At 42.7% G+C, this 72,089-nt stretch overlaps 1 protein-coding gene across 1 annotated transcript; it reads right to left on the bottom strand.

The window, feature by feature from the left end:
* Positions 1-53,997: 53,997 nt before the first annotated feature.
* On the bottom strand, positions 53,998-55,173 carry TENT5D (terminal nucleotidyltransferase 5D). The gene has a single exon (XM_065411155.1). It carries the CDS (start codon positions 55,171-55,173, stop codon positions 53,998-54,000), a length of 1,176 nt encoding a protein of 391 aa, XP_065267227.1.
* Between the last annotated feature and the right edge of the window lie 16,916 nt (positions 55,174-72,089).

Below are 72,089 nucleotides of genomic sequence, written 5' to 3'. Positions count from 1 at the left end.
TCTTCTTGAGCATCCTTTAGGTTTTCTGTAGCAAGGGCTAAAGAGTGTCGGAGGGTGCTTTGTAGGTTGCTTACAAAGTCTAGAATGTTAGTTCCTGGAGAAGGCGTAAACCCCTCCCATTGTTGCTTCACCAACTGTAATGGCCCCTTAACCTCGCGGCCATACACAAGTTCAAATGGTGAAAACCCTAAACTGGGATGTGGTACAGCCCTGTAGGCAAAAAGCAACTGCTGCAACACTAGGTCCCAATCATTGGAGTGTTCATTTACGAATTTACGTATCATGGCCCCCAAAGTTCCATTAAACCTCTCCACCAGACCATTGGTTTGATGGTGATGAGGGGTGGCAACCAAGTGATTCACCCCATAAGCTTCCCACAGGTTTTTCATGTTCCCTGCCAGGAAATTAGTTCCCGAATCTGTAAGTATGTCGGAGGGCCACCCTACCCTGGCAAAAATGTCTGCTAATGCCTGGCACACACTGTTAGCCCTGGTGTTGCTTAAGGGTACAGCTTCCGGCCATCGGGTAGCAAAATCCATTAAAGTCAGTACGTACTGCTTTCCTCTGGGTGTCTTCTTTGGGAAAGGACCCAGAATATCCACAGCTACTCGCTGAAATGGGACCTCAATTATGGGTAGTGGCTGGAGAGGGGCTTTAACCTGGTCTTGGGGCTTTCCCACTCGTCGGCACACCTCACAAGACCGGACATAATTAGCAACGTCCTTGCCCATTCCCTCCCAGTGGAAGGACTTCCCCAACCGGTCTTTGGTTCTGTTCACCCCAGAATGGCCACTGGGATGATCATGGGCTAAGCTCAAGAGCTTTACCCGATACTTAGTGGGAACTACCAACTGTCTTTGAGGATGCCAGTCTTCCTGGTGCCCACCAGAAAGAGTCTCCTTGTATAAAAGTCCTTGTTCTACAACCAACCGGGATCGGTTAGAAGAGCTGAGAGGCGGTGGGGTGCTCCGTGCCGCCGCCCAAGCTTTCTGAAGGCTGTCATCTGCATCCTGCTCGGCCTGGAACTGTTCCCTTGATGCTGGAGACATCAGTTCCTCCTTGGACTGTGGACTGGGGCTTGGTGCCTCTGGAAGCGATGCAGGTGCTGGGGCTGTTTCCATTGACTGTGAACCGCTGTCCGCTGGTGCACTATGTGGTATTTCAGGCTCTGGCTGAGCCTCTTGGGTAGGGTTATCTGCTGCTTCCACCAGTTCAGGCTCGCTGGTGCCCTCTGGCATTGGAGCTGTAGACGGGTTTGCAAGCGCTGGACTCAGTGCTGGCAGTGGTTCTGGTGCTGGTTGCGTTGCCAGTTCCGGTTCTGGGACTGGCTTTGGCTGGGTCTCTGGGATTGGATCCACTACGGCTGTTGCAGTCGTTGGCAGGGGATCCGGTTCCACCACCTTTGTTTGGGTCTCTGGTAACACAGACGGGGCCCTGGTGGACGGCTCAGGAACAGGGATGGGGGTGAAAGCTTGCTTAGCCTGGCTGCGGGTGACTATTCCCACCCTCTTGGCTAGCTTCACATGGTTGGCCAAGTCTTCCCCCAGCAGCATGGGGATGGGATAATTGTCATAGACTGCAAAAGTCCACATTCCTGACCAGCCCTTGTACTGGACATGCAACTTGGCTGTAGGCAAGGTTACAGACTGTGACACAAAGGGTTGAATTGTCACTGTAACCTCCGGGTTGATGAGTTTGGGGTCCACTAGGGATTGGTGGATAGTTGACACTTGTGCCCCAGTGTCCCTCCAAGCGATAACCTTCTTTCCGCCCACTCTCAAGGTTTCCCTTCGCTCCGAGGGTATGAGAGAGGCATCTGGGTCTGGGGATCTTTGGTGTGATTGTGGTGTAATGAACTGTAATCGGTTGGGGTTCTTGGGGCAGTGAGCCTTTATATGTCCCAGTTCATTACATTTAAAACATCGCCCTGCTAAGGTATCACCGGGGCGATGTTGGTTGATGGAGACTGGTGTGGTGCGGTGAGAAGGCGTCTGGGGTTTCCCTTGGGATGTGGGTGGGGCCTTGGGTTGTCCCCAGTGGTAAGGTTTTGTTTCGGCTTGCCCCTTCTGATATTCGCTCCAACTGCTACTAGCTTTTTTCTTTTCTGTCACCTCCACCCACTTGGCTCCAATCTCCCCCGCCTCGGTTACAGTTTTGGGCTTCCCATCTAGGATGTACCTTTCTATTTCCTCAGGAACACCCTCTAAAAACTGCTCCATTTGCAATAGGAAGGGCAACTCTTCCGTAGATTTAACATTTGCTCCTGATATCCAGGCATCCCAATTTTTCCCAATGTGGTAGGCATGTCGGGTAAATGACACATCGGGTTTCCACCTTAGGGCTCTGAACCGCCGACGGGTATGCTCAGGTGTTAGCCCCATTCTGATTCTGGCCTTGTTTTTAAAAAGTTCATAACTGTTCATGTGTTCCTTAGGCATTTCAGCCGCCACCTCTGCTAAGGGTCCACTGAGCTGCGGCCTCAGCTCTACCATGTACTGGGTTGGAGTGATGCTGTATCCAAGGCAGGCCCTTTCAAAATTTTCTAAGAAGGCCTCAGTATCATTGCCTGCCTTGTAGGTGGGGAATTTCCTGGGATGGGAAGTGGTACCTGGAGAGGAGTTGCTAGGATGGTCTGATGCATCCTGCCTAGCACTTGCTGCTTCCAGTTCATGCTTCCTTTCTTTTTCTCTCGCCTCCTCTTTGGCTTTTTCCAGCTCCATCTCTCTCTTGTGGGCCTCCTCTTTGGCTTTCTCTTCTCTTTTATGGGCCTCCTCTTTGGCTTTTTCCAGCTCCATCTCTCTCTTGTGGGCCTCCTCTTTGGCTTTTTCTTCTCTTTCATGGGCCTCCTCTTCAAGTTTTTTAATTTGAAGCAGTCTCTGACGTTTTCTTTCATTTTCTTCTGCTTCTAGTTTGGCCAGTTCTATTTTGTTAGCTACTTCTTTGGTAGTCATTTTCCTGTTTTCTTGTGCTGGGTCACACCCCTCTGCAGTTGACTGAAACTGGGATGTACTTAGCTCTGGCTGCTGCTGAGTTAACAGAGACTTTTTAACAAGCTACTCCCGAGGATGTAAAAAGAAAAAAAAAACAATTCAGCTTGTAAATTGCCTTTACCAGTGAAAGTTTGTTTGCTTATTTGAACACTTCTCTTAACAAAGGACCTTGTTAAAAAAACTTAACACCTCTGCCTTCAGGCAAGGAGAGATAAGATATGCATCTACCTTCAGCTCTGCTTTCCAAGCAGCTAGAAGGAAAAAAAAATCTCTTACTGGCTTTTGGGTTTAAAACGATCCCACCGCTGCCACCATGTCAAGGCTGTATCCCCACTTTGAACTTTAGGGTACAAATGTAGGGGCCTGCATGAGGACTTCTCAGCTTAACTACCAGCTTAGTTCTGGTCCGCTGCCACCATTCCCTACCCTGGGAAGCTTTTAGAAACTCTCTCACCAATTCCCTGGTGAATACAGATCCAAACTCCTTGGATCTTAAACAAGGAGAAATTGACCCTTCCCCCCCTCCTTCCTTTCACCAACTCCTGGTGAATACAGATCCAAACCCCCTTGGATCTTAAAACAAGGAGAAATTAATCAGGTCCTTAAAAAGAAGGCTTTTAATTAAAGAAAAAGGTAAAAATCATCTCTGTAAAATCAGTATGGAAAGTAACTTTACAGGGTAATCAAACTTAAAGAGCTCAAAGGACCCCCCTCTGTCTTAGGTTCAAAGTATAGCAAACAAAGATAAACACTCTAGTAAAATGTACATTTACAAGTTGAGAAAACAAAGTAAATCTAAGACGCCTTGCCTGGCTTTTACTTACAATTTTGAAAATAAGAGAGACTTGTTTAGAAAGATGGGGAGAACCTGGATTGATGTCTGGTCCCTCTCAGTCCCAAGAGCGAACAACCCCTTAAAACAAAGAGCACACACAAAAGCCTTTCCCCCCCCCAAGATTTGAAAGTATCTTGTCCCCTTATTGGCCCTTTGGGTCAGGTGTCAGCCAGGTTACCCGAGCTTCTTAATCCTTTACAGGTAAAAGGATTTTGGAGTCTCTGGCCAGGAGGGATTTTAGTACTGTACACAGGAGAGCTGTTACCCTTCCCTTTATAGTTATGACAACCCCTCTGCCCACAGATGGAATTCCTGAGTGGCCTTTGTTCTGGGCATTGACATATGCCTATGTTTTTGTTTGAAACCCTATTGTTTCAGTTACCTGGGTCCATAAAGGAGTTTAACCCCCCCTCTAATCCCCTCTCCCCTGGTCTCAGCTTTGCCCATTATCCCAAAGCATTCTAAAATGGTGACACCCTGAGCAACCCATCCTAGATTCCTAGACAAAAGGAAAAGAAATAATTTCACACATTACAAATAATACACCCTTAACTATTTACATGCTCACATAGGTCTTTTTGTCAGGATATTTTCACAACACCAACAGAAACCAATTTTACTTCTATTCAAATCTTTTTAGAGTTTTCCACTCCCTGCCTTATTTCCTCTCCTGTAACAAGGAGGAGCCTCTTACAATGTGCTCTTGAAGTGTGTTTAGTGTTTCTGTGGAATTTGCTAGCTGAGACAGACCCTGCCCATTTTAGCTGAGTGAGGGGCTCATTACTGTCACAACTTTCCCAGCCTCAACTCCCACAGCTACATTCTCAGTTTCTGGGGACCGCCATGCTGAAATGCTGTCCCCCAACACTTTCTCAGATGGTTTAGTCCGTGACTCTGTAAGTGCATTTACAAAATTGCACATACACTTGGTTCATGTGTTACAGCTGAAATCATTTGCATGAGCCTCGGAACCACAGGATTTTGCAGGTGTTATTTCTGACACTTGTGTGAGTGCAGATAGTAGGCTAGTGAAAGCTCCTGCACTTTGCACCTGCAAAGTGACAGCACATGTATGCATTTGCACAAGTGGAGGCACTTCTGAAAATGGACTTCATAATCTGAAGGCTCACAGTTCAGGCCCCTGCTCTAGCATGGAAGATTCAGCAGTCACTTCACACTTGCTCTCCCCATGTTGCCACAGGATAAATTCACTCCTGCCTATTAAATAGGTGTGATAATCACTAGTTAACTGCAGGGAAATGAAACACTTTTCTCCCTCTTGTTTAAAAATGGCCTTTTTGTCATATTGCTGAAAAGCTACTGCAATTTCTGCATAAATGAACTGTATTTTCAGCTAAGCTAGAGAACATGCCTGTGTAAGATTGACACAAATGCATAAACCTGCTATACTTCACCATGGTTTTAGATCATCTTGTGCATGTATGAAACAAGTCGCATCACCAGGTCATTTCCATAGCAACATTTCCAGTGTTAGACTCATGAAGGTTTATGCGAGTTGTTAAGCGGTACTGACACTAATGATATAATTAACTGTGTTAAAAGTCAAGTCTGGTAGGATCTACTTTGTTTCCAGGGTGACTGAAAAAATATAAATAATAATGTCCAGCACTGTTTTCATAGGCTTGTTGTCCATAATCAAAGCAAGTTATAGGGATTTGGTTTTTTTTTATATAGTTCATCTGAGGTGCACATAAATGTCAGAAGTATTTTCATTATGATTCACAGTTCAGCAAAGCGAAGATTGCCAACTCTTATTGTAATGAAGAGGAGATGTGGGTAATTTAATGAGAAATATAGGAAGGGAAACTATTATGAACCTGATCTGAGTAGTTTGTGTTTGTTGGAGAATGTTTGAAGAAGACATTTAGTTACAAGTCAGTTACATTACAAGGCTCCAGATATTGTATACTGAAGCCCTCATCATCTCCTCAAAGATCTTTATGGCCCAGTCCTTAAGGGGGCTGTAAATTGACTGTGACACCAGCTCTGGATCTGGCCTGTGATCTTTGGCATTCCACAGATATTTTGTCTCTGAAGATTATTGTGTAATATTTTGTTTATTTTTAGTTGCCATCCTTTCATCTCCATAAGCATGGAACCAGAGGGATAGATTGACAGTTGCTAACACCAGACTTCACATGTGCCACTGAGTACAATATTTCATTGTGACTAAAAGTAACCAGCAAGATACTGCCAGGAAAGATTCACACAAATCTTTGATTAAAAGCTCCATGCCAGAATGATGAGCTGCCTTGTAAAGCCATCCCACCGCTACTCTGATCAAAAACAACTGCGAATCAGTGGTGTGAATTAGTAAAGTAATTGAAAGATGCAATTTTAGTAGCCTATAGCAGCAAATCCAGGCAGGTGCCACTGTTGAGCACTTGCAACTTCTATTAAAGAATGGGAGTTGGTCTTTGGCTTATACAGTTTTTTGGGAGCAAACATATTGCCAAATGGTATGAAATTAGAACTATTTAAAAAAAATTTTTTTTTATGAACTGAGGAACCAAACACTTCTTACTCCGAGGGTAATGTCATTTGCCTTGCATTTATCACAATTACAAAGAGAGTGGTTTGTTATTTTGCAGAGCACTTAGGGTGGAATTCACCCCTGTTCATTGGGCTTGTCTTATGCCTATGTATTAGGTCCCACCAAAGCCTTAAATGAAGTGGTGCATGTGACTTGTACAGGTCCTCTGCACAGTTATAAATTTCATATATCACAGCAAAATAGAGAGAAATATGGTTTGTTTTGTCATTACCCTTTCCCCATCTCTTGCTATCGGTTGAGATAGGGGTATTATGGTGAGATCTATGCCACTGGCAGACCAGGTGCCAGCTCATTCTGAAGCACCAGATCCATTCACTTGTGTATTAGTATAGGTCAAATATTAAATGCATAAAAGTGTATTTGGTGTTTAAATTTCATGAAAACTAATGGGATGTTACTTGCATTGTATCCTGTTATAATATAATAACAAACATTTACATTGTGTAACCCCTGTAACTAAATAATCCATCAAACAAGAAAAAAGCCTTGTGAAATGCAAATGAAGAGCTTTAACAGAAAAGTGCTAATTTCAAAGCAAGTGGTCATTGTGTGTGATGATGGGAGGTCAAAGACTCAAAATGCATTCCTCGCTCTCCATCATCAAAGAAAAAGCCCAGGTGGGTAGTGACACTGTCAGCTTGTTTTCTGTGAGAAGAAGCTATAGGAATAGATACAAGGAAAGATCATGCATTTCTGTCCTGTTAGAATCCAAACAATCCAGAATAACTGAACAAGAAGATGGAGATCCCCAGAGTTATTCTGGGTAGCCCTGAGAAACTTACATAAGAACGGCCATGCTGGTTTAGACCAAAGGTCCATCTAACACAGTTTCCTGTTTTCCAACAGCCGCCAATGCCAGGTGCCCCAGAGGGAATGAACAGAACAGGTAACCATCAAGTGATCCATCCCCTGATGCCCATTCCCAGCTTCTGAAACAGAGGCTAGGGACACCATCCCTGCCCATCCTGGCTAATAGCCATTGATAGACCTATCCTCCATGAATTATCTAGTTCTTTTTTTAACCCTGTTATAATCTTCACAACATCCTCTGTCAGAGTTCCTTTTGTTTGTTTTAAACATGCTGCCTATTAATTTCATTTGGTGACCCCTAGCTCTTGTGTTATGAGAAGGAGTAAATAACACTTCCTTATTTATTTTCTCCACACCAGTCATGATTTTATAGACCTCAATCATATCCCCCCTTGGCCGTCTCTTTTCCAAGCTAAAAAGTCCCCTATTAATCTCTCCTCATAGGGAAGCTATTCCATACCCCTAATCATTTTTGTTGCCATTTTCTGTACCTTTTCCAATTCCTATATATATTTTATATGGGGCGACCACATCTGCATGCAGTATTCAAGATGTGGGCGTACCATGGATTTATATAGAGGCAATATGATATTATCTATCTTTTTCCTAATGATTCCCAACATTCTGTTTGCTTTTTTGAATGCCGCTGCAAATTGAGTGGATGTTTTCAGAGAACTATCCACAATGACTCCAAGACCTCTTTCTTGAGTGGTAACAGCTAATTTAGATCCCATCATTTTATATGTATTGTTGGGATTGTTTTCCAATGTGCATTACTTTGCATTACTTTTGGGAAACTGGCAGATTACTACATCTCTGCTACCATGTGGAGTTATAGAGTGTGACTCACCTGTACACACATTTTACCTGCTTTATTCTCTCAATAACACTCACTTGCTTTTCTTAGCTAATAAACCTTTAGTTAGTTTACTGTTGATTTGGCTACATGCATTGTCTTTGGTGTAAAATCTAGAGTACCAATTGATCTGGAGTAAGTGACTGATGTTTTGGGACTGGGAGCAGCTTGATGTGGTGTGATTTTTGGTTTAAGTGATTTCTTTTTTATCACAAAGTTCAGTTTGTCTGGGTGGCCAGATAGTGGAGAGTCTAAGGGGACTGTCTGTGACTCTATGGTAAGACTGGTATAGTGATCCAGGAGTTCATATTTGTTGCTGGCTTGGTGAAATCTAATTACAGAACACACCACCAGGTTGGGGTGTCTGCTCCGTTTTCTGACAGTCTGCCCTGAGATAGACACTCACAGTGGTGAGCCACTCCAGACAGTGTGACAGAGTCATCGGCCATTTATAGTAAGATTTGTCAGTTTCTAGAGGTTGTCTCCTTTGTTAGCAGAGAATTGACAAACAGAATTTATTCCTCTTCAGTAATGCTAAAGGCACAATCTGGATCAGGTGTAAAGACTACAAAGGTTTTACGTTGGAATTTCTTTTTCAGCTTGAGGGAAAGGAACAAGGGCAGTTGAATCAAACATCTTTCAGACGATATTACTCTGGATTTGTTTATTTAGTGCTGGCAATGTGATCAGTGCTGTACAAGACACAGAGATGAACTTCCCTGTTGAACTTGTAGACATTGAGAGGACACAGAGGAGATGGGAAATCCAGAAGAGGGAATAACTAGGGGTTTTGTTTGTATTGCTTTCATTATGATTGCTGTGGTGACCTCTGAGTAAGGACATTGCAGAATCAGTCATTTTAAGGAGTTGAATGTGGGTAATGGCTTTGCAAACTAGGGTTGGGAGCAAATTCCAAGCATGAAGGGCAGCATGGAAAAGGAATGGAGACAAGAATAGGGGAATTTTCAAATCCGATAAAATGGGCAAGCTATAAAACAGAAGCATGACTGTGCTGCAGATGGGTAACTTTCCTGCTGACCTGAATTGGGAATTTATAAAAGTCTTCTATCAGCAGGTTGCTGCCCCCCATATCCCTCCTCATGTCTATCAGCTGACCTGATCTAGACCTGAAGAAGAGCTCTGTGTAGCTCAAAAGCTTGTGTCTCTCATCAACAGAAGTTGGCCCAATAAAAGATATTACCTCACCCACCTTGTCTCTCTCATATCCTGGGCCAACACCGCTACATCAACATTGCAAACATGAAATAAAGGAGTCTTTATCCCTGCTGGGCTTCTCAGCCCCTCTGAGGTTATTTGTCCACCTGTCCTCAGGGTTCAGCTCTCAGGCCCCACTCTTCTCTTTGGGTGGGGCATGTCCCCTGCTGTGGCCTGGTTTAACAACCACTGGCAGGTGCCTAATAAACCTAAATACTCCAGTGTCAGGCCTGCCTTCCCTCCAGAGAGGCTCTGACCCACTATAACCCTACTCAGTTCCTGTGTCCAACCAGGCATCTCTCCCCTAGCAAGAGCAGGTGGGCTCCACTTCCTAGGCAGTTACAATTGAGTGAGCTCTCCCCTTTTCTGCAGGCCCAGCACCCACAGCAGGTGTAGCAGTCAGGGCTAATTGTGCTCACTGCAGCCGGTGTGGGGTTTGTATAGGCCATCACAATGCAGACAACCCTGATCTTTAAAATCTTGTCCCGGAGGCTATCCTTATGGAAAAGTTCAATAGAATTTACTAGAAAAGGATACATTTTTCCATAGGTTTTTGGAAGCATCTATAGTTATATCTCTTCTATAGAATTCAGTAGGATGGTTCAAAAACATTTAGGGCCTGATTTAAAACCCTTTAAAATAAATGGAAAGACTCATTGGCTTTAAAAGGGAGCTTGTATTCTATTAACATTGATAGGGCTCTATGAAGATTATTCTTAAATCCTCATGTTCCCATAGAAACCTGTGGTTTTCCCCCTTGTAAAATTCTAACGGGCCTTTCTGTAAAGAAGGTGATGAAACCAATAGGGTTCCTTAAAGATGAAATAGGCTTCTATAGCAATTACTCTAAAAAAAACTATAGAAACTTTGTACAAGTTTTTTTGTAGCATCCTATAGAATTCTATAATAGGGATATCACTCTTTTTTAAAAAAATTGAATAGACTCATTCAAAAACAAACCCCACCCTTCAGATAGGAAAACCCATAAGAATTTAACAGGAAATAATAACCCAAGGGTATGTCCACACTGGAGGTGGGAGCCCCCTTCCCAGCATGAGTAGACAGACACACACTAGCTTGCTTGAGCTAGTGTGCTTAAAAAATAGCAGAGTAGGTGCAGGGCCGGCTCTAGGATTTTTGCCGCCCAAAGCAAAAACAATTTTGGCCGCCCCCCCCCCCCCGTTTTTTAATTACCCCACCCCCGGCCCCGCCTCAACTCCGCCCCTTCCCCAAATCCCCAGCCCTGCCTCCTCCCCCCAGGCTCTCGAGCCTAGGAGGGAGGGGGAGAAGCGGTGCCCGCGCCGCGGCCACTCGGAGTCTCCCCCTCCCTCCCAGGCTCTCAAGGGAGGGAGGGGGAGCAGCGGCGCGCGAAACGGCTGTTTGAGAGCCTGGGAGGGAGGGGGAGACTCCGAGTGGCCGCGGCGCGGGCGCCGCTTCTCCCCCTCCCTCCCAGGCTTGAGAGCCTGGGAGGGAGGGCGAGTAGCGGCGCGCGAGCGGCAGCAGCAGCGGAGGTGAGCTAGGACGGCTGGGGCACATTTTTAGGGGCGGCATTCTGGTGCCGGCCATGCCACCCCTAAAAATGTGCCGCCCCAAGCACCAACTTGTTTTGCTGGTGCCTAGAGCCGGCCCTGAGTAGGTGGAAGTAGGACAGGCATTAGCTCAAGCCTGTCCTCCTGTATAAGTGCCCAGGGGCGTTGGGTGGGTTTGTACTCAGGTAGCTAACCTGCCCGGCGTGTTACCCTGGCTACGCTCATATCATTAGCACACTCGCTTGAGCAGAGCTAGGCCTCATCTACCCTTAAAATTTAGACTGACGTAGCTACATCACTCAAGGATGTGAAAAATTCACAGCCTGAAGGCAGTAGCTGTTCTAACCTAACCCCTGGTGAAGACACGACTAGGTTGACAGGAGAATGCTTCTGTTGACCTAGCAACCACTGCTTGGGGAGGTGGATTACTTATAGCAACAGGAAAAACCCTTCTGTCGCCGTAGGAAGCATCTACATTGTGGCGTTGTGGTAGCATAGCTACAATGCTGTAGCTGGGCAGCTATAGCAATTGTAGTGTAGACTTGTGTCTGGCTTCCCGCACTAGGAAGCCTGCTCCAAGCTGCAGTGTAGGTGTACCCTACATGGAAGGTTAGGTTTAGCTCAGCCACTTGGCTACATACATTAGAGCTGTACAGTTCATTTTCAGTTTACTCAATCCCTCTGCTAACTTCAGCAGTTGAGTAAACAAATTGCCATAAGGGATGAAAGCAGGTGATTTCCAGAAATGTCTTTCAGTAATCAGTATGAAGCCGTGCCCATGGTATTTACAGAACACTGATCTGGTGAAAGGGCAGTCACTGTGGGCTTGAACAAATAGCTGGGAAGGGGAGGGGAGTGGTGAGGAGGACTCTCTCTATATTTTTTAAATAAAGGCAATTTCAAAAGCCTCCATATTCTAGCTCGCTGGAAAAAGCACACATGCATTCTACATTAAACATGCATTCTACATTAAATAAGACTGAACTAGGGCCTGATCCAAAGCTCATTAAAGTTGATGGAAAGACTCCTAATGACTTCCAAGGGATTTGGATCAGGCGACCAGTCTGATTAAGATGCAGCCATAAATAATATGGAGGTTTAAATGTATATATTCCAGAGGTTGTGTGTTTGCTACTCTCTCGTGTACTCTTTTTAGAGATTTTTATTGAACACTACAGTTTATTATTATTATCTATTATTGAGCACTACAGTTTAACTGGAAAAAATAACTCTAAGTACTGCATGGGTTGCCAATTTTGCTTGCAGGTATTCCTGGATGTTTCATCATGTGACATAATCTTTAATTAAAGTTTAATCTTTAATTCCTAGAGACTCCAGGACAATCCTGGAGGGTTGGCAACCCTAGTACTACACTGTAAAACTGTAGTTAATTACTGTTAGCATGGACCACAGGACGTCTGTACCTACTAAATTTACAACTTTGTCAGTAGAAAATGTGATTTGACTTGACCTTTATCACAATAACAAATGCAATTTTTGAATAATTCAGTGCTTCTGAAATGCTAATTAGAGATCTTTAGTGATGCAATTAAACTGATTGTGTAAAGGTGGGAAATTCTTTATGAGAAGGTCTCCCTGGATGTGAATTGAAGAAAAAAAGAAAAAGCCTGACCATTTCAGAGTATTTGTCATAAATGGCATACTTTGTCATAGAGCATTAAGAGCTGTATGACCTGGCCTGCTGCCTTTTGCATATATTTGCATAATATATCTGCTCAGTGTTCAGCCTTAAAAATAAAATGAAGGGGCCTGATTTTCATTTACATTAAGGTTCTTTGTCAGTGGGAAAGGGCCTTAAAGTGGGAGTAAATTATATTTTTTACACTTTAAGTCCTCTCTATGCTTCCAGTGTGAGGTAAAGAGGCCTTAGTTTAAAGGAGAACCAGGCTCTTCATGTAGCAGAAGAAGGTTATCAACTTTGTGCACTTCTCTGAGGTCTCCCACAGGTGGCGCTCAGTCTCCTGAGAGGTACCTGGGCAATTTATTGGATCAATTTAGCCTGTCCATGGACAGGATAGGTTTGCTTTGATGAATTCTTGCAGAAAGTACATTTTAATTTTGCCCATTCAACTAGGCACACTGGAATCATGGCATATTTTATATGGGAATGGGACACTGCTCTAAACATAGGGGGTCAGGGAACTGAGCATCGTGCCCCACACTTTTCCAGATCTTTGGCTGTGAGAACAGTGCATATGGGAGCATTGCAGGCAGTGTAACTTAGAGCAACCTTGTGGTAGTTTAGGTCTAGGGAAGCAGAGACACCTCTCCTTCCTCTCCTCACCTGTGCTGAGTCTAAACTTGGTGTAGCCAAGGAATTATTCCACCGATACTTTGTGAACACAAGAAGAGAAAATTAAACCTAAACTCTGCATTAAGACAATAAATATTACAAGAGCCTAATTTTTCTAGTCATACGGCCTATTCTGGAACCTGCTCATTTGCTACATCTCCCTAAGCTGCCACCTCTCCCTGAGAAAGTTCCATTGGCATCTCCTGCTTCTGTATTCCAGTGTTTCCATGCAGCAGCGTGGAAGTGTTTAAATCATGATTTGAGGACTTCAGTTACTCAACCTGAGGATAGGGGTCTATTACAGGAGTGGGCAAGGTTCTGTGGCATGCAATGTGCAGGAGGTCAGACTAGATGACCATGATGGTCCCTTTTGTGCAGCTCTCCCTGACCCGGCCCCAGCTAAGTGGACCAAATGGAACACAGTGTGCCAAATTTCCTGTGTGTAGACAAGGCCACAGAAAAACTGCGGCCTGTCTGGGAACATGAGCCCATCGCTGGTTTTGCTGGAGTTCTAGTAGTGCTGCTAAATCTTCTCAGAGGTGCTTTTGCTGTTCATATCAATCCTTTCTTGAAGGAAGAACAGAAGCTATGTACATCCTATAGTGAGGACTGTGTAGGAATTAACACCTTGAGGAGGGCGCTGATTCAGCAAAGTACTTATGTGCCAAATTTTAAGCATATTAGTCATTCTGTTGACTTCAATGGCATTATCCAGGCATATGCTTAAGTACCTTGCTGAATCCAGGCTTTGTAGTGAGATTTTTTCAAAAGTGCATAAGCGGGTTAAGCCCCAAACTCCCTTTGATTTCCTATTCCATTCCATTGGAAGCACCTAAATAGTATTGCAAATCTGTTCCTTAGTGTGTAGTCATCTCTCTCCTAACAAGGAAATAACCCACTTGTAGAGGCCAAACTTTCCCTGCTTCTGGGAGATGACTGTGTCAGCATAAGGAATAATTCATAAATCCTCTTATGCATGTTGTACAATAACAGGGAAATTAGTTGAAAGTCATTACATCTCTTAACACAAGCAGGGAACGTATTTATATTCAGTACTGTATGTCAATTTGACTAGAATCCAGTATGTGCCTCAAGAAGTACCAAATTCCCTTCATAAAACTGTAATGAGATCCAACTGTGAAAGTGATGTATTATTCATCAGCCTTACTTTCTTACAAAATATTATTACTTCTGTAGTTTAACAAAAATTTATCATTAACTAATAGACTGCTATGGAAATCAAACTCACAGTGAAAGCCAGAACACCCTTGGGCTGGTTTTGCATTCTGATATTTAATATTAATGTGATAAGGTGTGTTGTTTTTTCCCCTTCCCAAAACATACAAATGATCTTGTTTGTGATACAGTTCCCTATACCAGTAGTGGTAACACCTTAATAATAATGCATCATTTTTGAACATCTCAATTAAACATGTTTTATTTATAATAATACTTTGTACTTCTGTAGCATCGTCTGTATAAGGATTTGAAGATGTACTGCGGGGAAAAAATGGGTTGAGCCCCAACACAGCACTGCAAAGTAGGTGTCATCATCTACATTTCACACATAGGGAAAGTGAGCCACAGAGTTTAAGTCCCTGATCCTGCAAGCACTTACCCCTTTGCTTTGCCTTGCCAAAGAGAGCAGTCACTTTACATGTATGATTCGAGGATTGGGCCTAAGTGATTTATCCCCAAACTCCCATCCTGTGCTTTAATTCCAAAGCCATCTACTGCTCCCTTCTGGAGAATCCGACCACAAATTAATCTGCCATTTCCCACCCAAAAGGAAAATCGTCCTTCTCCTTCTGCACTATCGCCCTGTCACTCTCTCATCTCCATGTTTTATTATATCAAGGTGCTATAGGTTGAGCACCTTGATATAATAGATGAGAAGGTTCTCATCTGAAATAAATGGAGTTGGATTTTTCTTAACTAAATCTCCCAATTAAAATAAAATGCACTGTCTATGATGTAATAAAAATGGTGGTTCATTATTTTAGATATATGTGATCACATTTAACAATCAATTTCAAGTAGGCCTGTTGATTGATCGCAGTTAACTCATGCGATTAACTCAAAAAAATTAATCACGATTAAAAAATTAATCATGATTAATCACACTGTTAAACAATAGAATACCAATTAAAATTTATTAAATATTTTTGGATGTTTTTCTACATTTTCAAATATATTGATTTCAATTACAACACAGAATGCACAGTGTACACTGTTCCCTTTATATTATTATTTTTTATTAAAAATATTTGCACTGTAAAAATGATAAAAGAAATAGTATTTTTCAATTCACCTCAGACAAGTACTGTAGTGCTGTCTCTTTATCGTGAAAGTGCAACTTACAAATGTAGATATTTTTGTTTGTTACATAACTGCACTCAAAAAACAAAACAATGTAAAACTTTAAAGCCTACAAGTCCATTCAATCCTACTTCTTGTTCAGCCAATCGCTAAGACAAATAGTTTGTTTACATTTATGGGACATAATGCTGCCCGCTTCTTATTTAGGTCACCTGAAAGTGAGAACAGGCATTTGCATGGTACTTTTATAGTTGGCATTGCAAGATATTTACATGCCAGATATGCTAAACATTCGTATGCCCCTTCATGCTTTGGCCACTGTTCCAGAGGACATGCTTCCATGCTGATGATGCTCGTTAAAAAAATGTGTTAATTAAATTAGTGACTGAACTCCTTGGGGGAGAATTGTTTGTCTCCTGCTCTGTTTTACCCACATCTGCCATATATTTCATGTTATAGCAGTCTCGGATGATGACCCAGCACATGTTGTTTGTTTTAAGAACACCATCACTGCAGATTTGACAAAATGCAAAGAAGGTACCAATGTGAACTTTCTAAATATAGCTACAGCACTCGACCCAAGGTTTAAGAATCTGAAGTGCCCTCCAAAATCGGAGTGGAATGAGGTGTGGAGCATGCTTTCAGAAGTCTTAAAAGAGCAACACTCCAATGCAGAAACTACAGAACTGAACCACCAAAAAACAAAATCAACCTTCTGCTGGTGGCATCTGACTCTCATGATGAAAATGAATATTTGTTGGTCCACACGTCTTTGGATCGTTATCGAGCAGAGCCCATCATCAGCATGGACCCATGTCCCCTGGAATGGTGGTTGAAGCATGAAGGGACATATGAATCTTTAGTGCATCTGGCACATAAATATCTTGCAACTCTGGCTAGAACAGTGCCATGTGAACACCTGTTCTCACTTTCAGGTGACATTGTAAACAAGAAGTGGGCAGCATTATCTCCTGCAAATGTAAACAAACTTGTTTGAGCGATTGGCTGAACAAGAAGTAGGACTGAATGGACATGTAGGCTCTAAAGTTTTACATTGTTTTATTTTTGAGTGCAGTTATTTGTAAGTTCAACTTTCATGATAAAGAGATTGCACTACATTATTTGTATTAGATGAATTGAAAAATACTATTTCTTTTGTTTTTTTACTGTACAAATATTTGTAATAAAAATAATATAAAGTGAGCACTGTACATTTTGCATTCAGTGTGGTAACTAAGATCAATATAATTGAAAATGTAGAAAACATCCAAAAATATTTAAATAAATGGTATTCTATTATTAACAGTGCAATTAATCACAATTAATTTTTTTAATCACTTGACAGCCCTAATTTCAAGCATTAAAAGCCAGATTGTGCCTGGCTTTTGAGCAACTGTGCGAAGAAGGGAAGACAAAAGGCAACTTCTCTACTTCTTGCCCCCCTGTATAAAGATCAGCTGCAACTGCCGTCCCTGTAATCTCCTGATCTTCAAAGGGAAGTTAGGATCCCAAGACGGGACCTGGGAGAAGATGGGATCATGACCATGCTCTTCCTCCTTGCTGGCCAATTAAACAAGGGGAAACATGAAGTGGTTATCTAAGGGCTGCATGGTCTCCCTGCATGCCTGTGAGCCCTTCTCAGACTGTGGGACTGTCTACACTAAGTTCCCATTGTTGCTACCACCAGTGCTCCACCAGAAGACTGGTCATGGGCATTTTTAGCACCCAGCAGGTCTGTCCAACATGCTGCTGTGGTGGCCACCCATGTCTAGTCTACACTAGCACTCCCACTGTTGTCACCACTGAGTGGAGCTAAACTGGGGGTAGCAATGGAGGGCATTTTGGGGGCAAAAGAGCCTTTTGCAAGCAAGAGCAATGAGACAAAAACAACTGTAGCTCCTCTTGGTGCAGTGTGATTCCATATCACCCCCAGCTCAGCAGGCCTATGATGGATCAGCTAGCTAGAAAAAAAGCATCTTAGATTTGATTTAAAAATTTTTTTTCCAGTTTATATTTCATTGATATTTAGGCGGAAGTGTGAAATCTCTCCAAAACTGGCCTGTCATTGCTATTGACTGTTACTGGCCTTTCTCAGGCACACATTTCCCTAGAATCTGCTAGTGTGGCCAACTGCCTTCTGTTAGGAAAGGAACAACTACTGTGTGAAAGGCCTGAGAGCAGATGTGAAAATAAAGGAGAGATCATCTTATCTAGTGGAAAGGTAATGGTTTTATTATTCACTGCAGTGCCCCAAATGTTCCATGTACTATACAGATTTAGAAGAAGACATATTCTCTACACAGTACTGCTGGGCACTTCACTTCCTTCATGGGACAGTCCCTTCTGTGTAGACAGCTTCATCTTTTTTTGGGGGGGGGGGGGAAGGGAAATAATGGTTTTAAGGTAACTGAATGAAGATGTCAAGGTGACCACAGATCTACTCCTGCTATTGGTCATCCAGACAAGACACCTGATTGATCCATGCTGTGAAACTTGCTTATGAGGATTGCTGTGGGCAGTCCTTCCTTTTATAATTCTATCTGACTGATAGCCATATGACAGATGGCAATTTCCTGCAATATCCTGGACAAACCTTACTGAATCCAGTTTTAAATATGTTAAAAGTGCAAATATGTATCTACTAATGTAGGATTGTATGGAACTTATTTAGGAGAAAGACCAGATTAATGCACTATCTGGGATGTACTGTGAACTTCAAAGACTATGTTCAACAATGTAATAGATACAGCTGATCTTTTGGGACAATACATGTGGAGTGGAATTCCTAGGAAGTACTGGGGGGGAGTGGATTGCAAACCCCCATCAATGGAATCCACTTTTGAAGTTTTGCTCGGGGTGGGGAGGAGGAGGTGGGCTTTTGTCTGCTGGTCACCTGTTACATGACAGTTCAAAGACCCAAACTAGATTCTCCAGGGACCAACAGACAAAGAAAGAACTTTTGAATAAATAGCCTAAGCTGACTCAGGGCCTTCTTTCTGATCCAGAAAAGGGACAGGAACTCCAAGCTACAGAGGCTCCCAGTCTTTAGGGGAGGATTAGAATGACTTTGTCCCACTGAGGCCCCATAAGACGGGTTTGTTGTTCAGAGCAAAGGGTCTGATGAACCTGAAAGCACAGGAAAAGCCCTGGGTGGTGGTTGAAGGACTACTCCTGCAAGAGCACTTGTTGGAGTGAGGTGGGTGATCTCTGGAAAGCGTGTTAGCATGTGTGTAGGTTCTTTTATTGTTTGTAATATGTGTTCTTTGTAGTGCTTTTCCCTTAAGAATAAAATATGCTTGCTTAGAAACATCTGGGTGGTAACTTATAACTGCAGCAATTACACTGTGTATCGTCTCTGAAAGGAGAAAAGCAAAGCAGGTCTGTGTAGGGAGCCTGTCGTTTGCTGGGAATCACATAGTGAAGGCCGGGAACTGGTCAGCCTGGAAATACTGGTCAGAAAGGAGAGAGAGCCAGGTTTCCATCCAAGAAAGGCAATGGCTGAGAAGCTGGAAGCCTCAGAGTGGATACCCTTTCTGGACCATACAGGGGAAATACAGGCACAGTTACCCTGAACTGTAACAATGAGTCTACGTGCAAATTTTTAACAGGCAGCATCATATATCAGAAGTATATGTGCAAGCAAAATCTCCATCTTGCAAGAGCAAGGCAGAGCAAGTACCAAGAGGCATTTTAAATGGACATGGCCAGTATGATTGTGAGGGCAATTCAATCACATTATCATTAGTGCTAATAAGCAGCTTTGCAAACTATTAAATTATTTCCCAGCAGCCAAATCTCACTCAGTTTTTTTTTTTAATTTAAATTCTCTCTGGCCTGTGCAAACATCAAGTAAAATCTGTCAGTTTTATCCCTGCAACCAAAAGCTCCTTCTCTGCTAATCATAAGCGAACTCTGAAAATCGGGCCACTTCTCACTGAGGAGTCTAAGTGTAGATTTAGGAGCCTAACTTTAGGCACCCACAATTGAAAATTTTGATGTATATTTTCAACGTAAGAGTCACAGATTTTCAATCTAAATGCTTTTAGCATGTTAGATGGTATAATGTTCATAAACAATCACTCAAAAGACAGGCAAGGTGTCAAGCTGCATCTAAGTTTTGGCAGAAAATGGGTGTAAGGGGAGTAGATTAGATTATTATATATTATTAGTTTTCCCAAAATATATAAAGCAGAAGTTTCAGAGCTTTCTGCTGTGTCCATGCAATTCAAACCAGACTTTCTTGTTGAATTAACCCTTAAAAGACATTGCTTTCTGAGGCAGGCTCTTGCTTATGGGAAACTGGAAAAAAAATTAAAAACACCAATCTCTTACTTTCAAATGTTCTTGCTATGAGTGCTGCTGTCTCTTGAATTGTGCAGGCAGGCAGGGAAATAAGCCTCCCACTCAGCTCTGCACCTTGGGTCTGGGCTTGCAAAAGTGAGAAGATTCCGTGCACCTGTTACTCCTTCCCTGAGCAGACAGCGGGGGCTGGATGAGCAATGGGTGGAGCCTTGGCGCCTGTGCTGGCTGAGGCAGAGAGGGTTGTAATCTGCCGTTTGTATGCTGCAGCAGCAAGTGACTCCCCACTATGGAACAAGGGAGCAGGAGTGAACCAAGTGCCAGTGAGATAGGATTCCTTCCTAGTACCGCTGCTGGGGCAGCGCACCTACACAATGTGACTTATGCAGGGATAAAAGTCAAAGCTAGCCTCATGAGCACCTGCTTTGTGTGCCTCAGGACGTTCCAGAGGATTTTTTCCCTACTCTTAGTGTGAACATGGTTCAGATAAATTGATGGATCAAACCGTAACAACTACAAAGGAGGCCTCAGCAGAATTAATACACCTCTACCCTGATATAACACGAATTCGGATATAATGCGGTAATGAAGTGCTCCGGGGGGGCGGGGCTGCGCACTCTGGTGGATAAAAGCAAGTTCAATATAACGTGGTTTCACCTATAACACGGTAAGATTTTTTGGCTCCTGAGGACAGCGTTATATCAGGGTAGAGGTGTATCTATTAGCCACCATAGAAGAGGGATTGAAATGACTGACTTTAATCGTTCCATTACAGTCAAACTGGTCTTAATGTGCATTTTTAAAGGTCTATAAAAATGGTTCTGTTTTCCTAACTATGCAGCTACATAAGCTATGTTGGTAAAAGTTCACAGATACATGTGTGCGGGCAGGCATTTTCTTCTTTTTGTGTTTAGGCTGGGTAAACCAAACAATTTAAAAAGCCTTTTATGTCACTGGTTAAAAACACTACTAGGACTGAACATTTATAATAGTAATAATAAAGCCTCAATCCAAAGGTTGAGTGCTGTGCCTGCATGCAGAACCATTGAAGTCAGGGGGCACTGTGTGGATGCAGTATTCTGCTTGCATTGATCACAGTGCAAGATTGGGGCCTATATTTGTGATTTTAAAATACACACCATTGTATGTATGACATTGACTTTGGATGGCTTTGTTTTCATTGCTCTTCCTAATTTTGCATGTTTGTTTTGATTTCTTGGGTGTGCCTGTTTGCTCACACACAACACTCAGGAACAAATTATTTCTGAATAACCTTTTTTTTTTTTTCTTTTTTTAAATTGACTTTTACTGGCAAAATTCTCAGGGACCTGTCCCAGTAGTTCCTGTATGTGTGATTTTGTGGGTCCAAGAATTCATCTACCCAAAATATTAAGTGGTATTATTATTGAGGTAATGCCCAAAGACCCTGTTGTGCTAGGTGCTGTACATGCACACAACAAAAAAATCAGTCCTTGACCCAAAGAGCATATGATTTGCACAAGTAAGCAGCATTTGCATGCTCAGGACATTTGAGTATTACGCTATTTGTGCTCCCAAATCTAACCATTTGGCTGGGCAGATTTGACCACGTAACTGGCCAAATGGCTTTTAACAGTTTTGACCCTGAATGTCAACACTGGCCAAATCAAGCCTGGGTATGTTCAGAGAAAGGAGCCTTCCCCCTACTTTGCCCAGCCAGCCACAATAGCAGTCCCTGCATTCAGGGAAACACAGGGATTGTTCCCTCCCCATTACCCCAGGATACCCCAAAGGGGACAGGGAAGGGCAGGGAATTCCATCCTCAGGCCCTGACTAGTGAGCTGGCCTGTCACACAGGGGGAGATAGCTGCACCCCTGAAGGAATGCAGCAGCAGGTGCACTGCCTGCCTTTGTTCTCCCAGGACGTCTATTGGACTGGTGTGACTCTACACTGTCCCTGTGGAGGGCTGTGCCTTATACACACACCTGAGGCCCGAATGTTGAAAGGATTTGACTTTTTCCCCAAAATTATCATTAAAATTTATTTTGGAGCTGGGCGAAAGCTTCACTCCAATGAGTATTTGTAGGATTTAGAGTTTTATAATACTGCAAAGGCTGGCAAAAAAAAAATTTACATTCTTTAGGGTAAATTGGCACTGAGGAGAAATAGAATTTGATCAGGGGGGTTTGTTGTGCATGTTACTCTTATACAGCTTAATCCTTTACAAAGTCTCCTTTTCTTCCTCACATTAATAGTAAAAGTTCATTGTACTGAATGAGCTTCAAAACGACAAGAAAATATGGAAATATATGTGCACATTAGCCATGTAGTTAAGGTAAACACATCAGCAAGCTGCTACAGAGAAGTGCCGTAGCTCATGTAGGGTGACCAGATGTCCGGATTTTATAGGGACAGTCCTGATATTTGGGGCTTTTTTTTTATATGGGCTTCTATTACCCCTCTCTCTCTCTCTCTCTCTCTCTCTCTCTCTCTCACACACACACACACACACACACACACACACACACACACACACACACACACACACACACACACACACACCTTGTGCCAATTCACACTTGCTATCTGGTCAACCTACCCTCATGGTAAGAGGCAGGGGCTGCTGGCAGGGCAATCTCTGTGTGGGCTCCTGGACTCTTGCTCCCAAACTTGGTCTGAAACAGCCCCAACTTGATGACCTCCTCCTGAGATGTTGAAAAATCCACTTAATGGACATGGTCTGGGAAGAAGGTACGTTCCTGTGAGTTTTAAAGGGGTTGTCTTGCTACTTGAGTTTCCTGGCTGGGCATGCACCAAAAATCCCTTGTTATTAGCATATTCCACTAAGATATTTACTTTAGCTAAATAAAGGTGTAATACACAGAGAGCAAACACACAGGTAGCCCAAAGCAGGATCTAAGATATTAGTACCCATGTTTTACAAAGATATTACTGGCATCTCTGTCCAGGAGCATGTATAATATGAGTGGAGTCTGATTTTGGGGAAGCGATCACTAGAATACAATGTGGAAAAGCACTGATGTATAGGTGGGACATTGAAAAACATACTATAAAATGCTACAGTAATTCTGCTGTTATTTACAGAGGCTTGTTTCTGCAGTAATAGATGCTTATGGAACAGTGGGAGATTGTAGCTATATTTGATGAAAATGCCCAGTAATCCTTAATTCTGGGTGAATAATTTTTAAATATATGATTTTTGGGAACAAGAAGATTCCACCTGAACTATGTACTTTGTTACAGGGACAGAATGTCTCAGTGCAAGAGACATTCAGAAAGGTCACTTATTGCTGGCAGCTTGATTAACTATAGCTACAAATGCTAGACATCCCTCCTTACATACTACACAGCTGTGGGTTAACAAGGTTTGGCACATTCTAACTATGAAAAAAGCGAAGCACCTCTAAGTGAGACAAAACACTAATATTCTATCATCATCACTATCATCAAGGAGTATCCTGAAGGGATGTAGCGTCTTTGCAGATCGAGCACCACCCGGATTGATCTCTAGCTAGGTTCTTTGGATGGTCTGGCTAGATGTTCAGTTTATGTCCATCATTGGTAATCTTATGGCACCACCCAAGCTTTTGGCTTTCATGTGATCACCAGCCATGTAACAGCATTCTTTGATAAAAGCACTTTGTAATTCATTAGTCTTCCGTCCTAATATGTCTGTACCAAGAAAGCTGACAAAACTGAACCAGAGCTGACCAGTGCAGTTGGTGGGTTTAGCTATGAATATTCTCAGTACTGATCTTGTTCGATAGGATGGTTCTCAGGGTGCCCAGGAGGGAGAGTCACTTTGTTACCCCCTGCCTCCTGCATCAGGGAGACTTGCTTGTGTTTAGCTGGGTGTCAGCTCCCTGACATCAACAGCCTGTTAACCACCCACACACTCTCCTTTGGGCTATGCCAGCCCTTACTTTGCCTTGCAGGTTAAAAAAAGATGCACCGCAATCCCTGGGCACCTTTGAAGTTCTTCCCCGTAGTGTCCAGCCCCTTCTCTACTGAACACTCACAGAAATACCAAGTCTTCTGTCCCCAAGGGAACAGTGTACACATCAGTTTGTGTGAATTAACTCAGGATCTGCTCCTTGCTTAACACCACAGCACTGAGATATATTTATAGTGAAAACCATAAGTTTATTATCAAAGATTCAAGAGATATTGAATAAGGATAAAGAAAACAAAAGATTATGTATAAAATAAAATCATAACACATTTTCTAGAGACTTAATAGGTTAACCTCCTGTCTAAAGAAGTTAATATTACACCCATGTCCTCTTTAGTGTTTCAACTGAGGCTGGTTGTGATCCTATTTTCATGAGTGTAAATGTACTGTCGGTTTACTTCCTAGGTGCAGAATGACTGGGTGTTTTCTTTGTTCCCCAAGTATAGTCCAGCAAACTTTTGAAGTGTATGCTGAGATAAGAGTCTCTTCCCCTGATGTGTGCTCTTCCTTGTAGACTTCATCTCTCTCTATTGACTTTGTATATAAATGTGCCTCCACTGTGTTAGCTTACAATGCTTAAACTATTTGCCAACAGAGAGACAAGTCAATTAATGTCTTTTGTCTGACAGGAAACATGTTTCTCCACCTTGTTGTGATACAGAATCTAAGAACATATTTTCAATGTACATACATAGTATCTATACATACATTTCACAACAATGTTGATGACCAGTGTAACCCTGGTTTTCATTTAAGACCTCACGTGACATTGTTTGGTGAACCAGAATGTACATAACAAAATCAGGATAGCCTTGTAATCCACTTGCCAGTTGGCACTGAGGGGTTTTTGGGTTACGTTCTCTCACTTAATATGGAGCAGCTGACAAAGACAATGAAAAGCAGAAATGTCAATCCACCACTTTTCAGCCTTCCCCTGTGCTCACGTTTCACTGCCATACAATAAAGGTGGTAAAACCATGATTCTATGGATCTGCAACTTTTGTAGCAAGCTTGATGTCTCTGTGGCACCAATATTCTATGGTGCCTGGCAAACCTTTTCTCTCTCCTACTGAGGCTACCCAAGGAGCCAAAAACAAAGGACAACCCAACTCTCTCTCCTGCTTTCTTCCATGATGGGATGGGGCATTTGCTTACCTTCTCCATCTGTTGAGCCAACTTCTTTTAAAGCTGACACTCAGCTGCTCAGAGCCTCATAGAGGCCATGCAGCAGTATAGGAACGGTGCTGGCAGCCAGTAGGGTTAGTCCCATAAGGGCCTAATATCTCCCCACCCCATAGGGACAGGTGGAACAGCACGGCATCCTTCCTGACCACCTCCCTCCCATCAGGGGAGCACTCTGTCTCAACCATCCCTGTCTTCTTTGACACAACTCTGTGGGTGTTAGTTTCTGCAGCTCTGGTGCTAGAATATCACAGGCCCTGCTCATGGAAGAGACCAGGGCAGAGTCCGTAATGGAATGATTGAGAGAAGACAGGGACCTCAATGTTAGGAGCAACTTCTTCCTTTAGCAGCTGTTTGGGTCCAGCCTGTGGAGCTGCCCCATGCTCCCTTCCACACCAGGATCAGTCAGGTGGATATAGAGCCAAGAGGTTTGTTATTCCTGTGTATCAGAAGGTCACGCTATGGTCCATGATATGGTCTCAACTCTCTCTTTGTCTCATGGAAGGAGAACTAATAAAAATTAAGTTGTGATTTTTAAAGTACTGTAAAATCAGTGATCAATCAAAACGTGAATAAAAAGGATGAGGTCTCGGTAATAGCACTGCTGATTACAAACTTGTCTCATTTAATTTCAAATTTTACTCTGTGCTGTCTAAAAAAAAAATTTCATCTGAGCTAAAATTCTATTCGATGGTGACAGTAAATCAACATGCATTCAACCCCCAATCAGTAAAAGTGTCAGAAGCTCTTTTGTGTCTCACTACATTATATCAGAGTGACAGAAGACTTTTTGGTGAAGTTAGTATATATTAATAATAATAATGTCTTACATTGCACTATATCCTTTCATCACAAAGGATCTCAATGTGCTTAGTGAACAGAAATCCCCAGTGTTAGAAGCAACAAATTCAAAATATTCTCAACATTTATTAAACTGGTTAGTTTTTATTTAGCAATGGGTGAAACTCAATGTTGGAGTTGGCTTCCAGTCATGGGACTTAAGCAAATGCTATCCTGAATTGGGCCTAAACTTGCTGAATAAATTAATCATTGGAAATTATTCCTTCAGCTCTAATGTAGTGCCTGGATCACAAATAAGACTGAACTTCCACACACAATTCTTATTCTTAGTTTATAAAATGTTCCACATCCTTACCCAGTCAGTGGAATGATTTACAGAAAAAGCTGAAGAGTAGCTGGGTTATGTGACTGAAATCTGTAATCCATGGCTCACTCTGATACAAATGCATTACAACCCACCCATCAGCGTAAAAGTCTGTAAACTATTATGCAGTTGATTGCATTGAAATTAATGTATTCATTTATTTGACATGTCTTCAGAAATGCCACATAAAGAACACGAATAGAACAACAATAGTCCTGATGCTTATTTATCATTGGTCTAAATGTAGCTTTGTTGTGATCACTGCCAAGTGCTTCATGCTGATTATTAAAAATGTAATGGAAATAGTCCTGGAGGGAGACCTAAAATGTTTTGTTAAACTCTTACAAAGCACATCTGAGCTCTTTAATTTAACTTGCTTAGACTGTTTTGAATGTCAGCTGGTATCTGAGCAAGCCAGCTGATTTGACCACAAGCTGTATGTCATACTGAGTGAATTACCCATCCTTTCAATTCCTGCAAGGAAATTACTGCTGCTTAGAATTCTGCTTTCAACTCTCATGTTCACTTCCAGTTTGTCTTCAGTGGAAGTTGAAGGTACTCATCACCATGTGGGATATGGCCCCAAAAGCTCAATCAGATTAGCCTTACATGGCATGCAATTAAAAGAGCATCATGGCTGAACAGCCAGCAGCACTCTGTGTTGCTTGTCCTGGCAGCCTGGAGTTCTATCCTTGTTTGTCTTCAACTGGCCAATCTGGTTTATTTAAATGTGTTATTTTATCAGGGTTGTTGCTGCTCACCTCTAGTCATCTATCTGCACTACTTTATTTCCCCTAAAGGACCTTGTGTCCTATTGTGTCTTTCTGCACAAATGTGCACCAAACCTCCACCTAGATGGGGGCGCAGAAATTGTGCCTGTCATAACTATAAAGGGAAGGGTAACAGCTCTCCTGTGTACAGTACTAAAAATCCCTCCTGGCCAGAGACTCCAAAATCCTTTTACCTGTAAAGGGTTAAGAAGCTCGGGTAACCTGGCTGACACCTGACCCAAAGGACCAATAAGGGGACAAGATACTTTCAAATCTTGGGGGGGGGGGAAGGCTTTTGTGTGTGCTCTTTGTTTTAAGGGGTGGTTCGCTCTTGGGACTGAGAGGGACCAGACATCAATCCAGGTTCTCCCCATCTTTCTAAACAAGTCTCTCTTATTTCAAACTTGTAAGTAAAAAGCCAGGCAAGGCGTCTTAGTTTTACTTTATTTTCTGAACTTGTAAATGTACCTTTTACTAGAGTGTTTATCTTTGTTTGCTGTACTTTGAACCTAAGTCAGAGGGGGGTCCTTTGAGCTCTTTAAGTTTGATTACCCTGTAAAGTTATTTTCCATACTGATTTTACAGAGATGATTTTTACCTTTTTCTTTAATTAAAAGCCTTCTTTTTAAGAACCTGATTGATTTCTCCTTGTCTTAAGATCCAAGGGGGTTTGGATCTGTTTTCACCAGGAGTTGGTGAAAGGAAGGAGGGGGGAAGGGTCAATTTCTCCTTGTTTTAAGATCCAAGGGGGTTTGGATCTGTATTCACCAGGAGTTGGTGAAAGGAAGGAGGGGGGAAGGGTCAATTTCTCCTTGTTTAAGATCCAAGGAGTTTGGATCTGTATTCACTAGGGAATTGGTGAAAAGTTTCTAAAAGCTTCCCAGGGTAGGGAATGGTGGCAGCGGACCAGAACTAAGCTGGTAGTTAAGCTTAGAAGTCCTCATGCAGGCCCCTACATTTGTACCCTAAAGTTCAAAGTGGGGATACAGCCTTGACATGGTGGCAGAGCGGTGGGATTCGTTTTAAACCCAAAAGCCAGTAAGATTTTTTTTTTCCTTCTAGCTGCTTAGAAAGCAGAGCTGAAGGTAGATGCATATCTTATCTCTCCTTGCCTGAAGGCAGAGGTGTTAAGTTTTTTTTTAACAAGGGGCTTTGTTAAGAGAAGGGTTCAAAGTGAGCAAACTTTGACTGGTAAAGGCAATTTACAAGCTGAATTGTTTTTTTTTCTTTTTACATCCTCGTGAATAGCTAGTTAGAAAGTCTCTGTTAACTCAGCAGCAGCCAGAGCTGAGTACATCCCAGTTTCAGTCAACTGCAGAGGGGTGTGACCCAGCACAAGAAAACAGGAAAATGACTACCAAAGAAGAAAAAGCTAAAGAGGAGGCCCACAAAAGAGCTATGGAGCTGAAAGAAAAAGAGATAGAGCTGAGAGACAGAGAAGAAAAAGCCAAAGAGGGGGCCCACAAGAGAGAGAGAGAGCTGAGAGACAGAGAAGAGAAAGCCAAAGAGGAGGCCCACAAGAGAGAGATGGAGCTGAAAGAAAAAGAGATGGAGCTGAAAGAAAAAGAGATGGAGGACAGAGAAAAAGAAAGGAAGCATGAACTGGAAGTAGCAAAGGCTAAGCCGGATACAACAGCCCATCCCAACAACCCCTCTCCAGGTACCACTTCCCATCCCAGAAAATTCCCCACCTACAAGGCAGGCGATGATACTGAGGCCTTCTTAGAAAATTTTGAAAGGGCCTGCCTTGGATACAGCATCGCTGCAGACCAGTACATGGTAGAGCTGAGGCCGCAGCTCAGTGGACCCTTAGCAGAGGTGGCGGCTGAAATGCCTAAGGAACACATGAACAGTTATGAACTTTTTAAAAACAAGGCCAGACTCAGAATGGGGCTAACACCCGAGCATGCCCGTCGGCGGTTCAGAGCCCTAAGGTGGAAACCAGATGTGTCATTTACCCGGCATGCCTACCACATTGACAAAAATTGTGATGCCTGGGTATCAGGAGCAAATGTTAAATCTCTGGAAGATCTGCTTTCCCTAGTAAAAATGGAGCAGTTTTTAGAGGGTGTTCCTGAGGAAATAGAAAGGTACATCCTAGATAGGAAGCCCAAAACTGTAACCGAGGCGGGGGAGATTGGAGCCAAATGGGTGGAGGTGACAGAAAAGAAAAAAGCTAGTAGCAGTTGGAGTGAATATCAGAAGGGGCAAGCCGAAACAAAACCTTATCACCGGGGACAACCCAAGGCCCCACCCACATCCCAAGGGAAACCCCAGACGCCTTCTCACCCCACCACACCAGTCTCCATCAACCAACATCGCCCCGGTGATACCTTAGCAGGGCGATGTTTTAAATGTAATGAACTGGGGCATATAAAGGCTCACTGCCCCAAGAACCCCAACCGATTACAGTTCATTACACCCCAATCACACCAAAGATCCCCAGACCCAGATGCCTCTCTCATACCCTCGGAGCGAAGGGAAACCTTGAGAGTGGGCGGAAAGAAGGTTATCGCTTGGAGGGACACTAGGGCACAAGTGTCAACTATCCACCAATCCCTAGTGGACCCCAAAATCATCAACCCGGAGGCTACAGTGACAATTCAACCCTTTGTGTCACAGTCTGTAACCTTGCCTACAGCCAAGTTGCATGTCCAGTACAAGGGCTGATCAGGAATGTGGACTTTTGCAGTCTATGACAATTATCCCATTCCCATGCTGCTGGGGGAAGACTTGGACAACCATGTGAAGCTAGCCAAGAGGGTGGGAATAGTCACCCGCAGCCAGGGTAAGCAAGCTTTCACCCCCATCCCTGTTCCTGAGCAGTCCACCAGGGCCCCGTCTGTGTTACCAGAGACCCAAACAAAGGTGGTGGAACCGGATCCCCTGCCAACGACTGCAACAGCCGTAGTGGATCCAATCCCAGAGACCCAGCCAAAGCCAGTCCCAGAACCGGAACTGGCAACGCAACCAGCACCAGAACCATTGCCAGCACTGAGTCCAGCGCTGGCAAGCCCGTCTACAACTCCAATGCCAGAGGGCACCAGCGAGTCTGAACTGGTGGAAGCAGCAGATAACCCTACCCAAGAGGCTCAGCCAGAGCCTGAAATACCACATAGTGCACCAGCGGACAGCGGTTCACAGTCAATGGAAACAGCCCCAGCACCTGCATCGCTTCCAGAGGGACCAAGCCCCAGTCCACAGTCCAAGGAGGAACTGATGTCTCCAGCATCAAGGGAACAGTTCCAGGCCGAGCAGGAAGCAGATGACAGCCTTCAGAAAGCTTGGGCGGCGGCACGGAGCACCCCACCGCCTCTCAACTCTTCTAACCGATCCCGGTTTGTTGTAGAAAAAGGACTTTTATACAAGGAGACTCTTTCTGGTGGGCACCAGGAAGACTGGCATCCTCAAAGACAGTTGGTAGTTCCCACTAAGTATCGGGTAAAGCTCTTGAGCTTAGCCCATGATCATCCCAGTGGCCATTCTGGGGTGAACAGAACCAAAGACCGGTTGGGGAAGTCCTTCCACTGGGAGGGAATGGGCAAGGACGTTGCTAATTATGTCCGGTCTTGTGAGGTGTGCCAACGAGTGGGAAAGCCCCAAGACCAGGTTAAAGCCCCTCTCCAGCCACTACCCATAATTGAGGTCCCATTTCAGCGAGTAGCTGTGGATATTCTGGGTCCTTTCCCAAAGAAGACACCCAAAGGAAAGCAGTACGTACTGACTTTCATGGATTTTGCTACTCGATGGCCGGAAGCTGTACCCTTAAGCAACACCAGGTCTAAAAGTGTGTGCCAGGCATTAGCAGACATTTTTGCCAGGGTAGGTTGGCCCTCCGACATCCTTACAGATTCGGGAACTAATTTCCTGGCAGGGAACATGAAAAACCTGTGGGAAGCTCATGGGGTGAATCACTTGGTTGCCACCCCTCATCACCATCAAACCAATGGTCTGGTGGAGAGGTTTAATGGAACTTTGGGGGCCATGATACGTAAATTCGTAAATGAACACTCCAATCATTGGGACCTAGTGTTGCAGCAGTTGCTTTTTGCCTACAGGGCTGTACCACATCCCAGTTTAGGGTTTTCACCATTTGAACTTGTGTATGGCCGCGAGGTTAAGGGGCCATTACAGTTGGTGAAGCAGCAATGGGAGGGGTTTATGCCTTCTCCAGGAACTAACATTCTAGACTTTGTAAGCAACCTACAAAGCACCCTCCGACACTCTTTAGCCCTTGCTAAAGAAAACCTAAAGGATGCTCAGGAAGAGCAAAAGGCCTGGTATGATAAACATTCCAGAGAACGGTCCTTCAAAGTAGGAGACCAAGTCATGGTCTTAAAGGCGCTCCAGGCCCATAAAATGGAAGCGTCGTGGGAAGGACCATTCACGGTCCAGGAGCGCTTAGGAGCTGTTAACTATCTCATAGCCTCCCCCACCTCCAACATAAAGCCTAAGGTATACCATGTTAATTCTCTTAAGCCCTTTTATTCCAGAGAATTAAACGTTTGCCAGTTTACAGCCCAGGAAACAGATGACGCGGAGTGGCCTGCAGGTGTCTACTACGAAGGAAAAAGGAATGGTGGCGTGGAAGAGGTGAACCTCTCCACGACCCTGGGACGTCTGCAGCGACAGCAAATCAAGGAGCTGTGCACAAGCTTTGCACCGATTTTCTCAGCCACTCCAGGACAGACCAAACGGGCATACCACTCCATTGACACAGGTAATGCTCAACCAATTAGAACCCCACCCTACCGGGAGTCACCTCATGCCCAAACTGCTATACAAAGGGAGATCCAGGACATGCTACAGATGGGTATAATCCGCCCCTCTAATAGTGCATGGGCATCTCCAGTGGTTCTAGTTCCCAAACCAGATGGGGAAATACGCTTTTGCATGGACTACTGTAAGCTAAATGCTGTAACTCGTCCTGACAACTATCCAATGCCACGCACAGATGAGCTATTGGAAAAATTGGGACATGCCCAATTCATCTCTACTTTAGACTTAACCAAAGGGTACTGGCAAGTACCACTAGATGAACCCGCTAAGGAAAGGTCCGCCTTCGTCACCCAGGCAGGGGTGTATGAATTCAATGTACTCCCTTTCGGGTTGCAAAATGCACCCGCCACCTTCCAAAGACTTGTAGATGGTCTCTTAGCAGGATTGGGAGAATCTGCAGTTGCCTACCTCGATGATGTGGCCATTTTTTCTGATTCATGGACAGAACACCTGGAGCACCTGGAAAAAGTCTTCGAGCGCATCCGGCAGGCAGGACTAACTGTTAAGGCTAAAAAGTGTCAAATAGGCCACAACAAAGTGACGTACCTGGGGCACCAGGTGGGTCAAGGAACTATAAATCCCCTACAGGCCAAAGTGAATGCTATCCAAAAGTGGCCGGTTCCAAGGTCAAAGAAACAGGTCCAATCCTTCTTATGCTTGGCCGGATATTATAGGCGATTTGTACCACACTACAGCCAAATCGCCGCCCCGCTGACAGACCTAACCAGAAAGAAACAGCCAAATGCAGTTCAGTGGACTGATGAGTGTCAAAAGGCCTTTAACTAGCTTAAGGCAACACTCATGTCTGACCCTGTGCTAAGGGCCCCAGACTTTGACAAACCGTTCCTAGTAACCACAGATGCGTCCGAGCGGGCCGTAGGAGCAGTTTTAATGCAGGAAGGACCGGATCAAGAATTCCATCCTGTAGTGTTTCTCAGCAAGAAACTGTCTGAGAGGGAAAGCCACTGGTCAATCAGCGAAAAGGAATGCTACGCCATTGTGTACACGCTGGAAAAGCTACGCCCATATGTTTGGGGACGGCGTTTCCAACTACAAACAGACCATGCTGCACTACAGTGGCTTCATACCGCCAAGGGAAATAACAAAAAACTTCTTCGGTGGAGTTTAGCTCTCCAAGATTTTGATTTTGAAATACAACACATTTCGGAAGCTTCTAACAAAGTGGCTGATGCACTCTCCCGGGAAAGTTTCCCAAAGTTAACTGGTTAACAATTGTTCTTGGAATGAAACATATTGTTAGTTTTTATATAATCAGTAGTATGTCTAAAGGTACATGTGTCTTATTAACTCTGTTTTCTCCTAGAACTCCAGGAAGAAATCACAGCCAGTGTGGAACCAAACATCCAACACTATCTGTGATTTGGGGGGCGTGTCATAACTATAAAGGGAAGGGTAACAGCTCTCCTGTGTACAGTACTAAAAATCCCTCCTGGCCAGAGACTCCAAAATCCTTTTACCTGTAAAGGGTTAAGAAGCTCGGGTAACCTGGCTGACACCTGACCCAAAGGACCAATAAGGGGACAAGATACTTTCAAATCTTGGGGGGGGGGAAGGCTTTTGTGTGTGCTCTTTGTTTTAAGGGGTGGTTCGCTCTTGGGACTGAGAGGGACCAGACATCAATCCAGGTTCTCCCCATCTTTCTAAACAAGTCTCTCTTATTTCAAACTTGTAAGTAAAAAGCCAGGCAAGGCGTCTTAGTTTTACTTTATTTTCTGAACTTGTAAATGTACCTTTTACTAGAGTGTTTATCTTTGTTTGCTGTACTTGAACCTAAGACAGAGGGGGGTCCTTTGAGCTCTTTAAGTTTGATTACCCTGTAAAGTTATTTTCCATACTGATTTTACAGAGATGATTTTTACCTTTTTCTTTAATTAAAAGCCTTCTTTTTAAGAACCTGATTGATTTCTCCTTGTCTTAAGATCCAAGGGGGTTTGGATCTGTTTTCACCAGGAGTTGGTGAAAGGAAGGAGGGGGGAAGGGTCAATTTCTCCTTGTTTTAAGATCAAGGGGGTTTGGATCTGTATTCACCAGGAGTTGGTGAAAGGAAGGAGGGGGGAAGGGTCAATTTCTCCTTGTTTAAGATCCAAGGAGTTTGGATCTGTATTCACTAGGGAATTGGTGAAAAGTTTCTAAAAGCTTCCCAGGGTAGGGAATGGTGGCAGCGGACCAGAACTAAGCTGGTAGTTAAGCTTAGAAGTCCTCATGCAGGCCCCTACATTTGTACCCTAAAGTTCAAAGTGGGGATACAGCCTTGACAGTGCCATATGCTTCTGCTGTATGAGATAGTAGCAGCAGGAGGCGCAATGCAAGAGGGATGTCCTCTTGACAGTGCAGATCTAAGGATCAACAGGGAATCCCAGTCCCAAATCCATGGATTTTGGCACAGTCACACAGAGGGCCTGCACTCCTGCAACCACCCTGTTTGCCCCTCCCAGAACTAAGCTGGCCATGGTAGCTGTGGAGCTGTTGGCTTCTACAGACAATGGGTGTAAATTATTGCCCACTCCAGAAGCAGGGAATGAAGAGAATAGAAGCCAATCAAAACACAGCACCAACTTTATAGCAATTTGCCTTATAAGGTAATGACTGTTGCTGAAGCATTATGCCTTGCTGATTGCTGATCTCTATCTGCCTTGTTTCTGGCCAACAAGTCCCACACAAATCCACATAATGTCACGTAGACAATAATGCTGTGGATGGGATGATGCTGGCTCTGCCGAGCTTGCTCACTAGGAACATTGGAATTGCTATGGTCTGTCTAGACCAGTATCCTTTGTCCAATAGTGCCAGATGGTTTGGAGGAAGGTATGAGAAACCCAACATGGACAATTATGGAATAACTAGCCTTCTGATGACCACATGGAAATGTATACATCTGAGAACAAAGAATGTAGCCCCTACTTACACAATGGGGGCTCTATCTTGGGAAGCAGTGACTATGAAAAAGATTTGGTGGTCATGGTGGATAATCAGCAGAACATGAGCTCCCAGTGTGACCCTGTGACCAAAAGAGCCAATGCAATCGTGGGATGCATAAACAGTGGAATCTTAAATAAGAGTAAAAAGATTATTTCACCTCTATATTTGCCACTGTTACAACCGTTACTGGAATACTGTGTCCGGTTCTGGTGCCCACAGTGCAAGAAGGATGCTGATTCTCTGAGGGTTCAGAGAAGAGCCATGGGAATGATTAAAAGAATAGAAAACGTGCCTTACGGTGACAGACTCAAAGAGTTCAGTCTATTTAGCTTAACAGAGAGGAGGTGAAGGAGTGACTTGATCATAGTCTAGACGTATCTACACGGGGAACAAATATTTGATAATGGGCTCTTCAATCTAGCAGAGAAAGGTATAACACATTCTAAAGGACTGAAGTTGAAGTTAGACAAATTCAGACTGGCACTGAGGTATAATTTTTTTAACAGTGAGAATAATTAACCATTGGAACAATTTACCAAAGGTTGTGGTGGATTCTGACCATTTTAAAACCAAGACTGGATGTTTTTCTAAAGGATCTGTCTTAGGCAAGTTCTAGGGCCTGTGTTACACAAGAGGTCAGACTAGATGATCACAGGCATTGGAATCTAGGAATGGAGTTGTGCCTTGAAGTTGACGGTGAGGATGAGGAATTTGAACTAGACATGGAGGATGAGGAGCAGCCATCAAAGAGATTGGTAAAAGGAAATTACATGGTCAGAGTCTCATGGGAGAAAGGTATGTACAGGGCCTGCAAATCCTTAGTCATATACATAGCTCTTACTCATGGAATTAACTGAGGTGAATGAGTCTATTCATGTGATTGGGAATGTACAGGTTGGTGCCAAGAGATTACTGAGACCTATCAACTGTTAGCAAACTATGGCCTGGTCTACACTACGAGTTTAGGTCGACTTTAGCCGCGTTAAATCTAATTAAGCCTGGACACGTTCACACGACGAAGCCCTTTCTTTCGACTTAAAGGGCCCTTTAAACCGGTTTCTGTACTCCACCTCCGACGAGGGGATTAGCGATAAAATCGGCCTTAGGGGGTCGGAATTGGGGTAGTGTGGACGGAATTCGACGTTATTGGCCTCCTCGGCTGGTCCTGGTTTTGCTTTGGCATGTCCTGGCTCTGCATATACTCCAGGACAATGCGCGTGGTGTTCATAGTGCTCATAATTGCCGCGGTGATCTGAGCGGGCTCCATGATCCCAGTGCTAGCTATGGCATCTGGTCTGAAAAAAGGCGCGAAACTAGTATCTGACGGACCAGGGGAAGGAGGGAGGGAGGGAGGGACGAGTGACGACATGGCGTACAGGTACAGGGAATTAAAATCAACAAAGGTGGCTGTGCATCAGGGAGAAACACAAACAACTGTCACACAGAATGGCCCCCCCCAAAGATTAAACTCAAAAGCCTGGGTTTAGCAGGCCGTTGATTTGGCAGAGGGAGGGGGAAGCAAATGAATACAGAACAAATCTATTTTTTACATCTTAAGACGACGGTGCAGCATGACTGATAGCCCTCGGCATCTTCTGGGTGCTTGGCAGCAAATACTGGGCGCTTGGCAGTTATGATGATGATGGCCTTCAGGCCTATTGCACAATCTGCTGCTCAGGGAAGACTCTGCTAATGTGCAATGATCCAACAGGGCGCTTGGCAGAAAATGGCATATTACGACTGATAACCATCATCGTCATTGTGAAGGCAGCAGAACATGACTGGGGGAATGGGGGACATACGGAGTTCCAGCCACTGCTGTACGACGAGGACGGTTACCAGTCGTAATAAACCATCTACTGCCAAAAGGCAAAAGGCAAGGGCTGGTGCAATGCAGCCCTACGGCTGCCAGCCCCACAGCTGCCAGCACCCAGATCGCCTATGAAGGCTACCAGTCATGCTGCACCATCTACCGCCAAAAGGCAGTTAGCTGCTGCTGCTGTGTAGCAATGCAGTCCCACGTCTGCCGGCACCCAGATGACATATGGTGACGGTGAGCTGAGCTGAGCGGGCTCCATGCTTGCCGTGGTATGTTGTCTGCACAGGTAACCCAGGTAAAAAGGCGCGAATCTATTGTCTGCCGTTGCTCTGACGGAGGGGGAGGGGCCTGATGACATGTACCCAGAACCCCCGCGACACTGTTTTGCATCATTCGGGCATTGGGATCTCAACCCAGAATTCCAATGGGCGGCGGAGACTGCGGGAACTGTGGGATAGCTACCCATAGTGCAATGCTCCGGAAGTCGACGCTAGCCTCGGTACTGTGGACGCGGTCCGCCGACTAGAGCACTTAGAGCATTTTATGTGGGGACACACACAATCGGCTGTTTACAACCGATTTCTATAAAACCGGCTTCTATTAATTCAACCTAATTTCGTAGTGTAGACATACCCTATGTATCCTCAGACTGAAAATGAATAAGGGACAATGCATGGAAGCAGGAGCGGGTCTATGTTTTTTGCCACCCCAAGCACGGCAGTCAGGCGGCCTTTGGCGGCATGCCTGCGGGCGGTCCGCAGTCACGTGGATTCGGCGGCATTTCTGTGGGTGATCTGCCGGTCCCGCAGCTTCGGCGTACCCACCGCCGAAACCGCGGGACCGGCGGACCTCCTGCAGGCACGCCGCCGAAGGCCACCTGACTGCCGCCCTCACAGCGACCGGTAGGCTGCCCCCCCCGTGGCTTGCCGCCCCAGGCACGCGCTTGCTGCGCTGGTGCCTGGAGCCGCCCCTGCATGGAAGTCTCCAATATACTGTTTAAAACAATAAGTCTCCTGACTCCTTTTGTTTTAGTCTGTTTTGCTCATCTTTGTGTGGTATTATGTAGAGAGAAGATTTTTTTTTATATGCACACACAGAGAGACTGTGGTCTCATCTGCATGTGCACTATCATTATTCTTATATTTGTATTACCATAGTGCCCGTTTATTATTATTATTTATTTATTTATTTGTTTATGCATAATTCACCACAAAATGGACTGAAAAAAACAGCAACAGTGACAGCTGCAATGGAATCTGAAAAGTAAATAAATGAACATATGGGCAACATAATGTTCTTGTCTTCTCCAGAAAGCAAAACAAATCTAATGAGGAGTGGATCTGCATCAACACTGGATGTTCATTTAGAGGAAAACAATTATATAAGACTAAAAATGGATCCCACATGTGGAGGTTAGAAAAAAACGTAGCTGCAGCCAGAACTAGCAAAATATTTTTTTTCTTTACACTTTGTCTGCCCCTCATCAAACATTATCTGGGAAGGCACCTGTAGTGTTGTACTTTGATTTTAATTATCAAAAATTCCAACTCAGTGTTATATTTTAGACTGCCTCTCTGCCATCCATATAAAGTGTTAAAGCTTTCCTAGTTAATAGGGCCTCCTTGTGGAAGCCATTCCTGCAAACTCTTTTTAAGCAGAACATCAAGAGGAGTTCCATGCCTGGAGCTTAATAAAGTAGGCCTCAGATCTCGTATATATAGGAAGAAGTTCAAATAAGGTTTGGACTCAGGATGATCCTAAATAAAATAGGGCCAAATTCTGATGGAAACAGTTTTCAGTGTAACCTAAAATAGCCTTAATTGCTTTGGGACCCAATTACCTGAGTGACATTTCTCTCTGCGCTGTGTTACTGCAGTTGAGATTATGTGAGTTGCAAGAGTTTGTTATAAATGGAAGGGAACAGCTGGAAGGGCATTCTCTCTGTAGGCATCTTGGCTTTGAAATTCTCTGCCTGCGAATTGGCCCACCAGAGCCTGGATTTGTAAACCTCTGAAGTTGAAGCTCTGCCTCCCCAGGCATGTGGGGAATGGATGGATTAAAGAATTGGTATATACCGAGAAAGGGGATTATTACCTGACGACTGATTGACAAGCTTGTAGTAAAGCAGCAATGGCAGTTCACTAATTATTGTCCTGAATATTGTCACTTTAATGTATCAGTGTATATATGTGAATGATGTGGACCCAGTTCCCCCGAGTTTCTTTATAATACATAATTGAATGTCCAGCTTCAAAATCTATTATGATGGTGCACTGCTGTCCCTGGCAACTAATTGTGATTTCATAAGCACAGCTTCTGTAATGGTACAAGATGTAATGGAACTGAATATAGAAGCAGGTGATAAGGTGGTGAAGAATGATGGAAATGAAAAAAACCAGCCCAAACCTCTCTCTTAGTCATCTTTCTTCTAATACCATTTGCTGAGATTCTATATGTTGGATTCATTGGGAATTTATTTGGTGGGATTTTAAAGGAAAAAAACCCCTCTTCTCTGAGTTGCTTTCCCTTTTCCCCTACTTCTGCTCCAAATACTGTTTATCTGAGGTGTAGGGTAGGAAATGGCTAAGCACTAATGGCTGCTGTAATTATACTTGTTGGACCTGTTGGTTAATGTAGTATAAACAAAGCTGGCTTAATAATTGGGGAGAAATGTTAATTATTTTTCCCTATATTTGGTTGAAATATTTTACAATCACCTGGTCAGAAAATGAGAGGGGAGATTTTGCACAAGTTTTCCAATTTTTCATTGAAAAATATGTTGAATTTTTTTTACCATCTCTGATTATAAATGTCAAAATGATTTATTCTGACTCTGAGAGACATTCTTCCCTCATTTCACACATACAGATGATTAAAGAGGCCACTAGATGATCTGGTGGTCCCTTCTGGTCTTAAACTCTATGACTATGACTCTATGAAAGTCATTGGAGTTTTGTGCAAAAATCAGGGGTAGAGCATGACCCATTTGTTTGGAAGTATTTTCTCTCTATTACAACCAGGCATTCAGTAGTGGAAATTGCATGAACTCAGTTATGTGGCTGGCACGTATCTCTACAGTTCCCAGTAATTTTATTTGAAAATTCCTTCCATCCAACAAAGTAGTAGTTACAGCACTTGTTCAATACAATGCACAAAATGCTTGAAATAAGTCTAATAAAAAGATTGTGGGTGGGTGGGTCACTCTGCAAGAGGTAATAAGAGTACTTACGTCATGTTTAAAATAAATTGTTATCACAAAACTGACCCTTCAACTCTTTGTATGATGTTACACATTATCTGCTAACTGTAAAATTGAACTTTCCAAAAACTATATGCAGGTCTGAGCTATCTAGGACTAATCAAAATGAGCAGTGAGCATCAATGACAAAATGCTAAGGAGCATTTTGATTCAAAACTTAGAAGCAACATTAAAGCAGAGAGAATTACCTAATTTCCCAAATGGAGGAATTTTATTTCACTTTTCATCTGTTCCATCTCCAGTTTGCTCAAGGTTCATTTAATCTCATTACACATTTGGTAGTAGAGGGGGCTTTCTTAGAATATTTCAAAATTTCTGTAGCAAAGGTAACGTGGTGTCTGTGTATTCTCAGATTAGAAAGAAACATGAAAATGCATCCGCTCTACACTTGACACCTGTTCCCAAAAAGAGTATTGTCTGGGATGTAACATGGGCCACAATCATGGGCTAGGCCACAAAATAAACACAGACACATGACAGACCACATCTTTTATTAAATAGCCAGTTGAACTGGATCAGCCAGACCTAAAGTAGGCAGGAAGCCCCTGCAGTGTGTGAATGAGTTCAGTGTGTTTTGTACTAGACAGACAGCAAACAATGCAAAAATCAAATAAAAAAATCCACCCTGGAGTTTCTGAGCTCTGACACTAGGGCTATCACTTCATGTCATGTTAATTCCATTTTACTGTGAGCCCACAGGAAGCAGAGGAAAAGTAAACAGTGTGTTGCCCGTCTGCTGATCCAGAGCTCCTGCAAGCAGAGGGAGGCTTCTTTTCTAAAACCAGATGGTTTTTAAAAATTACCCATACAGAGTTCCTGCTCACCACTCCAGCCGTGCTTTAGTCCTCTGCAGGAGGGTGAGCTAGGTAGAGAAAATAGCTGGGAAGCACCTCTACCCCCCTCTGCGCTGTGGGGGGTCCAGTGTTGACCCAATGAGAGCAGCTGTGGAGAGGTGTTTGAGGTATCCCAGGGAAGGGCCTATTTGATCTGCACTTAAAGCATCTAGTGGTCATACAACTCATTGCTGAGGATGTAGAGATTATTCCAGCCACAGGCTGAGATAACTGTTAGGGCTGGTCTACACTGGGGGGGGGGGGGTCGATCCAAGATACGCAACTTCAGCTACGCGAATAGCGTAGCTGAAGTCGAAGTATCTTGGATCGAATTACCTGGGGTCCGGACGGCGTGGGATCGATGACCGCGGCTCTCCCGTCGACTGCGCTACCGCTGCTCGCTCTGGTGGAGTTCCGGAGTCGACGGTGAGCGCGTTCGGGGATCGATATATCGCGTCTTAACGAGACGCGATATATCGATCCCGGATAAATCGATTGCTACCCGCCGATACAGCGGGTAGTGAAGACGTACCCTTATAGAAGGGCCTTCAGGTTAGGAGTATGACTTTCATCTCTACTCCTACAAAATTCCCCATACAAAGCCTAATTTCTCAGTTGAATTTCAACCTATATCAGATCATTTAAGGTTAGATTGTGCAAGTTTTATGTAACAATATCCCTGATAGGGTAGTGAGTGGGGCCTGAACCCAGGACCTCTGGATCTAAAAGCATCAGCTTCTACTACTGGAATGAAAATAATCAGCCCTGGTAGCTTGAAGGCAGTAAAACTCTTTACATGATTCAGCCAGTAGATGGAGACAAAGTCACACTTGGGTAGTGTGTTTCATGCTGTCACACAGATGAGTGCCCAGTCAGAGCAGCCCCACTGTTTGCGCACATGAGTAAGTGCTTACCAACGTAAGGGTTGTGCAGTTGGACTCTTGATACTCAGAAATATCTGGCATTACTCTTAGTGTAACAGTCATCCTGTCTGAAGTCTCTGAGCAGAATTTCTGAACACCACCATCTGACAAAATACCCGAGTTTGCCTGATCCTGGCATGAGAATGAAACACAACAATGCTTCTTGAACGTGCTGACAATAGAAACTGGCTTTTCAAGTGTTGTTCTGGAAAGCTATGTTGTGCAATATGAATCTGCATCAATTTATTTAAATGAATAAGCCAATAATACTAAAGATAATATATTAGAGTTGGCAGAAATCAGTATTGTATAACCATTTTTAATTGTGTATTGTAATACATATAATCTTCTTTTCAGTTGACAGATCAAAACCAACCAGAGATCTTAAGTAGTATTCCATGTGCTTTCTATAATTTGATTTATTATTTCTGTTATTTCTAATCATTCTTGGTGACTAAAAATCTAAGGGCTGGTCCACACTGGGGCGGGGGATCGATATAGGAAACGCAACTTCAGCTACGAGAATAGCGTAGCTGAAGTCAACGTTTCCTATATCGAACTAAAAGTACTTACTTCGGGTCCACGCGGCACAGGCAGGCTCCCCCATCGACAGCGCTTCCTCCTCTCGGCGAGCAGGAGTTCCGCAGTCGACGGGGGAGCGCTTCTGGGATCGATCTATCGCGTCCAGATGAGACGCGATAAATCGATCCCAGAAGATCGATCTCTACCCGCCGAATTAGGCGGGTAGTGTGGACCAGCCCTAAGTTTCTGCTTTGTAGCTTCAGGGGGTTTCATGTATATCAGGTGGGAATTTCAAACGTGTTCAGTATTGGCTTAACTTTTCCCCCAGTGAAATCAATGGGACTTTTTTCTTGCAAAGAAACTAATAGTACAACGGTACACCACAGTAACTAACAAGACTAGAGGAAGCATTTAAACCACTTGCTTGCTCAGATAAATCAGGTTTAAATAGCATCCCCCAAATTAATCCCTGCTTATCTTGTGCTTCCTATTTACCTTCACAGGGGATTGCAGCTTCTCTTTATTTAAAAGTGATATGAAGTACATGGGCAAGATTGTGCAGGTGAATATCAGTGTAGCTCCGTCGACCCCTCCAGCCTAGCCCTCTCAAACTGATTATTTTATTGATGTACATTTTCAAATGATTTCCTGTGCTCTAGGCACAAGTACAAATATTATAAAATTAAAACAAATCAGCCCAAGATTAAAAAAAAAAAACCCTTTGCCAAACCCTACTGGATCTCCCACAAAGCTCTCCCACTACCTTCTCAGAACCATATGGCCACTAAGTCTCCTCCCCTTCTGCCTAGAAAAAGCCTCGGTTATTTGATAAACCTTGCAACATGACTTCAAGAGGAAGCCAAGATAAACCAAGGTGGGAACAAATTTCACAGCTAAGATTAGAATTCCCCCTCACGATCAAACAAGTAGAGATGTTCACTGGAATGCCTCAGTGATCTAAGCTGCCATGGTATCACACAGGGAGAGATGAGGACCCTGCTAGAAATTGTATTGTCTGTCTATACTACTCGGAGAGATGACCTTGAAAAATCTGGGAGGGGAAACTAGATTCATCACTAAAACATGGAGGACAGGAAGGAACCCACCTTCACTAAATTAGAACAGGAGCGAAGGACAGTATGCGTGTATTTCATACATTCATTTATATTGATGGCGTTTGTATGACCAGATGGCCTATTGACCCAAAAGAACGTATGTTTATTATTGCCCAGGTTTGTTATGAGGTACGATCAGAATGAATTCATTTTATTCATAGTAAATAATTAATAATGGTCCAAAATCCTGCTCACCTATCAGATCTTAATGGTGTAATTTTGCTCAGAGTCCTATATCTGTTGTAGGGTGCTCAAAACTGGACAGTGGGAGACAGAGAGCATAGGTGCTGGAACTCCTGCACCCCCTGGCTTGAAGTGGTTTACACTTTGGTTCAATGGCTCTCAGCACCCCACTATACAAATTGTTCCAGCACTCCTGAGATACAGGCCCAATCCTGCAGGCCTTGCTCAGGTATAACTATCATCTAAGGCCTGGTCTACACTACGAGTTTAGGTTGACTTTAGCCGCGTTAAATCGAATTAAGCCTGGACACGTTCACACGACGAAGCCCTTTCTTTCGACTTAAAGGGCCCTTTAAACCGGTTTCTTTACTCCACCTCCGACGAGGGGATTAGCAATAAAATCGGCCTTAGGGGGTCGGAATTGGGGTAGTGTGGACGGAATTCGACGTTATTGGCCTCCGGGAGCTATCCCACAGTGCTTCATTGTGACCGCTCTGGACAGCACTCTCAACTCAGATGCACTGGCCAGGTAGACAGGAAAAGCCCCGCGAACGTTTGAATTTCATTTCCTGTTTGCTCAGCGTGGAGAGCACAGGTGACCACGCAGAGCTCATCAGCACAGGTAACCGTGATGGAGTCCCAGGATCGCAAAAGAGCTCCAGCATGGACAGAACGGGAGGTACGGGATCTGCTCGCCATATGGGGAGATGAATCGGTGTTGGCCGAACTCCGAAGCAGTAAACGAAATGGCAAAATATTAGAAAAGGTCTCCAAGGCCATGAAGGAAAGAGGCCATAACAGGGACGCACAGCAGTGCCGTGTGAAAATTAAGGAGCTAAGGCAAGCCTACCACAAAGCCAGAGAAGCAAACGGAAGGTCCGGGGCTGAGCCGCAAACATGCCGCTTCTACGCGGAGCTGCATGCCATTCTAGGGGGTGCAGCCACCACTACCCCAACCGTGTGCTATGACTCCCTCACTGGAGAAACACACAGGGAAGAGGGTTCGGAAGAGGAGGATGGAGGAAATGTAGATAGCTCACAGCCGCAAGGAAGCGGAGAAACCGGTTTCCCCAACAGCCAGGATATGTTTGTCACATATTACATGTTACTGGACCTGGAACCAGTAACCCCCGAACTCACCGAAGACCCTGAGGGCACACAGGGGACCTCTGGTGAGTGTACCTTTGTAAATATTACACATGGTATAAAAGCAAGCGTGTTTAATGATTAATGATTAATTTGCCCTGGCAATCGCGGCCAGTACAGCTACTGGAAAAGTCTGTTAACGTGTATGGGGATGGAGCGGAAATCCTCCAGGGACATCTCCAGAAAGCTCTCCTTCATGTACTCCCAAAGCCTTTGCAAAAGGTTTCTGGGGAGGGCTGCCTTATCCCGTCCGCCATGGTAGGACACTTTACAACGCCAGGCCAGTAGCACGTAGTCTGGAATCATTGCATAACAAAGCATGGCAGCGTATGGTCCCGGTGTTTGCTGGCATGCAGACAACATCCATTCCTGATCGCTCTTTGTTATCCTCAGGAGAGTGATATCATTCACGTTCACCTGGTTGAAATGGGGCAATTTTATTAAGGGGACATTCAGAGGTGCCCGTTCCTGCTCTGCTGAACAGAAATATTCCCCGCTGTTAGCCACGCGGTGGGGGGAGGAGTGAAGTGATCATCCCAGAGAATTGGGTGTGGGGGAGGGGAATTAGTTGGGTTTGTGCTGCATGTTAACCCTGAAACCGCAGCCCCTCCTTTTACATTGCAAACCCATTTTAAGTGGCCAACCAAACGGGTGCTTGGTATGGGAAATGAGAGCACTACTGTTTGAAACCATTCCCACATGTTAAGAAGGTTAAAAAAGCCAAAAGACTGTGTCTTACCATGGCTGCCTGCAAGCTGAAATCTGTGGCCTGGCACTGCGTGAGTGATCTCTCACACCAAACGGGCAGGCCCTCAATATAAGAGGAAAAATGCGACCTTGTAACGAAAGCACATGTGCTGTGTAATGTGAACAGCAAAATTTAACGTGAAAGAGTGTACCCGTTGTTCTCTAAAATGTGTCTTTTTTAACCACCTCTCCCTTCTCTTCCACCAGCTGCAAATGTTTCTCCTTCACAGAGGCCAGTGAAGATTAGAAAGAGAAAGCGAAGGACACGTGATGACATGTTTACAGAACTACAGATGTCCTCCCACGCTGACAGAGCACAGCAGAATGCGTGGAGGCAGTCAATGACTGATTATAGAAAAGCCCAATATGAACGAGAGGAGAGGTGGCGTGCTGAATCGCGGGATGAACAGAGCAAGTTGCGGGCTGAAGATGATAGGTGGCGTCAGCTTGCAGACAGAAGGCAAGAGTCGATGCTCCGGCTGCTGGAGCATCAAACTGATATGCTCCAGCATATTGTTGAGCTGCAGGAAAGGCAGCAGGAGCAGAGACCGCCGCTACAGCCCCTGTGTAACCAACAGCCCTCCTCCCCAAGTTCCATAGCCTCCTCACCCAGACGCCCAAGAACACGGTGGGGGGGCCTCCGGCCACCCAGTCACTCCACCCCAGATGATTGCCCTAGCATCAGAAGGCTGGCCTTCAATAAGAGTTAAAGTTTTAAACTGCAGTGTGTCCTTTTCCTTCCCTCCTCCCCCACCCATCCCGGGCTACCTTTGCAATTATCCCCCTAGTTGTGTGATGAATTAATAAAGAATGCATGAATGTGAAGTAACAATGACTTTATTGCCTCTGCAAGTGGTGCTCGAAGGGGGGAGGGTAGGGGAGGGTGGGGAGGTTGGTTTACAGGGAAGTAGAGTTAACCGGGTGGGGGGGGAGGGGCGGAGGGTTCATCAAGGAGAAACAAACAGAAGTTTCACACCGTAGCCTGGCCAGTCACAAAACTCGTTTTCAAAGCTTCTCTGATGCGCACCGCGCCATGCTGTGCTCCTCTAACCGCCCTGGTGTCTGGCTGCGCGCAATCAGCGGCCAGGCGATTTGCCTCAACCTCCCACCCAGCCATAAATGTCTCCCCCTTACTCTCACAGATATTGTGGAGCGCACAGCAAGCAGCAATAACAATGGGGATATTCTTTTCGCTAAGGTCTGAGCGAGTCAGTAAGCTGCGCCAGCGCGCTTTTAAACGCCCAAATGTACATTCCACCACCATTCGGCACTTACTCAGCCTGTAGTTGAACAGGTCCTGACTACTGTCCAGGCTGCCTGTGTACGGCTTCATGAGCCATGGCATTAAGGGGTAGGCTGGGTCCCCAAGGATCACGATAGGCATATCAACATCCCCAACGGTTATTTTCTGGTCTGGGAAGAAAGTCCCTTCCTCCAGCTTTCGAAACAGAGCAGAGTGCCTGAAGACGCGAGCATCATGTACCCTTCCCGGCCAGCCCACGTTGATGTTGGTGAAACGTCCCTTGTGATCCACCAGGGCTTGCAGCAGCATTGAAAAGTACCCCTTGCGGTTTATGTACTCGGTGGCTTGGTGCTCCGGTGCCAAGATAGGGATATGGGTTCCGTCTATGGCCCCACCATAGTTTGGGAATCCCATTGCAGCAAAGCCATCCACTATGGCCTGCACGTTTCCCAGAGTCACTACCCTTGATATCACCAGGTCTTTCATTGCCCTGGCAACTTGGATCACAGCAGCCCCCACAGTAGATTTGCCCACTCCAAATTGATTCCCGACTGACCGGTAGCTGTCTGGCGTTGCAAGCTTCCACAGGGCTATCGCCACTCGCTTCTCAACTGTGAGGGCTGCTCTCATCCTGGTATTCTGGCGCTTCAGGGCAGGGGAAAGCAAGTCACAAAGTTCCATGAAAGTGCCCTTACGCATGCGAAAGTTTCGCAGCCACTGGGAATCGTCCCACATCTGCAGCACGATGCAGTCCCACCAGTCTGTGCTTGTTTCCCGGGCCCAGAATCGGCGTTCCACGGCATGAACCTGCCCCAGTAACACCATGATTTCCACATTGCTGGGGCCTGTGCCTTGTGAGAGGTCTATGTCCATGTCAATTTCCTCATCACTCTCATCGCCGCGCTGCAATCGCCTCCTCGGCTGGTCCTGGTTTTGCTTTGGCATGTTCTGGCTCTGGATATACTCCAGGACAATGCGCGTTGTGTTCATAGTGCTCATAATTGCCGCGGTGATCTGATCGGGCTCCATGATCCCAGTGCTAGCTATGGCGTCTGGTCTGAAAAAAGGCGCGAAACTAGTATCTGACGGACCAGGGGAGGGAGGGACAGAGGGAGGGAGGGACGAGTGATGACATGGCATACAGGTACAGGGAATTAAAATCAACAAAGGTGGCTGTGCATCAGGGAGAAACACAAACAACTGTCACACAGAATGGCCCCCCCCAAAGATAGAACTCAAAAGCCTGGGTTTAGCAGGCCGTTGATTTGACGGAGGGAGGGGGGAAGCAAATGAATACAGAACAAATCTATTTTTTACATCTTAAGACGACGGGGCAGCATGACTGATAGCCCTCGGCATCTTCTGGGTGCTTGGCAGCAAATACTGGGCGCTTGGCAGTAGCCTTCAGGCCTATTGCACGATCTGCTGCTCAGGGAAGACTCTGCTAATGTACGATGATCCAACAGGGCGCTTGGCAGAAAATGGCATATTACAACTGATAGCCATCATCATCATTGTGGAGGCAGCAGAATATGACTGGGGGGATGGGGGACTGGGGGACATACGGCGTTCCAGCCACTGCTGGACTGAACATGTCTGCCCAGGTGCCCATGATCGACAGCCACTGCTGTACGACGAGGACGGTTACCAGTCGTAATAAACCATCTACTGCCAAAAGGCAAAAGGCAAGGGCTGGTGCAATGCAGCCCTACGGCTGCCAGCACCCAGATCGCCGATGAAAGCTACCAGTCATGCTGCACCGTCTATTGCCAAAAGGCAGTTAGCTGCTGCTGCTGTGTAGCAATGCAGTCCCACGTCTGCCGGCACCCAGATGACATATGGTGATGGTGAGCTGAGCTGAGCGGGCTCCATGCTTGCCGTGGTATGTTGTCTGCACAGGTAACCCAGGTAAAAAGGCGCGAATCTATTGTCTGCCGTTGCTCTGACGGAGGGGGAGGGGCCTGACGACATGTACCCAGAACCCCCCGTGACACTGTTTTGCATCATTCGGGCATTGGGATCTCAACCCAGAATTCCAATGGGTGGCGGAGACTGCGGGAACTGTGGGATAGCTACCCATAGTGCAATGCTCTGGAAGTCGACGCTAGCCTCGGTACTGTGGACGCGGTCCGCCGACTAGAGCACTTAGAGCATTTTATGTTGTCTTTATACAACCGATTTCTATAAAACCGGCTTCTATTAATTCGACCTAATTTCGTAGTGTAGACATACCCTCAGTCTCTCCCTTGTCCTCGAAAAGGAGTTTTACTTGAGTAAGGAATGCGGGCTGAGGACAGAGGAGGAATAATTAAATGCGATACAAATTAAATTCAGTAAAATGTGTTTGCTTTTTGGAAAGTGCAGGATTTACACAAGTAACTTAGGGCCTGATCCAAAGTCAGTAGGTGTTAGATAAGTCCCTTAGTTCCTTCAGAGCCATTCTAGTGTCTTAGGTAAATATGTACTTAGGCTTACATGAATATGTTTTCACACTAGGTTAAAATATGTATTTAAGCATATGTAATATCAAATTGCCCAATTAAATATGTATTTTGATGCATGTATTATTTACCCCCTAGACAATCATGGCTTTTTTATGTATTTAGGCACTTAAAAATGTGAATTTGTGACATAAGATGCTTTAATGATGGCTATAAAGCTGTTATAATTTATGACAAATATTGTACTTTAGGGCCTGTTAGTCTGTACATGCAACTCATTTAAATCAATAGTAATTTTGAGTGTGGATCAATGGCAAAATTGGGTTTGTGGGTTTATTGACTTAAGTAACCATAATGGCATTTTTAGTTGTAACATGTCAATCGCGCTACCATGCATCCACTCCACACTGAGGTGTCTTCATGCTAAAAGTGATATTTTTGTACAAAATAATGAATGACTATTTACAAGCAAACCATGCATCTAGAATAAACAGAAGGTTGTTTTTAATGCTCTTTCCCCTGATACCCAAAGGCACTCATCAACACTGTGGACTCATCACCTACAAATTTGTGTGATTAGTACAAATTTTTAGTATTACAATATTTTTTCAACAACTTCAGATGGCACATTACATGAAATACTTCCTCACTGTAACAGTTTTGTTTCTGGATACTAATCTATTAGTAGAAAAACACACTGACCAAACAAGAAATCATCTGTAGGAATTCTGGTTGCATTGAACTGCCTAAACTGTTTTTGCTGTTCTTTTCCCAGGAATATTTCTAAATACAAACGTGCCTGATTCACCAATGTGTTACTCCAGTTATGTGTTGGTGTAACTCCATTCAGTGGGAGCAGAAGCTTCCTATAAATGGAGGGTGTGTGTGTGGAGAACTAGGAGGGGGAGTGTGGGGAGGTACTGAGAATGGTGGGGGAGGGAAGCTTGGACCAGGCTGGGAATGATAATCCCATTCCAGCCCCTCTGGGTCCCATTCCCTGCTCCCCAGCACAATCGCAGGCACAGTGGCAGCTGCTCCAGTCCCTCTGGGGTGCTGCTGTCACCTCTGCTCACCACCTCCCTGGGTAGGTATGAGTTTATGTGGGAGCTAGTCCCCTTTCCCCCTGGTTCTGCCACCCCGTCTGCATTGATGTCAGTAGAATTACACAGGTGTGAACTTGGAATAATTCAGTGGCAAATCAGGCCTATTAGTTTTACTTTTTACACATTTGTAGGATCAGTGTAACACAACGGACAACATAACATCATAACAGAGAACAATTTCACACCTTTTTATACATCACAAAAAACCTTGTAATGTGTTGAGTATAAAGCTCACAAATTACAATTTAAACAAAATACCAGAACATATATGCTTCAAATGGACCTTTTACAATTTAACACAAAATTCAAATGACACATTTTTTTAAGAAAGCACTTAAAACCTTTACACTTATGTGCTGACATTAGGTTACTTTAAGCTGTAAACTTTGAGAAGTTTTTAGTATGATTAAATAAAATCAGCATTACAATTTCCAGTCATTATTATAATTATTAAACAGATTGCAACATTGTAACAAGAAATGTAAACATGTAGCTCAGGATACTGGTACTGAAAAAAGTCTCTTAGAATTAACTCTGTAGAGATTTTTATGTGCACATCGTAAAATAGATAAGAACTGGAGAAGAGGTTACAGAATAGTATCTTTCAGGTTGATGTCAATGTTTTGCAAGCAGCAGTCTAAAAATATCACATCCCTGTTTAATATTAATTTACAGAATCAGTACTACCTTTACAAAAATCTCCAGGTTCATACTGCTGCTAAATATCAATGTAATTTATTCAACGAAATGTTTAAAAAGTTACATTTCGTAATTGTGTGCGTGTGTGTATATCAAATTATTACCCTCCAATAACCTCCAAAATTGAAAGACTACCTCTAGGTAAGAAATACAAGACCTTTTCAATAAATTAAAAGGGTTTAATTATACCTGAGACATTTTTGCATATTGGTGTCTTTGTACATTTACCTGTATGTACTATAGTATGTCCTTTATGTTCTCTTGGAGTCTGAAACAAAGCCCATTGAAGTCAATTGAACTAATTCCATTAACTTCAATAGGCTTTGGTTCAGGAACTCACCGTATAATCTGGATGAATTTATAAACAGAAATGTGTCAGAATTAAAAAAAATCAATCTGAGCTGTTGTTATATGATTGCTTTATCCATACCCTCAGCTATTTCATTATAGGCTGTACTTTTCACAGAGATCTTCACTACTCAAATAAGTATCATAATCCTACTAGACATAGACATCACATGTAGATGTGTCTGCTTGTTAGTAAAAACTGCTAACATTCTGAAATGTCTCTCCAGTTAATGGTGGTTGGGTATGCACGGGCTGTAAGAAACCTCTCCTTCTTGGCAGACCTGTTTTCTAGTTCTTCAGAAGGTCACAACATTTCTCCACAAAATTCTAGTAACAGCCAAAGAGGTTTGGGGGTTTCTTGGTAAGTTAGTGTAACATTATCATGTTAAGACCCCCAGTCCTGCAAACACCTACACATGTGGACCGATATTTTCAGAAGAACCCAAGGAAAGGGGTCCAACTCCCATTGAAACTCCATGAGATTTACATGGCTAACTTCTTTAGACTTCTTTGAAAATGGTGTGCCTAACTTTACTCTTGTGAGTAGTCACATTGAAGTCAATGACACTATACATGTGCTGAAAGTTAAAGCATGAGCATAAGTATTATCAAGGTCATGTCTAAATGAGTTTCCATGGGGTTATATGGTGCTTTTTATTTTCGTGAAAAGTATAATAAAATTACAGATTCAATTTTTTATCTAGAGGAATCAATAAAAATTTACTACACCAGGTATGTGGATTATCTGGTGTTTTACTAGGGGAAATTTTCTGGAAGTGCTTAAGTGCCATATAGCCTTACCAAATACAATAAGATAGAAATGTAAGTTGCCAGTTTTATTAAGTACAATTTACACAAGTGACAGGGTAAGAAATCCATGAGCATAGTGGGGGAAGTGGAATGAAATGTGCCCTGAGACAAGCAATTGGGCATATTTGATAAATCAAGAAAAGAAACAGATAATAAATAATGTATTCATGATGGACATCACATGATTCATTTGCCGCTAAGTGGATTATTGCACCCTTCTTCCTTTGCACAATCATTTCACATGCATCATTTCATATTATTGAGTAGTTTTTATATTGCTCTACATTATACAGAAAAGGGATAGCCCAAGTGCTGAGATTCAACATAATCTTCTTTAAAACACAGCTGTTTATGTTCTACTCGACAGACACTTTAGTGTCGGTAAGCAGAGTTACATTTCATTGGCAAGCAAATGATCATAGATCTTCGAAAATATAAACTTGGAAATGTTTGAGTTAACATACCAGTACGTAGCATATTTCTATGTAAAATAAATCAAACATTTTGCACACAGGAGATATTTTTCTAAGAGCTGGGAGTTGTCTGTATACTGGTAAAATATAGTCAACACTTTATAATATAATGGTCAGCCAACGTGGCATGATGTGAAATGATGCTACATCCTGTAACATCATGAGCTCTTTATACGGCAGAGTGACATATGAAGCATCAGAATTAAGAAAACCTGATGTTGACTAACAGCTTTAACTTTGTAACAGTATCCACTCTAAATGTTTTTGTCATTAGTGATTTTTTTTTCAGTCCCTGCTCCTGCTTCCACTTGAGTCATTGGCAAAACTCAGTTGGTTTCACTGGGAACAGGATCAGGTTAATTGGCCCCAATCCTGCGCACAGTGAAGTGAATGGCAAAACTCCCATTTACCTCACTGGTGCAGGATCAGACCCATTGAAAGTACAGGATACATTAGATAACCCACAGGTGGAGTTCCAACAGCATATGTTTCAGCTTTCCATATATCCAGCATGACCAATTCTAGAATGCATTACAGCTTTCATGGAACAATTGGCACTAGGAGGCACTTAAGTGACATGTTTAAAAACTTATCTTTGGTAAACACACACAAAAAAACTTGCAACTAATGTTTTATTTCCTGATCATGAGCGAGATTTTAATTTGCTATTAGTATATGTGCACACACATCTAAATGTATACAGGACATTTCTAGTATAAAATGTCATATCAAATGCAACTAAGAACGTTTTTTTAAAATCACTTCAAAATGACACAGTACTGTTCTGGTAGGGTTTTGTTTGTTTGTTTTCATTATTACCATATGCTCTACCTTTTAGCTTACTTTTTTCCCCCTGGTCAGTATCAAATATGTATAGAAAGAAAGTTTTCACATGCTGAATGTTCACTTTCTCCCGCATACTTTTAATATACTTTTCATAAATAATTGTGCAGAATAATTAAATCACCTGCTTATACAATCTTCAGTATCGATAGTTCAGACTCAGGGCCCAATGCTGCATTCCATGCACACTCAAATTTCCTACTGAAATCAATGGGTGCACAAGAAATACAGGATAGGGCCCCAATATGGATTGATCCTGCAAGATGATGAGCACTCTGGTGAATGACCTCAACTGCTAATGTCCTTAATGAATGGTGAGAAGTGTTCGACACCTTGCAGGATGGAGTCCATAGTGAAACGCTTAACCTATGAGGGTATTTCATAATTTCAGTCAATCAATGCACATTCCAAAAATGATTTTACAGTCTGCCTTGCAAAATGGACTTTTTAGCAGAGTTATATGAGTGAAACTGAGGAACAAATTTGGCCCCGTAGGTTCAGTGTATCCATAATATCAATGTTTTCTAAATCTATCATCTTTAAATCAGGTGTTTCTACTGAACAACTTTAAGTATCTTAGTGGCATATTTTTTCCCGCTGCACTATTTAAGTTAATGAATGGTTTAGAACCTAGAACAACTGTGTATGGCCCTTTGTACAATTAGAATTGTTAATATCTTTCTCTTTTTGGCCAAAAAGGATGGACAGCTCAGTCACAGAGTATGTCTGCTTTAAGAACATATGACGGTCATCATGAACTTGTTGAATAATGGCCAGTGATTTTACATAAACATAAATTATTTCATGATATGTTTCCTGATGTTTTCAGCCCTGACTGATCAAAGACCATTGGCAATCTGCACAAAAAATGAAATTGAGTGATGTAACACTTGCTGTAATGAGGCCTTTATTTTGGACAAGTGGGGTAGCGGGGTGGGCAGTGAGGAGGCTAACTTTTACTAAACCATTCCACTTTGCATTTGTATATGAAATGGATATGGCTGGTAGATGACAGGTGGCTGTCCATGAGCAACATAGTAATTGCTGAAGTTCCTGTCACTGATATATGGAGCGGGCTGATAGTAGCATGTTACGTTGGCTGCATTTGGGATGATGTTTTGTTCTCCAAGTACTTTTAAAGCGAGAATTGTAATCATGTTCAGAGTTTGTCGTCGTTCATGTCCCATGAGACAGACTGTGCTCTCATTTACAACTCCGCGCAGAGTCATCAGGTAGTCATACTTGCTCTTTTCTTCCCCAATGAAATGGTTGCGCAAATATGACTCAATTTTCCTTTGCTGCTCAGCCACATCAGGAAAATCAATGAAGAATCTGGAACACATATAACGTTCTAAAGATTTAATTTCAGCCTCATCTGCTGGCTTAAAGTCACGAACCAGAAGGTTGCTGTATTTCAGAAGGCCTCCACCTCTGATTTCTTCAGGGTTCCTTGTGGAAATAAGTTTGTATTTTAAATGGTCCATTGCCTCATTGAAGTCTCCATACATGCTCTCTGCAATAATGGTGGGATGTAAGTCTTCTGTCAATTCACATTCTGTATCACTGTAAACATTTAACATGGAGTCCAGTATTATTTGAAAGGAGTCAACGCTAAATTCAAACTGTCGTCTGAGTGAGTTTACAAATTTTAGTTCTACATTCTTTCCACTGTTGTTTGACAATGAGATGAGGCTCCAGCGGTCGTGATCAGTGGAGACTTTGACCATCTTTTGCACATATGCATCTTTCATAGTCTGAGCAGTGATCTTTTCTTTATTGACACATTTTGGTAAAAAGTCCAGTAGGCAATTCAGCACTGCCTCCTTAACAACCTGAAATTCTTGTTCACTTGGTAATTCAACACCAAAAATGATGTCCAGGTCTTTGTAGCTAGTTCCATTCTGTTTCACAAGGATGTGACTAGCTGTTGAACCATTCAGGCGGATGTCTCTAACAGTGATTTGCTTCTCAATAAGCTGCTCCTTTACAACATGAATGATATCCTTTGGCTTTACCTCCAGTGTTGGAAAATTTCCTCTTCCATGAATGGGTATTACCTCAGTTAATACTTGATCCAGTATTTTTATCTGATCCCAAGTGAGACTACTGAATCTGTGATCTAAATCCTCAGTCATTGTGAAGTCAGTTGGTTAACTAGGAAAAAACAACACAAATATTAAGAGGGAAACATTAGGTTCCACTCAAACATACAAAAGCCTGAAATATGCCACGACAAACACACATCCTACCTGTAGAAGGCACTGTTAGGCACAGTGAGAAAGTAATACATTTTACATTGAGCTATATCATGAGTTGGATGTCTGACTAAACCATTGCATTTTCATTGGCCATAGTTGAATTTGGATTTTCTCAAGGTTTAACCCTATCAAATAACATTACATTAGCGTTTAGTCCAGTGACTAAAATACTCTGAAGTAAATTTAGGAAACAGTATATGATTCAGTGCAAAACCACTCACAGATTAACGATCTGAGCTTCCTGGTTGTTACAATTAAATTCAGTATAGTTTTCAACCTCCAGAATTAAATGGGCAAGTTCAGTTCTGTAGTCCTGAATGAAAAACATCCATTGTTTTCAATGGTTGTTACACACATGGAACTACTGAAGTGAATTATTTAACAAAAACAGAAATAATGCAAAATATTGACCTTCATGTATCTACCTCAGTATTTCTAATGCATTTGTCGCTGGAGTCTTCTAAATGCAGGGGTGCACAGCATCTCATATTTTTTCTTTTCTTTCATTATGGTTTAAGAGCTGGATGCTGAGGAACCTGTAAAATTGTTCTCATAGAATCTCTGGGCAAGTCTATCTGACCTATCTAATTAACTGTCTGGCAGTACTGTGCAGACCTTGCAAGTTCTGGTTCACAGATAATGAACCCACCTCTGGTTTGCATTGAGGTTTGGGTTCCATTAAGCAGAACCTTTCTGGAAGCCTCTCACCTCACTCTCCAATATTTGTGACTGGAAATCAGTATAAAAGGCACTGGGTGAAATCATGGCTTTAGCAAACTTAATTTTATTTTTTGCTTTTATATCATTATATTAAGATAAGCAGGCAGTTAGACCAGTGTGTGGATTAATTGGTTTAGGATTATAATTAGAAAAAGTTGGAAAAAAAACAAAACAAAATATTGTGCTTAAGATATTGCTAACTGAACATGTCCAAAACATTATTTTCATGAAGTTTCATAATGAGTTTTATGTAATTAAATACTCTCATTTTGAGATTATAAGTATGTACACTACAAACGTAATTAAACACAGTTATACAATTAGATAATTAGATGTAATTATAGTAATTACATAAGTAGTGAAGAACTGCATTCAAGAAACTACAAAGTGAAGAAAATTCACAGTTGAGTGTTAGACCTCCAATATGTAAGGAGAGAGGCACTATCTTAACATTACCAATTACTAACCTAAATATTATTATTACTGAGTGGAAAATACTCTCCACATTTCTAACCTTTCCCCCCAGAATCTATTACTCCATTACTAAATAAATAACGAATGCCATTTTGTGATGATTCCCCCGTTGCCTGCCTAAGCCTCCTCAACTCCTCTGCAGCAGTTAACCACCAAATACGTACTTAGTGAAGGAGTTTTATTGCTGAAATGCTATCAAGCTTCTCCCTTAAAGGTCATACCATTTTTCATCACTCTTCCATAAGTCCCATCATAACTCATGGATTGATACTGTGATTTGTTGATAACTTTTCAATTAAACTCAATGTTTGGTTGCCCTGACTCAGAGTGTTGAGTTTGACGCTGCATTGTGAGGCTGTGTTTGCTCTGACTCACTGGGTGATGGAAAGAGTGATTATGAAAATGGTTGGACCCTCCTGCACAGCCCAAGAAAGGATGCAATCTTTAGTTAATATGCTCACTCCTGAGACTATCCAAATATTCAGGAGTGAGCACTAGAAATTCCCCACCATGTGAGAGCTTGTTGCTCAGACATTTTATGGACATAGGTTTAGATAAGTGCTAAAAATTGGCTTTGGTTAATGGAATCTATTGTATTTTCCTGTACATGCAATATAATTTTTACTCCTATATTGCACAAGTAGTTGAAGTGTTATTTTTAGAATACACTGCCCTTGGTTTTGTGAATGATTAGCTTGTAGAGGTTTATGTTGAACTGAAGATATTCATATTTTGAAATTTGTTCCTTAAATTATGTCAGCTGTTTATAATTATAAACAGTAATAAATGAGTTTAATGTGACTACTTTCAAAACACATTACTATAACACAATAGAAGGATAAGGAAGACAGCCCTTACAATATACCTGAGCACTGTATATAAACAAAATTGGTGTTTCTTGGCGGCAGTGTAATTAATCGAATTTCTTCTAAAAGTAAAATATCGAATTCCTTCATTACAATGACTTTTGGATTAGTAGGAGTTCATTGTAACATGGATATTTTATTAAGTTGATACATTAAATTGTTGGAGACTTAGAACCAAAAGGTCACTATTAAATAACAGACAGGAAGACTTTAAAGTGTAACTATAAAGATTTTGTAAAAGAAAAAGAATGTTTTACCATTATACTGGTAAGAACAACATATTAATTTTTTTTAACATACAGTATTCCAGCTCATCCAGGTATAACAGCTGCCCAGGAGCGGCGCCAGGGTTTTTGCCACCCTAGGCGGCAGCGCTCCTCCTCTGAGCATTCGGCGGCGGGGATCCTTCCGCTTCACGTCTTCGGGGCACTTCGGTGGTGGGTCCTGGAGCAAGTGAAGGACCCGCCGCCGAATTTCTGCCGAAGACCCGGAGGGGAAGGACCCCCCGCCGCCGAATTTCTGCCGAGGATGGCAAAATGCCGCCCCCCAAATCCTGCCGCCCTAGGCAATTGCCTAGGGTCGCCTAGTGGAAGCACCGGCCCTGCAACTGCCAATGTTCTGTGGGTAACAATTAACCTCCAAACCTTCCCCGAAAGAGGAAAACTTAACTTACATGTAAGCAGTGAGTAATCCTATTGACTTCAGTGGGGCTACGCACATATTTAAAGTTAAGCATGTGTGTAAATGTTTGCCTGATTAGGTCCTTATAGAAGAAAGCACATAGCACTTTTGCTTAGAGAACTTTGTTTCTTAAATTCCATTTAAGGTGAGGAAAGGGACTTGACTGACTTTAAAAAATGGACTGGTTATTTGAAGCTCATCGTGTGGGTGCATATTAAATATGAGCTGTTTGACTAGCTGGGAAGCAGTAGCTTTATTGAGGATGTCTGATAACTGAATAAGCACATCACTGATGGGTCAAGAGATAAGCTCCTCAAGTGATAAGGAAAATCCTCCCATTTTCTTTTGGCAAAACAAAGTATCAGCAAATTGTAATGATGTTATTGTAACATTTCCGGGCTTCATTTTATTTTCTAATCCACAGTGACAGTACATGTATACTGATGTATATTTTCTTCCCTTCCCTCTTCAGTTATATACACTCTATATATTTGAAAAAATTTCAGGTAACTTGTGAACTTATGAACAGTTTTGGGTGGTTGCTAAACCATTTTATATTTATTTTTAATATTGCTTGAAAGGGGCCCCAATTCAGCAAGCTATTTAAGCACATACATAACTTTAAATATGTGATCAGTCCTACTTAAATCAATGGAACTAGTCATATGTTTGATGTTTTAAGCATTTGCTTAAATACCTTGCTGAATCAGGGCCTAAATAGGTTAGTATTTTGTTTGTTTTTCTTAAACTGCTGCTGAAAAGACTTTTTCATGTGTTAGACTCAATCCCATAGTCCTCACACAGCCCGAACTTCCCCTTATTTTAGTGTGACATATATAGATTCGTAGATGCCAAGGCCAGAAGGGATCATTCTGATCATCTTGTCTGACCTCCTATGTAGATAAACATTGTACACCTGTATGAGTTTAGGGTAGACAGTATTCAACATGAAAACTAAAGAAATTGCCTATTCATTCCCTATGTGGCTATCATTGCACATTTATAATATTTACTAAAATCTGTTATAATGAAAACTCTGATCCTCCCTCCACAATCCTTCTCAAATCCCAGTACCCTGGGCTGGATTTAAATTGGACGACACCATAATTTCTTACATTCCCATGGGAAATATTTTAGATAGAAAATCTTATTTCAGTGGAGGAATATAAAAGGTCTTGTGAAATACTGTCATGGATGAGAATTTCCAATTCTAATAATATTTTTTACCCAGTTTGTAACTTTGAGGGAAGAGAGGTACTTAGCCATCAGATTTCCACAGCCCTACATCTCTAGCTATGCCTTCCTGCACCATGACAAAGAATTTAACTTTGCAAAAATTTTCTGAATGTGAAAGTATCTCATATGTTTTACATTCACTATATTCCCCTTTTAAAAACTCTAGGTGAACAATGGAGGGCTACATGCTTACTAGAAGCATTACAGTGAAAGAATGGAGTAGTCTTTGAATATTTGTTTTGGAGAGGTTTAATTTTTCTCCCAAGTAACTGATTCTACAACTCGTTAAAAATAATTTCCTAGTGAGATTTCTTAGAGTTCATTTGTGCCTTTTCTTGTAACTCCTGCATTTTTATGGGATTTATGATGTTATAATATCATAGAAATGTAGGACTGGAAGGGACCTAGAGAGGATATCATATCCAGCCTTATGTGCTGAGGCAGAATTTCCTCATCCTGCAGCAGGTTATTAGACATTGCAGTGGACACAGATTCCTGAACTTAGCATTAACAGATAAATGAGAGAAGAACTGGTTTTCAGGGTTTTCTTTTAAATGTACTTGCTAGAGCAGCAAAGCATAGGTGGACAGGATATGTTAAAGTTATACCACATATTGAACTTCTTACAATTTAACAAATTACCTCCCTGATTATTCATGTTCTGGGCTATCTTTGAGTAGACAGCATAAATCATGCCAAGTGGTAAATGGTTTGTGATGTGGAAAAAATATTTACAGGGGTGAGTATGAGACCTTCAAACACATTTCCACTAAGTGTATATGAAAGGCCTGATCTAAAGTCCATTGACGTGAATGGATAAACTTCCATTGATTTCAATGAGCTTTGAATCAGGCTCCTGTTACAGAATTTGAATATGGTTCTACATTGGCAAATGGTTAGTTCACCAACTCTGTGCACTATGTAGTCTTCAGGTACAGGCAAGTTCCACCAAAAAAATAGGTATGGGATTTTATATCTGGAAAAAGAAAACCTTGCTGACAAGCGGTGTCTACTTCATAAACTTCCAAAGAAATCTAGATAGTTAAGATCTGGAGGACATTCTCTTCCAATTTCGGTCATGTTTTGACTATAAACTTTTTAACATCCTCTTTTTATATGCTCTATCTTACTGTTTCAAAGTATTTTCAGGGGATTTATAATATGCTAACATTTTCAAACAGAACACATTTTTGTAAAGATATGCTTTCTCTATTCTGATCTGCTAGCTTTTATCAACACTAAGTATACAAACAAGCACACTGAATATTTTGATGCTCCATTTATCTTTACTTTTTGTCTGTACTTGTCACAAGTCACTGTGAGACCTGTCAGAGATTACATTAAAATGTCTCATCAGCTACATTAATTAGCCTTGCTCTGTTCTATAATATTGTGATTTTTTTCTAGTTCTGTGTTTTGGTTCACTATACACTGGTTATCTGTATAGCTAATTAAAAGACACGTTTCTCCATTAGGTAGGACCCTTTCTTGAAGTAATCTGCATTGACTTCAGGAACTACAGCCAGCACTGGCAAGTATGCATTTCTATTCACAGCACAAGTGTGCATGAGCGAAGTTTAAGCAGTAGTGGAGATGAGGTACTCCAAGTAGGGAAATCTTCCGATCGGCCCCAATTTAATCTTGGTTTTCAAGATCTTTTCCAGTAAGCTAATGTTAATGGATGCAGTGAGGAGATTATTTGCCCTGTTATTCTGAGATTATGCATGAGTTGCAATAAATCAGTACAGTTACCATCTAGTTACTCTGAAATAACAAATAGTAACTCCAGGCCACCTGCTCTTCTCCTGTGAGAAAAGGTTGCATGGCACTGCAAGTAAACCTTAACAGGAACCAAGCACTTCAGGCTGTACTGCAGCATATCACCTTCAAGGATAGAACAAGTGAGTATTCAAAAGAGGAGCAGGAGCATAACCAAATAAAATGTGCCTCATCTTTCTCCCAACCAGATCAAAGCTATTGGAAAAGCAGCACTGTCATGCACACATGCACCTGCCCAAGTACATCAGTTTGCAGAACTGTGAATCATAGGAGCAGTGATAATATACCCTGGCACAAAGCTGTGGATTTGGGAAAGGGAATCCCACAGCATAAGGTGAACAAAATCGTACAAAATGCAGTCCAAAGGGCTGAACTGGTGGTTGGCAGGAGGGGTTAACAAATGAGTAATGAGGAGCTTGCTTTGTGCATGCAGCACTAACTTGCAATTCATGTTGCTGGTTTCACACAGATTATTTCTTTTTCCCCCTGAATTTTTCTATCATGTCTCAGAACAGCCTTTTTAGCTGCATGTGGATCCACTTTCAGGTTAGATATTGTATGCCATTATACCTAAGTAATCCCTTTCATGTAGTATAGTCGTTTTTTCATTTATCTTCTTCCCTACATAGCATGCAAGGTACACCAAAATCTATGACTCCTGATAAATAATGTGGCGTATAGCACAACTTTCTCTTGTAATGTAACATCTACTGCTAAGTTAAAAACTAAGGTAGAATGCACAACATTAGATCTACTTTTGGCTATGATCATTTCTATTAATTTATAATGACACTTACTACATTATGTAAAGAAAAATACTTTTACTCTTCAATGCATACTACAGTCTCACTAAATTATGGAACCATGTTTCCAGGAGAATGGAAACAAATAGAGACTTACTGTGGTAGGAATATTGCCAATCATGTACTTCAGTAGAGTTAATAAGATGACTCACTGGGTCCTTTGGTAAAAATATGAATCGTCATCTTGTCACCAATAAAAACATGAACCACCCAGGGAAAGCTGCAGGAAAAAACAAACAATAACAGTCTTTTTGAGATTAAATGTTAACTACTAGTCACCTGCTGTACATAATAAATCATGCATTATAGCTTGACAGTGCTGCAATCATGACAATAGCCTTTTAAGTTATAAATGATAAGGTAAGAGCTATGAATGGGAAAACAGAGCAGTACTTAGAAAGAATTTGAGCTTCAGGTCATTCTTAATCCTCTGCCAGTGTATTTACTCAGGCAGTAACTTGCAAGGCATTAATATTTTACTATTTCTCCGAGGGATTAAAGAATTATTACTTATAAACAAATTAACAGAGACACTGTGGAATTATACCAGCGAAGAATTAGAACCAATAACAACCCCAGCAAAATTAAATATTTTCCTTTCACAAATGCAGAGCAGGTCTTGCACATTTTCCAAAGATGTCTGTGAATCACAGAGGGCTCTCATTCCCTTGGCAAGCCAGGCAGCAACCAATTCATTTAAGACAAGCATAAATGGCAGAAGTGGGAACTCCATGCAACTGAGTGTGTTACATGGACTTATGACCAGCTCTACATAAATTATAAGGAATTTTTATTAACACTAGATATGTGTGATCACAAAAATCCCTTTTATATACAATATTCACTTATTATTATTTAACCTTTGTATTACTGCAGCACTTAGGAGCTCTAGTCACAGACCAAGACCTTAGTGTCCTAGGTGGTGTGTGTACACAGAACAAAACGATGGTCCATGCCCCCAAAGAGCTTATTTCAAGAAACACTGACAATCTGATCATTTTAAATCTTTCCTCCAACATTCAGTTATTCCAGCTATATATGCCCCAATGTGTATAAACTCTAAGAAACAGCAAGGACCCACAATCCATCACAAGAAGGGCTCTAGGGATTCTGTGATCCTTCAACCACAAAATTCATTCCTTGCCACCGAAGTATGCGCCACAATCTCCGCTTTTATTTAAAAAATATTTGTTTCTAATCTTTATGATTGCAGAGAGAACCTTGAAAACATGAACTGAGTGTAAACTGAGGCAGCGATGTCTACCTGAGTTTGCACAGAGCCCAAAATAATCGCTCTGTGAGGTGTGAGCTGCCTTATTAATTTCAATTAGATGCCAAATTTCAAAAAGATGCCACAGAACTCAGATTTTGGCTGCAGAGTATGCCAGTTAGCTGCAGTCAGGAGCCTGACATTTTGTTTTCTGCCTCCTTACCCTGGATCTGTCTGCAGCTACCTTTTGCTCTCCAGCTCTTGACAATGGTCAGCTAATTAAAGTGCACGCTCCCTGCATTATTCCACGGAGCCTGGCAGCACAGAAAAGGAGCCAGAGCAGGAATCCAGTTTGCAGGCAGAGAGTGAAAGGAGGCAGAAGGGTAAGCTGGCAGCTGCAGAACAACACAGCAGCTGAGGCCCAGGGAGCCTAGGAGATGAACTGCTGGTTACAAGCTCTCGCTATCCCTGGGAAACATTGTCCAGGAGTCCTTCTCAGAACCTCCTTTCCATGCCAACTTTGAGAGAGCAGATTCGGTCAGGCCAACTGGAGAGCACAGCAAAATACCCATCCTCAAAAATAATCACTGTAAAAAATAAATGGAGAAATTTCACATCAATGAGTATTTTCAACAGTGAGGTATGGATGTGTGTTTGTGCGGGGCTGAGAGATGATGGATATTTCATGATGATAGAACTGATATTGCACTAAAACTTAGAGGTTGCTATTGTGGCATTTAGGGAATATTCACAAGGAAGGACAGAGTTTTGCTATGAAACATACAAAATTTCTTATTCTGTAGTATGCTCATAAAAGCAACATCTGCGCCTAAATGCATAAACTGTTCTTTGGATATTAATCTCAGTAATGGTCTATTGCTGATTCATATGCTGCAGAGAAAGATAGTGTATCCCTTAACTATTCTACACTCAGATTGTTCCCAATATTTTTCAAAATGAATAAATATTCAAAAGCTGCCATAGGCAAAGTTCGGTTTTGTTATCTCAAAAAGAATACTTTTGATTCTTGAATACAAAATGTGGGCTGTGATTATGATGAAGTAGAGACAGATGCATTTTAGACCTAATTCCAAACTCATGTATACATAATGATTGATAGAACATAGTGACAATGAGAATGGCCCAGAAGGTAAAACATGGGATTGGGTTTCTAGTGTTCTGTTCCCTGATCTACAACTGACTCACTGTGGGGCAGGTCACATGCAGTCAGTTTGTTAAACTGCTTATTCTCCATGCCTGGATATCCACTTTGAGACACTGAGGCACTGATTTTTAGAACTGTTAAGCACCTGCAGCTCCTATTAACTTCAGCTGGAGTCATGGCTGCTCATTCCTTCTGTCTCAAACTGAGTACCCAGAAATTGAGGCATTCAAAATCAGTGGCCTGTTTCAAAAATTCTGGCCTTTATCTTTCTGTGTCCCAGTTTCTAAGTGCAACAATTGTATTTATTTCTTTAGATTAATACAAAATAAAACCTATCCTTTCTCTCTAGCACCATGACTCAACTTAAAATTCACGTACCAAAAATGCCCATCAATATGACTAACCTCCAGCAAAAGCAGGCAAGTTACAGACTGAAACAATCCTCCTTTTCCATCTATTAACCATCCTCATAATTATCTCTCCTTTTCAAGTGATTGAGGGGCGGGGGGAAACGTGAGCTTTACAGTGTGCCCTAAATGTTAGCAAATTTGGACTACTGAAGACAAAGGAGGGAGGAGGGTACAAAGCCAAGGGGCTTTGGATGAGATGTAAAACTAAGGACACAGCCACTTGGGGTCCATAAAGATCTCCTAGTTGTGTTAAATATGTTGTTCTGTCTAAATTCTAATTTAGGCAGGTGCATTCTGCCTATCTAATTTCTCTTCACTTCCTATTCTAAAATCCACCCCAGAATTAGCTGCATTTCATGACAGAAGAAATAATCCCTGTGTATACTGTATGTATAGTCTGTGTATCAGTTTATTAAGCATTCTGGGATCCTTTGTGATGAAAGATGTAGTTTTTTAAAAAGTTAGTTCATTATCATTATTGCAACAACAAAACCACTGCTGTATAAAAGCATAACAACAACTATTGTGTCTGATAAGCAGAAACTTATTTTATTCACTTTTAAAATATCTGTTCACGTTGTGATGATTTCTCCTAGTGATAAAAATTATTTTACAAAATGTTGATGCTATTTAACTATATAAGAAAAGCATCTGAATGCTAAAGTAAGACCACTTCAGACCACAGTGGGACATCAACATATCTTTATTAAACAGAGCTTTTTTAATTTGGCCATTACTGCTGTAACAAGCTTTTAATTTAAGTATTTTTGAAGATAATTTCAGAGCCCTAGAATAATGTAGTCCTGGTACCTACAACAGGGTACATCTTGCATAACTGATTACACATAAAATTAGTTTCCTGTTCATGGGTGAATTTGCCTTCAATTGTTTTGGATTTTTTATATAATACTATAATTACATATATACATATATATTTATATATAATTAATTACTAGAGCTACTAATAAATTATGAATTCATGTTTATATTTTCCAAATTACAAACACTATTCCATGACTACAAAATATAATACTGGACTTTCCTTTTAATGCTACATTTACTTTATAAGCTACATTTTTGAAGTGGAGCTAATACATGAAATATTTTACTAATTTAAGTACCTGCTCTACAAGAGTTTATTCTTAATTTTGCATCAGTAAGACTTGGGGTTCCCCTACAGCACTTCACATAACATAGCTCTTTTATAATTAAAGAAGTCTCATTCAGAAATAGAACAAGGTTTTTCTACAATTATATAATAAAGTAAACTGCATCATTTCACTCAAATCACATCAGGAAGAAGGAACAATGCCGTAACGACAAGATCATAGTAATGCTATTTTTCCATGCTGAAAGAAGGATGAAATGTCACTGATGACGTTATTGCCACACTGCTGAAAGACAGTAAAACTGATGAACCAAGGAAAAGTGTGAAGCCTAGCACAGATGTGTGTGTTCATCAGTTTCATGCTGCCATCAACAATGGATGTTGAATGCCATGCAGTAGATGACATCAACTTCTAAGATAGCTTGAATAACACTATCACCCAAATTTGTAAAAAGAGGTATTACCATGGCATTTAGATGTCCAAAAGCCAGGCCCTGTACGCCAGGTACAGATGTAGAGAAAGAGAACAATGTAGAAAAAGAGTGACAATGTTAGCTGATAACACACACCTTCTCTGGGGCTCTGTAGTATTATATAGAAAAATCACAGCCTTTTGTTGATATTCAAAAGAAAAAACCGTGTTTGCTGCCAGATAAATACTTTGAATAAAAACAACAATAATACTACTAAATTCTATTTTATCAGTGGAATTCTATTTATTGATATTCAATATTTATAAATGCTAGTTTTACAGATATTTTATATGCTACATTCTAGTTTTGTAGATCAGTGGGCTGTGAGTAAACTGCTGATATCCTGTGATAACTGATGTAAATAAACCTGTTTTTTCTTGAAAGGTCCCTGAATTTTTGTCTCCTATCCCTGCACTGATGCTTGCAATAGACCTTTGTGTAGTTACAAACCCATTCTGGCTAATGGAAAGGAGTCAGATTAAATACTGAGTAAAATATATGAAACATGAGAAAAAACAATAGACACAGCGAGAGGGGGGACAAACTCTGTTCTAACACCCATGCTGCTCCTTGGAAATCAGTGGGATTACATGGGTCCCAAGAGCAGAATTTGGCCCAAATGTGTTCATGACCAACATTTTACCATAATGCGACAAATTTTGCTGTCCCCTAGATCCTGTTCAACACCACAGAACCATGCATACATTTAGTTTGCCCATGGTGTAAGAGCCAAATTTGGCCCAATATTTGGTTCCAAATTCTTTAAAGGCTCCATGGGCTTGATCCTGCACCATTAATCCAATGGAAGGTATATCATTGACTTCAATGGGAGCAGCAGCAAATCCCATATGCAGAACTCCTACCAAAGTCAATGGGAGTTCCACACACAGAAAGATAAAGCAAATCAAATGAGAGAGTGTGTTTTGTTTTTGTTTTCCTTATATACTGCCTTTCATTTACCATTAGCCAAATTGTACAGTCCTAATACAGGCAACACTTGTACAGGAGTTTTATTCTGAGTAAGAACAGATCCTCTTTCTTTTTTGTTTTCTTTATAATGTATTGTGATAACATGCTTGAAATTCATGTTTTCCATAGAAGTTGTAGATGATGAACTGTTTGGTTTCCATATACAATATATTTAAATGGCAAACTCTTAATCAACACTGGACATACAACAGATCGTGTCACCTTTACACATGCTGACTATTGCTTCTCTCCACAAGTAGTCCCAATGGATTCAGTGGGATCCGCAGAATAAAGTAGTACTCAGCATGAGTGAGGGTGGCAGGGTATTACACAAAGGGTCTATTGATAACTTTCACTCTACATCACCCCATTATGCCCAAGGACTGAAAAACCTATGGGCTCAAATTCATTCTATTGCTACATCCAGGCAACTTCATTTATTTCAAAGGAGTTCCATGAGTATAGCTGAGAGCAGAATCTGACCATCTTTCTGCCCTACTGAAAATCTGAAGTAATGTCTTTGAAACCAACAGAGCTATTCTGGATTTACACCAGTGTAACTGAGGGCAGAATTTGCCCCTAGAACACAGCTGATGGAGGAAAGTAAGCACAGAGAATACTGAGTGTCACTGTTGTTGTGTGTAGGAACTAGAATTTTAATATCTTTTGAATATAGTGGTACAAATCCTGCTTGCCTTACACACAAATAAGTAAACTTTAATGTAACTTTAATATAATTAATCATGTGATTTGCTCCATTTTTGAAGTCTGTAACACTACTTGGTATGTTACTTATCCCACTCTAATGGTTGGTCAATAGTGGACCTGAGTCTACTCTAGATACTAACTATAGGAGTTCCTTCTTAACTGAAGTAGTAGTCTTACTTTTAGCTTTGGAAGTTCTAGGTTCATTCCTCTGCCCATGAGGACAGTCATTACATTACTTTCATTTGTATCATTTGAATAATTGCTCTCCATACAATATATAATATAACACTGTATAATTTATGCCACTATGAGGCAACAAAACACAATGCCCAGAAAAATTGCCTTTAGACCCAGACCAGAGCAAGGATGGTGTGTAAGCTGCACCTGTGAGGCTTCATGCCTCAGAGACACCCCTCTGAGACACAATTCCGTCTCTGTGTCAAGGGTTAGTAATTTGATGCTGATATAGACCAACAGGAAATTACAGAACTCCCCCACCATCACTCATGCTGTTTCAGCTGTGCTGGCCAGAAAATTGTGGGAAAGTGTTGCCCAGGCTCCACCCATTCATCCCTCCATACTGCTCAGCATCCACTTAAGGCTTGGCTTGGTTTAGTTCAAAACGCCCTGAATTCAATGGAAAGACTCCCGGTGACTTCAATGGGCTTTGTATCAGGCCCTAACTTCTGTGTGCTAGCTAGGTGCATAGTTTGGACAGCGATGCAAGAGTGTAAGAGGTGGGGTTCTTACCCATCTGTGTGGCATGTAGCCCAAATCACAATATGGCTCTAAAGTTCAAGAACGCATAGTTTAAATCTTAGTCAGGGAGTCTGCACCATCAATTCACTTTGATTTCACATTCATTTTCTGAGTTAACAGTGATCCATGTCACTACTGACAACTACATTGTGGTTTTTTTAATCAGTCCTGAAAAACCTGTTCTTTGGAATAAAGCACAGAATACAAAGCATATGCCTGTTTAATAAACCATCTTCCTTATGATGGAATAATAAGCATGTTTAGTTTTAAGAGTTACAAATGTACTATAAAGAGATGTATTGGCAGGGCTGGGCAGAAGGAGATAAGAAGTCCCAGTTCATTTTTTTTTTTTAGAAGAAATGATGTAACAAATCTATAGCCCCCTTTTTTTTCTCATCACAGGTTGTTTGTGAGCCAATCTTGATTTCTGCAAATGCATTCCTTATTTGGAAGTCATCACCAAATAGTTTCTGTAAACAAACTGCAACCCATTGTCTCTGTCCAACGACAGACCCTGAGCTCCTTGGGGTAGGGACTGTCCCTTTCTGAAATGGCTTAACACATCACGAATGCTAAATAATTAATAACAACATTGGTTGCTATTTAAACTATTTGCAATTTATTTGTGCTGTGTGATTTATCACTTAAGTCACATGATATGATTTCTACTTCCTAGTTGGATGGATAATGAATAGTGAACATCACACATCCAGTATGATTTTTTGGGGAAAATTATCATTTGTGCCAAAATTCATAAAACTTTTGGGATTCATCCAAATGTCCAGAAATAAGCCACTACTAATGTGCAGTGAATGATAAATCCCAACAAATTATAGCAGAGCAAATCTGCCACATTCATTCAGAAAATATTCATAATTCACTTTTTGTATTATTTAATCTGCTCTAGTGACAAACACTAGACCCCAAAGTCATGTAGTTACTCTGGATTTTACACCAGTGTAACTGAGATCTGAATCTGGTTCATAATTTATAAGCTAATTTATCAGTTAAATTCACATCTACTACAGGATTATTTTTAAATCTGAGTTCTTAAATGTTACTATGAACTCAACTAGTATTCTATTCCTATTTAGAGGCACTGAGATAATAGATAGACAAGGTGGGTGAGGTAATATCTTTGATTACACCAACTTCTGTTGGTAGAACAGACAAGCTTTGGAGCTCCACAGAGCTCTTCACAAGTAGCTTTTGTCTCTTAAACTAACTGAAGTTGTTCCAATCAAAGATACTACCTCACCCACCTTGTCTCTCTCGCCTATCCTGGGACCAACACTAGATTACAGATGAATGAGTTCTGGGGAAGTGATGATTCCTCCGGGCAAGCAGATGGATCTAGTTTTCAGTTAAAAACCAAAACCAGGAGACTGTACACACCATGACCAGGTAAGATCTAAATATAGTGTAAATATCTGGGAGGGTGTTTGCACCCTCCTATCCAAAGGGGGCTATCATTTCCTAAATTTCTATCTGCCGGTCTCCTATTGTTTATGCCAGGTGCCAGCTTCAATTGGTTATGATTATAAAAAAAAATAGATCAATGGATCCCTTGCTTTCCAGTGAGGAAAATCATTTTAACCAGTGATTTATTTGTGAAATCCTTAGTACAGGAGGGGTAGGAGAGAAGTTACACAATGGTCTTGAAAGTAGAGACCAAAGCGAATAGCCTGTTGTAATATTTAAGCAAATGATAATATACATCACTACAATACAGAGCACGGAGGAAACATACTTCCTTGGGGCAGCGAAGTTATTGAACAATTAGAGCTACAGAACAGTTTATATTGAGCGGGGGAGGGAGGGAGGGAAGAAATTTCACTTAGTGCTTCACTCCAAATAAACCAGTGGGCTCCCCATCGATCCCTATTTCTAACCCTCCCTTACGCCCAAAATGGAGAGTAAAGAGCAATGAACCCAAACCAGCGGTGCAGACTATGTCTCCAGCTTGTGCATGCAGGGGCTGGGGTGAGCTGCAGCCGGCAAGAAGAACCGCTCTGCTGTCCTGCGTGCGATCTGCCCACAACCCCGCCCACTCTTGCGAGAGAAGTAACAGCCCAAGGGTCCCTATGGCTCCAGAAGGCGCCTGTAGCACAAAGTACGACTCGGGAATGCCAGGTGCAAGGGAACCTATAACATCAAAGGTAAAGGGACCCTACAGCAGCCAGGAAACCTAGTGCACCATAGGGAGCCTATAGAGCTCAGTATCTCTTAGCACCCAGGGAGCCTAGAGCACCCAGGGACGCTATAGCACCAGAGAGAGCGTATAGAGCTCAGGATCCCTTAACACCCAGGGACCCTATAGCACCAGAGAGAACCTATAGAGAGCTCAGGATCCCTCAGCACCCAAGGACCCCACGAGCACGCCGTGCCCGGGACCCTGTGAGATCAGCGTCCCCGCAGCGCTCAGGGGCCCTATGGCACCGACACGCACGCGGCGTACAGCCGGGACTCACCGGGATGGAAGCTGCGCCCCCTTCTCGCTCCGTCCTCTCTCCCCCTTCCTCCCCACAGTCTCCGGGCGAGGGAGGCGCGCCCCTCACCGCCCCGTCCGCGCCGCTCGGGGCTGGCTCAGTCTGCGCCGCGAAGGACGCCCGGGGGGGAGAGACACGCACAGGGGCAGGGACCCGCCGGCCCCCCAGCGCCGAAGCGGAGCCCGCAGGGGGAGAAGCGGAGAGTCGCCGAGCCTGAGCCGCCGCCGCCGCCGCCGCTGCTGTCCGCGGCCAGCCTGGTGCTGAAATGAGCCACCGCCCCCTTCCCCGGATCAGCCCTTGTAGCGTAAACCCGTGGCCATGGCAACCCGGCGTCACACAATTTAAGGTGGCGGGGACCTGCGCGTGCCAGGGCAGCCCCCGCTCGGCGGCCGCGCCCCAGCCCGCCCCCTGGCACCGCCCAGTGCGAGCCCTCCGTCCGGCTCGGGGAGCCCCGCGCGCCCGGCTCTCGCGCCCCAGGGCGGGGGCTGAGCTCCCGCGGGCTGCAGCGCCGAGCCCCTCCCGACCCCGCAGTCCCTTCTCCCCAGCGCTGCCATGGCTAGCTCCGCGGGGGGAGGGCGGCTATCGCGGGCATACTACGCGGCTGTTACTCTTGCAAGAGGCTGAGTTCCCGCCTGTTGGGGGTTTTGTCTCCTACCCAGAATAAACAGCAGCAGAACCGTCCCCCCGCCCCCCAAGTTCTCCTCCCCATAGTTATTATCTCTCTCCTGCCTCTATTACCAGTATTGGCTTTCGTGTGCAAAGGCTCCCGTGTGCCTTATGCATTCACGTTGCCCCGAGCCAGGATCTGGCCCAAGGGAAAACCGAGCAAGGCTTAAGGCGGAAGCAGCTTGGAAAATAATGAATGAAAAATACGAATCGTGCAGTCCTGCCTCAGCCCACACTTCCTTGTCAGGCAACGTGAGTAAAGGAGGCCTGCACGAGT

This window comes from Emys orbicularis, chromosome 9, assembly GCF_028017835.1.
Source record: "Emys orbicularis isolate rEmyOrb1 chromosome 9, rEmyOrb1.hap1, whole genome shotgun sequence".
NCBI lineage: Eukaryota > Metazoa > Chordata > Testudines > Emydidae > Emys > Emys orbicularis.
This window is presented reverse-complemented; position numbering and strand designations above follow the sequence as displayed.

What these genes read in the sequence shown, in the direction of transcription:
- TENT5D (XM_065411155.1), bottom strand. Translation starts at nt 55,173, where the DNA reads ATGACTGAGGATTTAGATCACAGATTCAGTAGTCTCACTTGGGATCAG.